Below are 72,089 nucleotides of genomic sequence, written 5' to 3'. Positions count from 1 at the left end.
CCTCGCCCGGCTAGTTTTTTGTATTTTTAGTAGAGACGGGGTTTCACCGTGTTAGCCAGGATGGTCTCGATTTCCTGACCTCGTGATCCGCCTGTCTCGGCCTCCCAAAGTGCTGGGATTACAGGCTTGAGCCACCGCGCCCGGCATGCCACATTTTCTTAATCCAGTCTATCATTCATGGACATTTGGGTTGGTTCCAAGTCTTTGCTATTGTGAATAGTGCTGCAATAAACATACGTATGCATGTGTCTTTATAGTAGCATGATTTATATTCCTTTGGCTATATAACCAGTAATGGGATCACTGGGTCAAATGTTATTTATAGTTTTAGATCTTTGAGGAATCACCACACTGTCTTCCACAATGGTTGAACTAATTTACACTTCCATCAATAGTGTAAATGTGTTCCTATTTCTCCACATCCTCTCCAGAGCCCATTGTTTCCTGACTTTTTAATGATCTCCATTCTAACTGGTGTGAGATGGTATCTCATTGTGGTTTTGATTTGCATTTCTCTGATGACCAGTGATGATGAGCATTTTTTCATGTGTCTGTTGGCTACATAAATGTCTTCTTTTGAAAAGTGTCTGTTCATATCCTTTGCCCACGTTTTGATGGGGTTGTTTGATTTTTCTTGTAAATTTGTTTAACTCCTTGTAGATTCTGGATATTAGCCCTTTGTCAGATGGGTAGATTGCAAAATATTTTTCCATTCTGTAGGTTGCTTATTCACTCTGATGGTAGTTTCTTTTGCTATGCAGAAGCTCTTTAGTTTAATTAGATCCCATTTGTCTATTTTGGCTTGTGTTGCCATTGCTTCTGGTGTTTCAGACATGAAATCTTTGTCCATGCCTGTGTTCTGAATGGTATTGCCTAGGTTTTCTTCTAGGGTTTTTATGGTTTTAGGCCTAACATTTAAGTCTTTAGTCCATCTTGAATTAATTTTTGTATAAGGTATAAGGAAGGGATCCAGTTTCAGCTTTCTACATATGGCTAGCCAGTTTTCCCAGCACCATTTATTAAATAGGGAATCCTTTCCCCATTTCTTGTTTTTGTCAGGTTTATCAAAGATCAGATGCTTGTAGATGTGTGGTGTTATTTCCGAGGCCTCTGTTATGTTCCATTGGTCTATATCTCTGTGTTGGTACCAGTACTGTGCTTAATGTAAATGACGAGTTAATGGGTGTAGCAAGCCAACACGGCACATGTATATATATGTAACAAACCTGCATATTGTGCACATGTACCCTAGAACTTAAAGTATAATTTCATAGAGGCAATAAATAAATAAATAAATAAATAAATCTTATAAAATAAGACTTAAAAAGTGGGAGATGTCCTTTTTGCTCTATCTGTTCTAAGCTTTGCTATGTCCAGCTTTACTGCAGGGAATAGTACAACTCAAGTATCACAAAGCCTTTAAGTTTGAAGAAATAACTAGGAAGTGGCAGCAATTCCAAAGGATCTTGACCATGTTGATTATTTACTCATATATTCATTCAGTTACTTGTGCTTTTTTTATTCATTCATTCAATCAATAATTACAAAATGCTTTTGTGGTAAAGCCTGTCTAGATATTTACCAAAACTTGTTTTTCTTCTCTCCTTGGATACATAGCTAGAGTCTATTTTCCAAGTTTTCTTACAGTTAGTTATGGCCATGTGACTGTTATGGCCAATGGAATCTTGGCAGATGTAATGCCAATTCTGGCTTGTCAATAAAAAAAACTACCACATAGTCCCCACTATAGTCTTTTGCTGTCTGGAGGTGAGATGTCAACTCTAGGACACACAGTCAAGATATTTTGTTGGTCAGTCAGGTCCTAAATGACTATAAATAGTAGAGAACTCCCACCATCAATTGTATGTTGCATAAATGACTAATAAATCACTTTCTGAAAAGCCACTCAAATGTTGGAATTTATGCCAATAGCTGCTAACACTACTTTTAAAAGCAAGTACCTCTAATTTCTAAGCAATTTCTGTTCTTGGCCCAGTGGTAAACAAGACTGAGTCTTTGTGCAGAATACTTCTGATTTTACCGAGAAGCCAAAAATAAAATTCACAAGTAATATATTGCCATAAAATAGAGGTTAGATATATGCATAAGAATCTATGATAGCATAAAGAAGAAAGGCATGATCTTTTAATTGAGGCTGAGAAAAAAGGAGACATTTAGAAAAGGTTTCCAAAAAGAAACACTTATTGATGTTTATTTTGAAGAATTAGTTGAAGTAAGGAGGAATGAAAGTGCCCCAGAGAAAATGGCATTAAAAAGGTAAAGAACTACATACACACATTACACATATATATGTGTGTGATGTGTATATTCATATTGCTTTTATAGTTACATAAAGCTATTAATAATTACACATAGTTATTTATATTTTTTATATAGTGGTTTTTAGATATAATATAGTTTATATATATATATGTATATATATACTCACACTATACTACACAAATAGCCCAAAGCCAGCTGACTCACTGATGCCACTGCTACTTCTTTTCAAGATAAAGTAGGATCACCAATATCTGAGAAAGAAATTACTCATTAATACTCACAGTACACTGTGTAAATTATATACATCTTCAGTCCTCAATAAGATATTCTCTGGCTTTCAAGAGGAAAGTGAATACTTGTTCTAGTGTGAGGATGTCTGAGTTTAAGTTCTTTTGCTAACACTAGCTGGATGATTTTAAGGCAAATCTCAACTTCACAGTTCTCAATTGTATCATAAGAAAATGGGCTCCATATCTTCTTATCTCTGACTTCTATCATATTATAAAATTCTGGGAATATGAATTGCATTCCTTTTTGGAATTCTGGCATGGATCTTACTAATATTTTCTCTCTCAAGCAAGTCATCATTCTGGCTCTCTGAACAAGCTGAAGAATACTTCATGGGAGTACTACAGACCTTCTTCTTCCTTTCTTATTCCTAATCTTGTTTCATTGTAAGTTACTTTTACTGGCCACTCCAATACTTCACCTTAGAATCCTCCAGTACAGAAATAATAAAAATGACCAAACCATTTTCAAAAATAAAAGGTATCTGGTTGAGTGTTACCTGACAAATTTGATGAGAAAGGAAAGCTTTCTCTTACTTCCATTCCTCCAGGCACACGCTTACTAATTTGCAAGTATGTGCCTGCGTGTTGGGGTAGGAGTAGGGGTAGGGATTGAAATGCGGATATCTTCAGCATTTTTATAAACTCCATTATCTATGTGCAAATGCATTGATTTTCAACAATCCAGTCTTATAATATATAGAAACTTCACATTTGAAAAGCACTTTAAAGAACGTCAGTGTTCTTAAATGGCTTGTTTCTCATAACTGAACATTTTAAATTAAAAATATATGCCATATAACTCGTTAATAATATGATGCATTTGAAATGTGCTTATAGAGTTTCCTATTTGAGCCAAGATCCCTCCTGTGTGGAGAATCAATACAATTATGGTTATTTTCTTACCATTCATCTTTTATGCGATTTCATGTTCTAATAGCAATGTACTATTTTTCTTGATGACTCTCCTATAATGCATATTAAGTCAATGAATGATTACATGCATGTGTGATATAAATGATGTACTCTACCCAATTCAAAATCCAATTGTGAAAAGTGATTTTCATGTGAATATTTTAAAATATAGATTTAAATATAACATGGCATTGTGTTTTGTGTTCACCGAACCCTAAATGGTTTTCTGAAGCATTGTAAAGACAGCTATCTATGTTAAATCCTAGTGATATTTTTATTTTATTATTAAATCAAATTATTGAGTCAATGAAATTATTACTTGAGATAAGGACTAAACTGAGAAAATAAATTGGAGAATTGACACAATTATATGGATAATTCAGTTACAAAGCTTTATTTGGTATAAATACCTTGACTGCTTTTCTATAATTGTCACAATATAATTTTTCAACTTTATTTTCCCTACATATGTTAGCTATATTAATTCGTGTTTGTATATTTTGCAAATAAGTTATTGAATTTGGATAAATTTTGTTAAATTTGTTTCACATTACTCCCATTCATGATGATAATAATAGTTATTATAGTAATAAAATCAATAACGATAATGATATATCATGCTTACTCTATGCCAGATACTCTCTTAATATGTTCACATTGGTTTATTTAATCCACCTGAGAATGCTATAAGTTAGAACTATTATTTCCAGTACAATATGCTAAAATGGGGTATAAATAGAGCTAGGCCATCTTCCCAAGTTTACACAAGTGCAAAGCGTAAAAGAAGTGTTTCTTTGTTCAGAAGACAGCTGAAATAGGAGAGAAAGCAAAAGCCACTTGAATGGATTTATGGCTTCTGTTTGAAAAACCAAGTACATTGAAATACATATGCCATCTCTACAGTAAGTAAAAAGATTTTTAAAAACAGTATTGCAAGATGAGGTGGAGTGCCTTGTCAATGCAGAATTTCAGTGCCTTGACAATGAAATTTTCACCTTGGCAATTTCACAAGGTGAAAATCGGGGATTTTTCATAAAAAGAAATCCCTTTGGATGGGACAGGGCAAAGGGAGATTTCAGCGGGTTCTATATAAGAAGGGGATCAATCTCCAGCTCAGACAACTTATACCTGACACAATCTCAGTCTATGTTCAATACTTTCATGAATACAACTGTGCCAGTTATTGATGTAGTGTCTCTCAGCTACAAGTTCATTTTTCCTGCCTGTGCCCTCTTTTATGATGTTTTGTTAGGACAACAGCAAAAACTAAGCTTTATAAGTAGGTTCTGTGCTAGGTTCTGCAATAAGATTCCCTAGAAAGAGATTAAAAGGCTGAAGGAAGGAGAGGTTGTTTCATTCTGCTGGTTCTCTGCTGCAGGTTTCTGTCAGCATCTCTCAGAAATACTTATTTTTTCATTGTGAAAATGGCAATTAGTTCCGGTATCAGCTGTTGAATACGTTTTGCAATTTTTTTAACAATAGCCAAACCAGCATTGTCATGTCCCCAAGGAACACCAGGGTCAGAAAACTAGTAGTCAGTCTCAGAGTTTGAGTCTCATCTCTGCAGAGCCCTGTTTCAAACATACAGCCACTAACTTGAGCCTAGCAACACTCTCTTCTCCTAAAGCTATGTTTCTCCACTTAATCCCTCCTCCCTTCTTCTATATTTGTAACAATCCTTGCCCTTTTTGGGGATTCCTCAAGTTCTATGAGTGCGTGTAGCTTCATAGAATTTCTACCTCTGTGAAACTTTGGTGTTCACCAATTTATTGTCCAGTTCTTCAAGTCATAGTTAACATCTGTTTATAAACTATAAGAGACAATAAGTGTCTATTGTTGTGTTTAAACCACTTGTCTTGTATTTAAGTCCAAATATCGCTTCTCCATGGGCATGATATTTTTAATTGATTTGAGCTAAAAAGAGACAAACAAAAAAATTAACAGCAACAACAGCAACAACAAAATTTTTTTTTATCATCTGTCACCCAATAAAGAATTGAGCTCTCTAAACCACTGATACAATCTATCTTCAGAAATCATTAAACCACAGAACTTGTCAATGGGAAATAATTTATTGAATTTTTTTCAAAACAAAAACAAAATTAGCAGACTGAAAATTTAAAATGCAAAAAACAGTGAATCAGCACAATCCTATTGCTGCTTCAAATTCCCCTCTAGAAACCAAGCAAGGATACACCTAGGTTTGTACCTAACAGAAGGTGTACTTCTCTGATGACAAAGTTTATCAGACTCTATTAGGTGAATCCATGGGGCATCTTAGTTGAAAACCTCCAAAATTCTTAAAAGATAATTATCAGAAAAGGGTAAAATCATGAAAGTGAACAAGTTAAAAATTTTATTTAATTAATGTGATGTGAGTGAGCCAGACAGATGGTATAAGCTATTCAAAGAAGAATTGAAATCACAAATTTATGTGAATTAAAGAAACAATTTAAATGACTTGCAAATTTATTTACTTTTTTGTATCCCTTGTACATCTAATTCTTTTATAACTGTTTTTTTCCTCTAATTGAGCTCTTGTTAAAGGATATTATTTACACATGGCCACAGACTATCCTTTTGATAAGCTATTTTATTGGTTCAACATCTGTGATTAAACCTATATTATTATGCCCTAGGGCCCAAAATGATGCATCAATTTGTTTCAGCTCAGAGTGCATTCCAGAAAGGAGTAAGATTGCCCCTTTCTACTAATCTCCTTTTCTTAAAGAAAGCACACAGGAACCAAATGAAGCATTACATTCCTGGTACATCACAGATGCTTTCTGGTGAGTATTACATATGGTAGCTTTTAATTTGTACAGCAATTCCTGCCTCAATGGATTTACAGAAGCTTCAGCGCAAATTAGAAAGCATGTTTCTTTATCAGAGGACCTATGTATCTGTATGGGAACCATGGTGAAGAAGGAATAAGTAGAAGACTAACCAAAAATACAAATAGCCTGTATTGATTTGTCATCAAATGTAAAAGCAAGAACTTTGTTTGGAAATGGCAAAGCAAGGAGTATCAATATCTATCAAGAAGGGTAAAGTAAGATTACCTGAGAAAAGTTCTCCAAACATATGGTTTAGCAGTTCTTGCCTCCAAGAGTCCCCAAACTGTTAATTTTGACACATTTCCCAATTATTCCCTACTGAATGGTTCCGTCTTTGTTCCTGAAACATCTGCATCTTCTTTCTATGATTCCTTTTCCAAAATGTTGGCTTTCTACAATACTGACATGTTGATTTTCCCTGTTTTTTCTTCATAGGTTGGCCAGATTAGAAGTTATTTTGTTCAGTAATAACTTTCGTCCTTGTCAACCTTTCACTTATTCACTAACTTGAGCCAGGAGGGTAGGCAAAAGACCTGAAAAGAAAGTAATTAAACCAGTATTAACAGGCTTACTCAATAATAAGTTTTGAGTTTGGAAAGGCTATCCATGTGGTTAGTATTTCCAAAAGAGACGAGAGTTACCAAGACAATTTTTATAATTTGGGGTCTCTAGTTTACTACTGAGTGACCACAAAAGTCTTCAGCTGCTCCACTCTATGTAGAAAGTGCCAAGAAGGGTTTTTAAAATTGTATTATTGTGGAGACAGGGTCTCACTCTGTCACCCTGACTATAGTGCAGTGGCATGATCATGGCTCACTGCAGCCTCAACTTCCTGGGCTCAAGCAATCATCCTGCCTCAGCTACCTGGGTAGCTGGGACTACAAGCTTGTGCCACTGTGCCTGGCTAATTTTTGTAGCAATATATATATATTTTTTCTTGTTTCCCCTACTGGTCTTGAACTCCTGGACTCAAGTGATCCTCCTGTCTTGGCCTCTCAAAGTGCTGAGATTACAGGTGTGAGCCACTGAGCCCAGTCCTGCCAGAAGATTTTGATTTGCTGGTAGATCCATTCCTGTAAAGTTTGAGAAAGGTTCAACAAGCCACTGTTGGAAATTAGTGGGCAACCCATTTGATTTCTCAGTACAACGACATACTCTTCCCAGTTCACATGTTGCAGAAAAGCTTGACCATGGTTGTTGGCAATCTTTCTTGGTGGGCTTTTTGCACTCAACCCTACCTTCCTTGTCACGGATGATGGATAATTAAACTTTCATGGTCATGGGGCCTCCCAATGGGGTAGATTTCTTTCATTGGCTTGCAAGGTGTTTGCACCAATAAATGGGCAAAGAGATGAGCAGGATTTCATGCAGTAGGCAGTGTGTATACCCAGGTGTAGGCCGGTACACTGAAAGCACTCTGGAGTACTTCTGCAAACTCATGCAGTGCTGCTTGAAACATGGAAAAGAGCCTTAAATTGATGACATCAGATGAGGAACAAGGCATATTCCCTCTTAAGATTTCAGGTACCCTAGGTGGACCCTGCTAACTTCTTAATTGCATCAGATTCACTGGTAATCCAAATTGAAAAAAAAGCTTACTTCCTTGCATTTTGGTAGGAAAAGTATAGAATTATATGACACTGTGTGTGTGTGTGTGTGTTTCCCCTGTTTTACATATCCAACTATCTCCTTTTTTGGTTACCACTTTTTAAAAATATAATGCAGTGACTTACCATTCTGACATATTTATAAGTGAATACTGTCTTTGAATAGGTTTTTAATTATCCCTTGCTCCAGCAATTTTGTTATCTCTGCTTTCCTAGCTATGTGATTTGTGAAAGGAATCTTGTAGGTGGAATCTAATCTAGGACATGGAACACGTAACCTAATGTCCTCAAACTGAGTTAGTAATTCATCATTTGTTAAAGAAGTTAAACTCTCATTCTTCCCTGCAGAAAAATTTTCCAAGGAAATAATTTTCCCATTAAAAGACCTTTGCTTTCCAGTCCCCAGGGTTCAGCCTCAGGCAGACAAAGAAAAAGAGACATAGAGACAAAACAGGGTGGAGAGAGAGAAATAAGCAGGGCTCTAGCTTTCAGAGAAGGAAAGTACTTTCAATTCTCCCACTTATTCACATTTTTCAACATTTCCTTTGGACTCTACAGCTCCTTTTAAACTTTCTCCCTATAATGATATTCATCCCGTACACACACCTGTCTCTCTTTTGCTTATAATGGAAATGTTCTAAGTGCCCCTAACAATAAACTGATTTATGCAAATGAAGTGAACTTTCTTTGGGGCACAGTGAAGTGAATTTTCACTTACCTGTTTCAACTGTGACAGCAGAGAGATACCAGTCATTTAACAAAACACCTTTTCCCCATTTGTTCACTACTAAAAGTAATCTAAAAGTAATTGTGATCCTGATAAACCAAGATAAACATGCTTACTCAAATAATAAACTTCAAGTTTGGAAAGGGCTATGCACCTGGCTAGTATTTCCAAAAGGGCACAGTATTAGAAGGAAAGTTTTTATAATTTAGGGTCTCTGTTGGACTACTGAGTGACCACAAAAACCTTTAGCTGGCCCACTGTATTCAGAAAGTGCTATACTACTATTCGCATCAAAATGTTGGTGGGAGATATTAAACAATCCTCCCAAAAATATGCTCCATTCCAATATGGAAGATGGAGAAAATACAATTTAGTATTGAGTAAGCATTCCATATTATACTCATAAAAGATAACGTGAATGCGACTACAAATTTAGGACAAAAGTTTAAGTATAGATTAACCTCCTGGGCTCAAGTGTTTTTCCCATCTCAGCCTCTTGAGTAGCTGGGGATATAGGAGTGGGTCACCACGTCCAGGTAATTTTTGTATTTTTGTAGAGACAAGTTTTGTCATGTTGCCCAAGCTGGTCTTGAACTCCTGGACTTGGCCTCCCAAAGTGATGGGACTACAGCAACTTTACTTCTAACAACCAAACACTGAAAATAACTCAGATGTACTTCAAGAGGAGAAGGATTAAACAGTAACTGATACATGCTATGGACTTCTACTCCCACAGTCACATGTGTGAATTGCCAGATAATCACGGTGAGTGAGACAAAGGCAATCCCTAACATTTACACATTATGTAATTTTATTTATGTAGCATTCTTTAATGATAAAATTATAGAGATAGAGAACAGATTAGTGGTTGCCTGGAGATAAGGTCTGTTGTAAAGTGAATGTAGTTATAAAAAGTCAATAGTCTATGATGAGATATAAATGTTCTTTTTCTTGACTTAATGTTAGTATTCTGGCTGTGATACCATGCTGTGGACCCAGAAAAATCTGACAGGTCTCAGTTAATTTAGAAAGTTTATTTTGCCAAGGTTGAGGATGTGTGCCCATGGCACAGACTCAGGAAGTCCTGATGACATGTGCCCAAGGTGGTCAGGGCACAGCTTGGTTTTATACATTTTAGGGAAACAGAAGACATTCATCAATATATATATAAGAAGTATGCTGGTTTGGTACGCAGGAAGACTCAAAGCAGGGAGGGGGCTTCCAAGTTGCAGACAGGTGACAGACAAAGGGTTGCACTCTTTTGAGTTTCTGATTTGCCTTTCCAAAGGAGGCAATCAGATTCTCATTTATCTCCATGAGCAGAGGAATAACTTTGAATAGAACAGAAGACAGGTTTGCCCTAAGCAGTTCTCAGCTTGAATTTTCCCTTTAGCTTAGTGATTTTGGGATCCCAAGATATTTTCCTTTCACAGCACTATAGTTTTCAAAATATTACCCTTAGAGAAACCTGTATCGACTCTACAAAGTATTTATCTATATTATTTGTTAGAGCTTCAGGTAAATCTATGTGAAATTAGTAATAGGTTTATAAAAGAAAAGGTCATGTGATAAAAATTTTAATTATGTAGTATTTGTGTGAAAACTTTTAAGTGTGAATCAATTAATAATTTGTATGAATTGTATGATATTGAGCTGGCCTGCCTGTTTAAAAAAATACTGATAATATTCCTCCAGTTTTGCTTTTTCTTTTTTAAATTGGAGTTCTTACATAGACTCTGTCTTGGTGCATTTTTTGTTGCTATAACTGAATATTTGAGAATGGTAATTTATAAAGAAAATACATTTATTTCTAATAGTTCTGGAGGTTGAGAAGTCCAAGAGAATGGCACCAGCATCTGGTGAGGTCCTTCTTGCTGTATTATAACATCGCAGAGTGCATCAAAATGTAGAAAGCAAGAGAGTACATGTCAACTCAGGTCTCTCTTCCTCTTCTTATTAAGCCACTAGTCCCATCATAGGGGTTCGCTTTGATTGTCTTATCTAATCCTAATTGACTCGCAGAGGTTCCACTTCCAATCAACATGTAAATTTGAGGATGTTTCCAACACATGAAGTTTGGGAGATACATTCAAACCAAAGCATACCCTAAACTAAATGAAAGATTGTAAATATACAAAATTTTCAAAAGAACAACCCTCACATAAATCATTCCACACTGAACAGACACATAGTGCCTAATACTAAGGACTTTAAGATGCTACTTTTTGTTCAAATTATACCTATTCAATAAGGTTAACTAAAGCAGCAAATCATTTATGTATTTATCTCTTAATCAGGTCACTCTGGCTTTTCTTTCCCAAAATTATGAATAAGTTTTTTTTGTTTGTTTTTAATCTTTGTTTGTTTAAATTTAAGCTTCAAATTCCTGAACTATCAGAAGGTTCTTATTTAAAAATCATGTATGCTTTGTGCGGTAATGTAGGGATTTTCTTATTACTACAAACTCAAACAAAACACTTAAGACGGTTATTTAAAAGAGTACTTGCCTGACCAAAGATAACTTAATGCTTTTTAAAAGCTTGTCCTGGCATGAGAAACAGCAAGACAAGAAAGAAAGAAATTAAAAGTCTTTAAATCTTGTATTTCAAGTCTGTGACAGTTGTGTGATCTTTGAAAACATCAATTAATCTGTGTTCCTATTGCTCCTGTTGGTAAACTTCATAGAATTTAGATCAATTATCCCAATGCTCTCTAAAAATTTATATTTTGTTAATATACACCAGCTGAATACCCTGCAGAAATATAGGGCTCATTCTATGTCATTTTAAGCAGTTGAATTAACCCATTAAAGATAGCATTATCTAAAATATATTGCAGGTTTAGTATCCCTTATCCAAAATGCTTAGTAGCAAAAGTGTTTCAGATTTTTTATCTTTTTCAGATTTTCAAATATTTTCATTGAAGTAGTTGGCCATTCCAAATTCAAAAATCTTAAATCAGATATGCTCCAATGAGTATTTCTTTTGAGCCTCATGTTGATGCTCAAAAGTTTTGGATTTGGGGGCATTTTAGATTTCAAATTTTGAGATTTGGAATGCTCAAGTGCTTAATGATTACCTTATGTACTAATCAGAGTTTTCCAGAGAAACACTGTCAATAGAATGTGTGTGTGTGTGTGTGTGTGTGTGTGTGTGTGTGTGTGTGACAGAGAGAGAGAGAGAAACTTATTTTAAGGAATTGGCTCATGTGATTGTGAGAACTGGCATGTCTATAGTTTTCAAGGAAGAATAAGATAGCAAGCTGAAAATTCTGGCAAAGGTTTATGATGTAGTCTTAAGTCAGAAGACAGTTGAATGGAATAAATCTTTCCTTTTTAGTAACCTGTTTTTTGCTCTTAAAAACTGTAACTGATGGGATGAGGCCCACCCACATTATGAAGAGTAATTCACTTTACTCAAAGCCTACTGACTTGAGTGCTAGTCACATGTAAACAATGCTTTCATAGCAACATCTAGACTGGTGCTTGACTAAACAACTGAGCACCATGACCTCGCAAAGTTGACAAAGTTAATATTCACAGTTCATCCCATGTGAACATGGCACTACATATTTTCTTAAGCGGTATCTAATCTCTAAATAAAGACATTAACAAAAGAATACTTTTTACCAAAATGGTAAAACTATCTTACTTACAACTGAAAGAACACTAACCATTTATGGTTTGGATCTGTATCCCCACCCAAATCTCATGCTGAATTGTAATCCCCAATGTTGGAGGTGAGGCCTGGTGGGAGGTGATCTGATCATGGGCGCAGAGTTCTCACGAATGGTAGAACACGATCCCTATTGGTGCTGCTCTCACAATAGTGAGTGAGTTCTGGTTGTTTAAAAGTATGTGGCACCTCCCTGCTCTCTCTTCCTTCTGCACTGGCCTTGTGGAGTGCCTCGCTCTTCCTTTGCCTCCCACCATGATCATAAGCTTCCTGAGACCTCCTAGAAGCAGATGCTGCCATGCTTCCTGTACAGTCTGTGGAACCATGAGCCAATTAAACTTTTATTTATAAATTACCCAGCCTCAGGTATTTCATTATGGCTGTGCGAGAATGGACTAATACACCATTTTCCCAGAAGTTAATGCTAAGTCTCTGGGTGATATTTACTCTTCTCCTTTATGTCCTGTAACTTAAATACTATGATATAACGTTAATACATCTTATGGTATATAATAAAGAGATAAGAGAAGGAAGACAATAAAGATAACTGCTGTATATGTACACTCACAACACGTATTCATAATAATTACAGCCCTCTCTGTAACTGATTATGTGGTTGTAGCTGTTATTTATAGCTACTTTCTTCTACTACCCATTCTCATTGTCCTTAGTAAGGACCTCAGCTGGTTGTGTTTCTCCATTCCTGAAGGGTTTGGGCCATTAGTAGTCAAATATAAACTGATTTGTTGTAGTTTTCCATTGATGTTACTCACAGGGCATGGTTGTACTAATAGATGCTGTTATGGGCTGAATGTTTGTGTCTCTCAAAAGTCATATGCTGAAGCCCTAAACCCTAATGTGATGGCATTTAGAGGTGGGCATTTAAGAGGTAATTAGGTTTAGATGAGTTCACAGGGCTGACCTCCCTGGTATTAGAGTCCTTATAAATAGAAGAAAGACCAGTGTGGTGGCTCATGCCTATAATCCCAGCATTTTGGGAGGCCAAGGCGGGTGGATTATTTGAGCCCAGGAGTTCAACACCAGCCTCAGCAATATGGTGAACCTCATCTCTATAAAAAACACAAAAATTAGCTGGGTGTGATGGAACATGCCCTTAGTCCCAGCCACTGGGGAGGCTGAGGTGAGAGAATCAATTGAGTGTGGGAGGCAGAGGTTGCAGTGAGTCAGAATCACGCCACTGCATTCCAGCTGTGTGACAGAGCAAGACCCTCTCTCAAAAAAAAAAAAAAAAAGAAGAAGAAAAAAGTAGGAGAAGCAGAATGAGAGGAAGGAAGAAGAAAGAAGAAAGAAAGAAAGATGAGAGACCAGAGTTAGCATGCGCTCTCTCTCTCTCTCTCTCCACCGTGCGAAGACACAGTGAAAAGGCAGCGGTCTGCAAGCCAGGAAGAAGGCCTTCACCAGGAACTGAATCTGCTATCACCATGAATTTGGACTTGCTGGCTTCTAAAACTGTGAGAAATGAATGTCTGCTGTTTAAGTCACTCAGTCTATGATATTTTGTTAGTGCAGTCGAAGCTGAGGCAGATACCCTAAGGGATGTTCTGCATTTTAGACATACTATTCCGTACCTCTGTTATGAAGTACGAATCCATTTATCACTGTAGAGTTTAGATCAATCACCCCAGTAAGGTGACACCTTGACTTATCTCTTGATTCAGAGGCATAAGGAGCCCAAAGTGGCTAGGGGGCAGTCTTAAGTTTATTTCAATGGATTCACTATTGTATCTCTCCTTGGAAGCTTTCTTTTGAAATTAAGACTTCTATACTAGCATAGCTAGGATCACAAGGAAAGAAAGAAAAAAATTCACTAGTGGGTAACATTAACTATGGATAATATTGAGTACCACTCCCATTCTACCTGTCGATTCCTGGGCCCATGAGTCTTGGCTATGGGAGAAATTTCCCTTTAGGTATTCATATTGGTAGGCAGCAGGTATTGTTCATCCTCAATTATCATTTTTTAAATAGAGATATATTCAGAAACATGTAGGTTTTGTGATGAACATATGGAAAAGGTACAAAGGAAAAAAATACATGAAAAGGATCAAAGGTACAAACGTGCGGTATTAAGTGAATAATTTCTGGAGATACTATGTGCAGAATGATAACTATATTTAATGATAACATATTGTATATTCAAAATCCACTAAAATATTTTACAGTTTAAATACATTTGCCACACAAAGGAAGAGACCAAAATGGTAACTATGTGAAGCAATGCATATGTTAATTAACTTGGCTGTGAAAATCAATTTTATAATATATATGTATATCAAAATATCATATCACAACCTTAAATATATACAATTTTTATTTGTCAATTGTATTTCAATAAAGCTGAAAAATGTAAAGAAATATATGTAAAAACAATTTATTTGTATTTCTGCAAAGTTTGTGTTTCTAGAAACAATGATCTGTGTATAATATCAGATGTATCCCTCTAAAATATTAGATGAGGTTAAAATCAAATTAATACTGTATGTCTTATTTCCAGTCAGCTATTATTCCATATCCTTCAGTCTTGTTGCTTGTTTTATTTTCTAGCCAAAAACTCTCTTTTATGAGTATTTGGGGGGCATTTTTATAGTTTTAAAATTTTTTTTGCATTTCCCCCAAATTCAACTTTCCCCCAAAACAGATACTATCCTCTATAATTTAAATAAAAATAAAATATCACAACTCTAGAAAAAAACTGGAAATAACATGGAAAAAATGTATGCAGTTCTCGATTTTCTGGTAAGTCTGACATATAAAAGAGAATCTAGCAAATTATACTTGTCTGTTTCTTCTCTAATGAAATTGATGTCATTTCCATAAGAGGTTTATTACTTAGTAAAACTTATAATGTTTTACTGAGTCCTAAAATTCTATATGTTAATACCATATTGGGCTTGAGCAAGACCAAATAAATATTTACTATATTTCTTACTCAAATTAAGGAGTAGTTAAGAGACAAACAGAAGATAAGAATAATAGATATAAAATGTGAATGCTACTGTTGATGAAGTATAGGTTGAAAGACAATGCTGGATATGCAAGCTTCCCATATACTGAATACAGAGACTTTTAACAGAATCACAGATATTATAAAGCAACTGGAAGCTTCCCGTCACAGGGACAGAATCACCTCTTATGAAGCAAGCAGCATAACAGATTTATGTAGAATTACAGTAGGAAAGAGGAAATGTGGGTGAGCTGCATGGAGAGGGACCAAGGGTATTAAGTTTAGTGGAGTTTCTCTTCCTGAAAATAGAAGTAGGGAGTAACTGTTCTCTCAACACCCTAACATCATCTGTCTACTGCTTTTTTGTTTACGGTGGCTTCATAGAATTCCAAATTGCAGCTCTTACAAAAGAAATGCCAATATCTAAGTAAAGTATTCAGGGAATAGGTTACTAAGCTATTCTCCCACAAAACTGACCCTCCCACAAAAGTGAAAGAGAAATAAAATGTACTCCTAACTAACTAACTAACTAAGAACTAGAATGAAAATTGCTATTCTCAAAAGGTAGAAATAGAAAGTTAATCAAATCATCTGTTCTAAGAAGTTATAACCACAATTTCGTTCTCCTGTGGGTGTGTAGCATAAATAAACACTACTACTGTGATTTCACATTCTCAATATCAGAATTTATTTTATTGGGACTCCATAAGTTGTCCATTAGGCAGCTAATAAAAACACATGCAAACCCTATGTGAGAAATACCTCCATTCTAAGACCTGAAGTCCATTAGGCACAATTTCAAGATAAATAAGAATTTTCCCATCAAAAATAAGACATACAAATTGTAAATAATAAAGAACAAAATTGAGACAGTAAAGAATCAAACATTGTAATGACCAATCCCAGAATATAAATTAAACATTTAATATACTGAAAATGATAAAAAAGACTTGAAAATGTGAGTAAATAGCAAGGAACATTATAAAAACAAGATGCTTAGCAATAAAAGTAAAATAAATAACATTAAAGTCTCATATGATGGATTCAACAACATATTTGGACTCAGCTAAAGAGATAATTAATAATCTAGAAGAAGGGGCTAAGAATATTATCAAGAAGAAAGTACAGATATACAAAGGGGTTAAAATGTGTGAAAGAGAGATAAAGATAAATGGGCATCTAAATGTGAAGGTTGGTAGTGAAACATATAGTAAAATGAAATAATTACTATACAACTAGATATATTTGAAGTAAAATTTAACACAATATTGAGTTAAAGCAGCAACATTGGAAGACAAATAGAATTCTGTTTTTGTAAACTAAATGCCATAAAAACGAATTAGCTATTACTTAGTGATTATATATATATATATATACACACACACACAGAGCTATAAAATTCTGCTACATCTGTTTGTGACCTTGAAGCCAAAAATGAAGCTAAAAGATATGTCTAGTGAAAAAACAATTGAGAGACTGAAATTCCTGGTGGGTGACATCCTCAAGCTTTCATACCAGTTCAGAACTGCCCATCCTGTCTATTTCTTTTCTTTTTTTGTTTTGTTTTGAGATAGAGTCTTGCTCTGTAGCCCAGGCTGGAGTGCAATGGTGTGATCTTGGCTTACTGCAACCTCTGCCTCCTGGGTTCAAGCAATTCTCCTGCCTCGGCCTCCCAAGTAGCTAGGATTACAGGTGCCTGCCACCATGCCCGGCTAATTTTTGTATTTTTAGTAGAGACAAGGTTTTACCATATTGGCCAGGCTGGTCTTGAACTCCTGACCTCAGGTGATCTACCGCCTCAGCTGCCAAAGTGCTGGGATTACAGGCATGAGCCACCACTCCTGGCCAAGTCTGTTTCATGATACACAACAATACTTTCCTGTTAGACTCTGTGAGTTGTTTTCTATGAGCATCAGCTGAAAGAATCTGCAGATAAACCTTCCCACCAGCTTCATACAGTCACTCCATTCATAATTTATTTACTTCTGAGTATCATCATTCAAAAAAATCCAGCTATTTGGTAAGTGAAAATTCTCATTTTAATTTTACTTGGATATTTTAGATTACTCTTGGTATTGCAAATGTCTTATCATAAGGTATTGCAAATACACTTATTAGTTATTACACGGTTTTCTTTCGGAATTTTTGTTGTGTAATCTTTATCTGTTTATGTCTTAGAATATTCATATTATCATTAATTGCAACATGTTTTTGATATGATAAAATATTAATTTTAATCAAACATCAAATATCAATATTAATAAATTAATATTTTAATTAAATAAACAATAATTTAAATAATGAATAATAAATGAATACATATTAATGTTAATATTTGATGTTTACTTATTTTAAATATTACCTGTTGATTAAATTTATTTTACTAGACACATTAAATAACAGATACTAAGGTGCTTAAAAGCTATATTGATGATTTATTTTTTACTCATCCAAATTATGGGATTTTGGTTTCTCTTACAGCCCTCCTATATTCAGCTGGCTTCGCAGAGGCAGAAACGTGTGACACCTTTTCTTACCTAAGTGTCCTAAGTGTCGCAGTCAACAGTCCTATAACAAAAAACAGGTTAATGAGAAAAGCATAACAAATTAATTTAATCAAAGTTTTAGGTAACATGAGAGTCTTTAGAAATGAAGACCGAAAGACATGGGGAAAAGGATTTTTATGCTTAGGTTCAATGAAGAATGAATAGTCATGTGGAAATTTAATTGGAGAAAGGGTATCATCTTTTTTTATTATTATTTTTTATTATACTTTAAGTTCTAGGGTACATGTGCATAACGTGCAGCTTTGTTACATATGTATACTTGTGCCATGTTGCTGTGCTGCACCCATCAACTCGTCAGCACCCATCAACTCGTCATTTACATCAGGTATAACTCCCAATGCAATCCCTCCCCCCTCCCCGCTCCCCATGATAGGCCCCGGTGTGTGATGTTCCCCTTCCCGAGTCTAAGTGATCTCATTGTTCACCTATGAGTGAGAACATGTCCCACCTATGAGTGAGAACATGCGGTGTTTGGTTTTCTGTTCTTGCGATAGTTTGCTGAGAATGATGGTTTCCAGCTGCTGGTAATAAACTGAGCAGAGAAACTCGTCAAGTCCTAATTGTTCAGACTCTTTTGGCCTCTCTATGTAGCGTTCCTTCCTCCCAGGCAAGCCGCAGGACTCCTCTGGAATGAGGCTTCAAGGGAGAAAAGAAAGGGAGAAAACGACCTTTCTAGTTATATGGCTTGCTTTGGGGGAGAGGAGTTCTAGTTTCCATAACCCACGTTGGAGAAGAGAAAAGCTGATTTTTATGACTTGCACTTTCTTCTGCAGAAGAAAAGGGGACAGTAAACAGGAGGATGAAAGATTAGAGAGACCTTGCATCTGAGGCTGATCTCTTTAAGTTCAAAGTACTAAGTACGTTAAGATGCCATATTTGGAGTATTGTTTTCTGAGCCCCAACAGCTTTCTTTACACACAAATGCACCCACAAAATTTATTGCTTTTCTTAGCTAGTATTATGCTATTTAATGGGTAAAATTTGCTCTCTATTTCCAGTAGAGGAGGTGCTACTTTAATTTTATTGAAGTGGTCATTAAAATATTAATGTGATTTGGTAAGAATAAAACAAGACATATTGACATAATTTGCTGCAAAATAAGAGATAACTAAATTTAGGGAAAATAAAATCTTTAGTGAATATTTTATCAAAGCATATCTACTAGAAAATATGCTTCTGTGTAAATCTGTCTTCTAAAACTTTTTATGTCCTGGAATGCCCTTCATACTATTGCTCCAGATAAAATGTCTTCTTCCACATCTCTGACAATTCTTTTCCATCCTTTCCAATAGAAATTAATTTAAAATATGCTTTCCTATGAAGGTTCTCCAACCAACTTGTTCATCTCATCTTTTCTTATCTACTCATAGGTGATTTTTAATCTTTATAATTCTAGCTTAGTTATAATGACTGCAATATGTGTGCCATTATTTTGTCTATACCCCTACAATATTTAACCCAGTTTGCGGCATTTAGTGAATTCTCATGAAGTACTTGTGGAATAGTACTTTATAAAAAAAAAAAAAAAGAAAGAAAAGAAAAACAATTCTGCCAAAAAAGCTTGGCAGTCTCTGATTACTCCAACCTTACCTCCAATAGATCACCCAAAACAATCTGCTCAATTCTGCTCAGAACTCAATGTAGAACAAACATTTGAGGTGGTATTATATTTTTCACAGTAGAAGATGTGTTCTATTATCAATTACCTGACATGTCTAGTGAAACAAATTTAACCAGCAGCTAATATTTGAAATAAACAAGCGGAAAGTAGTTTAATATTCTTATTATATAGCACACATTTTAGAATTAATAATTATACAAATACTCTAAAGATTCTTCCACTCTTTTGGCACACATTTAGTGAAAGCCCAAGCCTTACAATGAGAAGGATAATGAAATATGACTCCATTTTCTCTAATGTTGCAGGGCAGGACAGTTAAATTTTTCTCAATATAAATATTTACTCAGCTACTGCTCATGAATATAACCATGGTTTAGGGTTTTTTCAGATGTAAGAATTCAGCAGAGCTAATTCTCTTTGCCTGTAGGTAACAGATTAGTGCTAGTTGCAGTTGGGCTCTCTGCAACTAGCAGGATGCTCAGGTAGAATGCCCAGCATGGGAGCTGTTTTAAAATGGAAGAGCTTATTTTATTTATTTAGAACATATTTACTGAGTGTCAGTACTAACAATTGCAGTGAATGAAAATGCCATTTAGTTTATTTGGTGGAGGCTGTTGATATAGAACAGTTTAGAGTCTCTTCTAACCTTGACTTTGAGCAACGAAGATGCAAAAAATAAAAGATGTTTATTGTAAAGTGCACAGAGAGGTGTGAAAAGGGAAGAAAATGAATATGTGCTTGTGCAAATTCAAAGATAATGTTAGCAATGAAGTGACTACCACTCAAGGATCATCTATCTTAGTCAAGTATTACGGAAAAATGAAGAAGGATGAGACAAATAATTCATGTAAATTGATGGAATAAACATCACTCAAATCCTTTGTAGAATCCTAGGCTTAGTGGCTCCTTAACTCCATTCTCTGTGTTTCCAGCAACAGGAATAATACAGCAGTGGCAGTCATATGTACATTACTAAATCCTCTATTTTATTAGAATATAAGTAAAACAGAATTGCAAGCTTACATACACTGATTGTTTCCTTTGCTGAGCAGCAGCTTTTTAGCTTGATGTAATCTCATTTGACTATTTTTGCTTTTGTTGTCTGTGCTTTTGAGGTTTTACTCCAAAAATCTTTGCCCAAACCAATATCCTCAAGCATTTCCCCAATGTTTTCTTCTAGTGGTTTCACAGTTTCCAGTCCTATATTTAAAACTTTAACCTATTTTGAATTGACTTTTATAAATGGTGAGATATAGGGATCTAGTTTTATTTTTCTGCATATGGATATCCACTTTTTCCGGTACCATTTATTGAAAAGACTGTCCTTTCCCCAGTGTATGATCATAATTTCCTAGTTCTTGTGGAGAAGAAAATAATGTACAATTTCCTCTAAGCACTGGGTCATTACATATTTGACCAAGATACTTGAAGATTTTAAAGATCTGAGCCAGGAAGTGTGTCAAAAAAGTCAAATTGTGAATGTCAATTAAAGTATATAATTTGCAATCATAAAAAATGGAATTACCTCTACTATGATTTGCATGTTTATGCCCTCCAACACTCATATGGAAAGATGATCCCCAATGTTGGAGATGAAGCCTAATGGGAGGTGTATGGATCATGGGATTGGATCCCTTATGAACAGATTAATGACTTTTCTCAGTGATGAGTTCTTACTCTACTAGTTCCCATGAAAGAAGATTGTTAAAAAGAGCCTGGCACCTCCCCATTCTCTCTTACTTCCTCTCTCCCCTGTGAGCTTTGTATATACCAACTCCCATTTGCCTTCTACCATGAGATACAAAGTCCCGATCTTCAATGTTTCAGCCACCAGAATCATGAGTCAAATAAACCTTTTATGTTTATAAATGATCCAGTCTCGAATGTTCCTTCATAGCAACACAAAACAGACTAAGAAAACTTCCGACTTAGGAGAAAAGAGGCACAAAGTATGCCACATCAAATGGCTTTTTGTTATGAATGCAAACATCTATGCTGAGTCTGATCAATCACGCATATTCCCTCCCTACTACCTAGTTGCTGTCCTGGTTGCTGAATGAAGGAGTTTAAGATGGAGTAGTAGTTCTGGAAAAGCTGGACTGCAGGTCATTCTATGAGACCTTTCCAAGAGTGGGCAAAATCCCCTTCTGTTATAAAATTAATTGACTAGAAAGGCTGCTGTACAACTTTCATTTTTGACTTTAATTGTGTGGTGAGTTGGCTTTGCTGAAATTATTTTTTTGATTTTAAAATGAAGACTGATATCTTTGAAATAGTTTTGGAATGGATCTTATAGCTGATTATTGTAAAGCTATGACCTTCCTTAATACCTGTCTTTGATAAACATTAATGCATATATTTTTATTTCTGCTAATAAACTAATAATTCATAATATTTACTTTTACTGAATACTTAGGTATGTCATTAGAATTCCTTTAAATACATTATTTTTAATACATTAGAATACTTTTTTTAATTTTTTTTTTTTTTTTTTGAGACAGAGTCTCACTCTGTCACCAGGTTGGAGTACAGTGGCATGATCTTGGCCCACTGCAACCTCCGACTTCCTGGTTCAAGCGATTCTCCTGCCTCAGCCTCCCTAGTAGCTGGGACTACAGGTGTGCACCACCACGCCTGGCTAATTTTTGTATTTTTAGTGGAGACAGGTTTTCACCATGTTGGCCAGGATGCTCTCAATTCCCTGACCTTGTGATCCGCCCGCCTTGGCCTCCCAAAGTGCTGAGATTACAGGCATGAGTTACTGTGCCCAGTCCCGTATTAGAACACTTTTTACTGAAATATTTGTTTGTTTACATGTACTGAGGCTAACTATATAAGAATTTGTTGAAATTTATTCTGCTTTGCTGCCTGCTTTGTATGAAATTTTTCTCATATTTACCTTGTCTGCATGTGCTATATAGGAATTCATTCAAATTTATTGTACATTATGTCTTGCTTTCTATTTACCATCATTACTCAAATAAATTACAGTATTTGCTTATACAGAGTTTTGTAGCCAGTATTTACCAGCGTACAAATACATGCATTATTTCTGACTCTGTAGCCTTAAATTATTTTTTCAGTGGTAGTATAATATTAATGATTATACAAAACTTATGCTTTACTACAGGATTTTATCATAACCTATACTATATTTACATCAACACAGTATGATTTTACAACAAAGTAACTTTAAAATTACTTTCAAAATCTGTTAGAAAAGAAGTTCAGACATTTAATTCCTTGCCCAAAATATATCAGTACATTTTTTGGTAACTCATTTTGCCTACATACTTCGAATGGTGGAAAATACAAGGTGGTTTCTGAGAACATGAAGAAAAAAATAAAACACTTTTCTTAGGGAATGAAAAAAAAGCAAGCATTCTTTTAAGGTACATCACCATATAACTATCCCCAAAACAATGGTCTCTAGGGAAACTAGAGCTATTGTGCAAATGTAGGGATCTCTAGCAGAGAGTTTATAGCTCCTTCCATTCCACCCTTCCAAGATAGCTGCTTCCAAAGTACAGTGAATAAGGTCAGACATACTACAATATAACTCAGCATAGGAGCTCAACTAGAATCAATAAGATTCTCGTGAATGTAGCAGTTACAGTATTAAGACAGCAACTGAGCAATATTTTATTATTAAATTTTTGTCCCTAAAATCACAGCTAGCTTATTTTTACATTACATACCAAAAATACTATGGATATTGAACACAGATTCGTACTTGTGATTACTAGTCATCAGCTATATCATCATTAATCCACAGCTAATTTACTAAATATAAACTCTGAGTCAACTGCCATACTCCCTTGTCCTTCATCTCCATATTACATTAGCCACCAAAATCTGTTGTTTTATAATTTGCTCTGCTCCCACTTTTATTTTTCCACGTCTGTCAAGTCCAACCCCCTTCTTATTCTTAATACTCTTATTTGCAATGTTGTTTCTATCCAGACTCACATGCACCTACATGCTCATCAAAGCTAAACAAAATAAAACAAGACCTTTAATGTTTCAAAGGAAAACATTTATCTCCTGGCTTGGAGAGTTTATTGTAATATTGCTCCTGCTCATGTGCCCAAGCTTTTCTTCCACTGTGACTTTCTGTCTGCTATATACCACAGATAAATTGAACTACTTATTTCCTTAAAACTATACTTTTCATTATGTGGTCTCCTCTACCTATCTCGGTTGTTTTTCCTTTCTCATCACTGTCTTTTGAGGTTTACTCATTTCAAACACAAATTGAAAGTTCAATTTTTTTACACACAACGATTTAGAATTTTGAAAATTATAAGTTATTATCTCCTCTAAACTCTTGATGTCCATTCCTTGCCCTGTTATGACACATCACCCCTTCCTTATGTGATAAACTTTATGTTTGCCTTATCTTCCCTTCTATATTACAAGCCTAAGAAGTTCAGATGCTTATGCCATTTTATATTCCTCATTGTAACTTGCTGGGAACCTGTGTGTAACGGGTATTTCATAAATGTTTACTGAATGAATGAAAGGTTGTCACTAAAATGTAAAGGATTTTGAGAGTGCAGATAGATCAACATAAACTATTAGTTGGTTTTCCAGTTTATTGTCTTTTGATCCAACTGGCTAACTAATGTCCGAAAATATCTGATGTAAGCTCACTTATTTTCTGACAATAAATAATAATATATTATTGTTAACCTTAAGTGTAGCCAGTTAGTGTGCAGACACTAAGGCTTGCAAGTCTCCTGAAGCTTCAAATAAATAAATAACATCCAGTATTTTTAAAAGTTTAGAAGTAATTGTCCTTGGTAATAGTATGCCACTACTATAAAGATGAATTAAAATATCGATTTATTTTTTAAGTTACTCCAGATAAAAACAAGAGTACTTTTAAAAATCTTTTATTTCACTAAAGTAGGAAAAACATATATTAAGTGGGGTGCAGCATACTGTTTCATCTCTCTTTCTGTTCCCAGATGTCCTCACAAATATTACAGCAGAAATTCTAACTTGAAAAAGATGTTTATTGAAGTGAATAGAATCGAGATATAGCTCTTTTTGCCAATATTATGTTAATACTCAGTGCAGCATGCTAGATTTCTGTTTTCCAAATAAAAGGATATGTGAGAGCGTCAAGTTTTAGCTATTATTTTGTGATTCTCTTCTTTTCTGTCATCGGAAGGGATAATAGGCTCTGTCTTCCTTCCCTCAGAAGACATTTGTGCAAACGATTTAAACAAAACCTCTTGGATATCACTTACTGAGAGGAAGTGTCCACTGGGTTTGTTTCATGTGACGAAAAAGTCAGTCCTATAAAGAGGAATTTCAAGCCTCATTAATAAATCACAGGTTCCAAGGATGATAGGTTCCAAGGATGATATGGAAGACAGGGAATCAGAGGGTTGAAGTCACTCTGTACACAAAAGTAATGGTTATTTTGGCAATAAGGCAATGGGGACTGATGAAATAATTAAAGATTCCATCTAATGCCTTAGCAATATGTAAACTTCAGGTCTTTGCAGTGCTTTGGGTAACAAATGACAAAAAATTTCCCAAAACCATCAGAAGAAGTTTCAACAACTAACTTACAAAATTTCAGGGCAGTTGAAAGTTTTTGTACACGTAAGGTAAAGGTCAAGATTCAATTACCATGAAGTTATTACTGAGTCTAATTTTTCATTTGCTCCGTGGACCTCAAAGCACTATTCAGCACCCAGTAAACATTTTCCCTGTGGCTAAATAATAATACATTAGTTATTGTGGAAAATGATGCAAATTATATCCAATAAGACAATGTGAAAGTGAGTAAAAACGCATTTAGGTTATTTAGAGCATTTCACGCACTGTTAAAGAGTTTCCAAAATGTAACAGTAATTTAAAGATTGAATTTCAGAAAAATCATACTATATAAACTTTGCCAACATGATATGATAGCTTGGTTTCTGCTAAGATATTAATTTTAAAAACCTTTGGTAGTTTGAAAAATAAGTGCTTTTATAACCTGATCCATATTTGCATAATGCTTTCTAGTACTCGTGAGCAACAATAATCTAAATTTTTTCACCAATCTGGCTAAAGTACCTCAAGCAATTTGATTTTTATGACATGCTTTTTTGCAGATGAATATTATTAACATAATACAAATAAACCAAATACACGCTTTTCCAAAGCACACATAGCCTTATAATAATTCTTTTAATCATTCCATTGTAAATACTCACATAATAATGACAGGTCTTTAATTCTGATTATAACATATGATTGTATCTTTTTTTTTTTTTTTTTTTTTTTGAGATAGGGTCTCGCTTTTTCACCCAGGCTAGAGTGCAGTGGTGCACTCTCAGCTCACTGCTACCTCCACCTTCGTGTTCAAGTGATTCTCCTGCCTCAGCCTCCCGAGTAACTGGGATTGCAGGTGTGTACCACCACACCTGGCTAATTTTTGTATTTGTAGTAGAGACAGAGTTTCACCATGTTGGCCAGATTGGTCACACACTCCTGACCTCAAGTGATCCACCTGCCTGGGCCTCCCTAAGTGCTGGGATTACAGTTGTAAGCCACCGCACCTGGTCTGTATCTTAAGCAAACATTTTTAAATGTTTGTTTGCTTCTTCTGTTATTAGTGATAATCATTTACATCATGCATTACATTTTAAAAGGTATAATGCTTTACATTATTTACTTTCATTTAAATTTTTAAAATATTATACAATTTTTATAAATTTCCACTTTGAAAATACATAGTTTTGCTCAGTAACTAATGGTTTGATTTTTTGTGTCAAACACAAGTCTTAATTTTCCATATCCCATAATATTTTCCTCGTGTTATGTCTCAACCACTTGTTACTGAATAAGATCTTGTACCACCTATCTGCATAAAGCTGCATATATATATATGCATATATATACACACCATATGGATATAGTATATATATACTATATTGTATATGTATATATACATATACATATATAACCTATATATCTATATATGTACATATCACATATATATGTATATGTCACAGGATCTCTTGGGTGTCACTTAGCCAGCTGGAAACCTCTGTGGCTGGCAACACCTCTGCTTGAGTTTTGCTTGCACTCACTGTGCTAATTTTGCCCACTCAGCTCATCAGGATGCGCTAGGCTCGTGCTACTGGCCCGGATCCCATTCCAGTGGAGGCTGAGCCAGGCGTGGAGCAGTGAGGGGTGTGTGAGTAAGTGAGTGCAAGGTCCAGCCACTGCGCACAGCCAGGTGCACCAGCTGCCTCCGGCGGAGCGGGCAGCTCCAGGCGCTGATACAGGTGCCAGCTCCGTGAAAGGCTATAGTTGGACTGAGCATATCGCAAGCTGCTTCCACTGTTGGCACTAGCATCTGGGAGAGGGGAACACTGTGACTCCTGAATACTTGGAGCCGTCAGCAACTGAGGAGTCCCAAGGAATGAGACTGAGGTGCCGTTCTACAGCTCTCATTCCTGCAACCGGCAGCTTGGTTAGCGGTGGGGGCGAGTTGGGGGTGGTGGTGTGCTACATTTCTTTCCTTCCTGCTGCCCACAGCTTTGCCAGGGAGGTGGGGGCGGGGGTGCCCGCTTTAGCTCGTTCAGTTCTGCTGCCTTAGGCAGACTCGTGGCTCCTGGGCTGGCGCAGCCCCGCCCCCACTTCCTATCACTTGGGGTGGCTGCCCATGACCGGCAGACGGTAGAGGAGTATGGTGTTACAGCTTTGACTCTGGGTATCCCAAGGTCTTGGATCCCAGAAGGGTCACTGCCCTTCACGTCACTGCCTGCAGCTTAGCGAGCTGGCCAGGAATATGTTACAACCGCTTTTACCCCCACCCACAGGGTGGCAAGCCAGCCAGGAAAGCGTTACAACCCTTTTTGTGACCACAGCTTGGCCGATCCTGAGTTCTTCTACCATATCCAGAAAGAACAAAGTTACATGGACAACTGGAGGATGAGCAAGGCAGAAAGAGTTTTATTAAATGACAGAACAGCTCTCAGCGGAGATGAGACCCAAAGTGGGTAGCTCCTACCCTGGGGCGATAGTCCTGAAGTGTGGCTGAGTCCATCAGGGTGTTTATGGGCTCAGAGTGGAGAAAGTGCATGCTGATTGGTCCCTGGGTGGGCCTGGAAATAGCTGCATTTGATTTACTGAAAGGCATCAGGAAGTTTTTATTCTGGATTGTGGATCCTACCTGGAACTGGAAGCCCTGTTTTCAGGCTTCAAGCTGTGTTAGGCTTGAAAGTCAGGTTCACTGGGGACCAGCCTCTATCTGCTTAGGAATGTCTGCCTCCTGCTACTATCATATATATACATAAATATTTACATTTATATGTACTTGTAAGTCTGATAGCACAATGGCATGTTACAAAATGAAGCCTTAACATTATCAAGCAATTATTTAAAATAATAGTAGTAATCATAATTCTAGACCTCCAGAGAAAGCCTTACACTGTTGCAAGAGGTAATAGTATATATTTTAATAGGCTCAATCCAGATTTAAATTTATTTTGTATCTGTATTGTAACTAAAATATTTTGATCCATATGTGAGTGTTAAACATGTTTGACTTAACAACTTAACTATTATTGTGGAATTTTTTTTTTTTTAGTAACAAAGGGAATTTACTATATTTATTATGATCATTGGATTAAACCAACACTCACCTTATCTGAGTCCAAGAAAATTTAGCAGCTTGTGATCATTCTATTCAAAATACAGGTGAGCAATGGTCGAGATGATAGGGTAGTGGAAGCAAATAAGTATCAGTCAACAAATTATTAAATTATAAATTATTAAATATGAGTCAACAAATTATTTATAACTCATTTTGCCTTTATTGATAGCAATAAACAAAGGACAATGTTACACAAAGTAAAAGAGCATGTAGGTAAAGCAATGTAATAACAAAGATAAAAGTAATGGAAACATCAAAGGTGGAGGATTATAAAGTATTTATTTTTTTAATTTTAGATTTAGATTTAATTTTTTAATTTTAGATTTGGAGGTACATGTGCAGATATGTTGCATGGATATATTATCTAATGCCTACGTTTGGGCTTCTAGTGAGCCCATCACTCAAATGATGAACATAGTACCTAACACGTAGATTTTCAACCCTTGTCCTCCCCTTTCCTCCCTGCTTTTGGAGTCCCCAGTATCTATTGTTTTCATCTTAATATCAGTGTGTACTCATTGTTCAGTGCCCACGCTATAAGTGAAAAAAAAAGTAGGGGTGATAAAAGCAATGAATTACAGAATATGAAAGCAGGATTAAGTGACAGAATGGAGAGTTACAGAAACAATTTTAAAAGACAAAAATGGGTTAGAAGGGAAAAAGAAAATAAAGACATTAAAGAAGGTTTTTTTGTTTTGTTTTGTTTTGTTTTGAAGGAAACAATAGACATGAAAGACAAAACATGATGAGCATATAAGAAAAAAATAGAGAAAGGAGGCAAAGAAGTACTATAACAATGAGTAAGTCACAGAAAAATAAAAAGAGAACCCAGACAAATAAATGCATGAAGCTAACAAGAAACTAGTAGGTCTGAAGAAAGAAAAGGTGCAATTGTGCCCAGGGGATGCTTGTACAGGTATTAGTTTCAGTTAGCCCATGAGAGCAGGTTTAACAGGAAAAGAGAACAAGTCATATAACAAATATTTCTACTTTATGTCTTTCATAATAGACCCCAGCCTTCTCAGAATGCCCTGAGAGGAAATTAAATTAGATGATTTCATTGGAAAGTGATGCAGAGGCAAAAAGCATAGTTTAGAACCCTTAAGAGCCAGGACCTACTACAAATTAGGAGAAATATGTGGTCATAGGAAAAGAATGTTTCAACAATAGAGGGTTTCTGACTTTTATAAAAATTTTTCCTTTCACTTTCTTTCCTTTGTGACAAAATACACGTAAGTCTAGTCAACCGGCTCAGATCTGCCTTAGGAGCCTGGCAATAACCTTAAGGCACTCACCTGTATTCAGTTTCTGAAGTCAGATACTGCTATAGAATGCTGTCTGAAAAAGATTGTATCTCCTTCTACCTGCACTCTTTTCTTCTTGAATATGCTTGTGCTCAATTTTGTTTTATTTGCTCACACCAACTTCAATTATTAAACGGCAAATCTAAAGTAGAAATTAATTAAGTTTGTGTAGTCTTGGATTTTTGCTCTAGAAGAATTTGTTTCTTTGTTTTCTTTTTAATAGTAGGAGAGATCATATATTTGACAGAAGCTCAGTTTTTGTGGGGGAGGGTTGGTATGGCATCTACCCTATTGATAATGCATAGATCTTTTATTAAACCAAAATATGTTACTGTAAGAGTCAGATTTCTGTTTCAGAAAATGGTTACATTGGTCTTTTCTAGAAAATCATTTACTAACATTAATGAGTGGGAAATTGTATTCTTTTAGTTATTTTTTAATGTATGATTAAACTAAAACACTTCTAGCGTTCATTCCTCAGCTCTCCAGCTTCCTGGAAGCTTTTCTCTACCCTCACAGGCAGAATCGGTTGCTTTGTGGTGCTCTGGTAGCATTTGGACATTATTTGTCACATCATACACTAGCTATTTTTCTCAGTTCATGTGCTGCATTTGCCTCATCTGTCAGGGTACATGCCACATTGTATCTTCTTAGAGAGTGGAAACAGTACATTACTAAGCTCTGTGTAATTGTGCCATCAGAGGCCAAACTTGCCTTTAGGCAATTAATATAATTTTGTGGAATTGATGACAGAAAAGCAAGAAAGAAGAGAGAAAGAAAAACTGAATGTCTATTTCCATGCCTAGCAGTGTGTATAAAGTTAAAAAGCCTTATTGAAATCAGGCCTTTAAACACATACTATATCTACTGTTTTCTTTCTACTGTTAGAATTAAAATATTCTCAGCCCTACATATATATATATATATATATATATGTGTGTGTGTGTGTGTGTGTGTGTCTGGATATATACATATATCCAGATATGTACATATATATCCAGACACACACACACACACACACACACACATGCAAACATATGCAAACCTACCCAGCCACATATATAGAAACAGTGTAGATTTTTCAATTTAAAATTTCAACTTATTTCACTTTTAAAAGAAAACATCTAAATATTCTGGGGATAGTGCAGGAGACCCAGACAAGTTTAGAGATAATTAATTTTTGCATATTAAAAACAAGGTAGAAAATTTTATTTTTATTAAATAAAACATGGAATAAAATTATATATTATCTCAGATGAAGACATAAATTCATATAGTTATTATATATGCACATATATTTATATACACATAAACATGCATACAAATGTGCTTGTGTGTACTGATGTATAGAAAAATTATAAGCATAATTTTAATTGTCCTGTTACTGGTTCTGATCATCAAATAGAGCTCCTATATAGTTAGTAAATGTTTAAATATTAAAATATATTCAGCTAATATTTCAAAAATAAAAATAATGAAATATTGATTATTTGCACTAATAAGGATATTATATATAAAGCTAATTAAAATATAACTGATTCTGAAAACATTTAATATACCCTCAATTTTATTGAGATAGTGAAATAATTTATATTAACTATGTCAGGGATTGATTAGTGGCTCATATCAATAATAATGATTTACTAAACTTTGTTTCTGGCATGGTATTAAATGTATAGCACACAATACCCCACATAACCTTTCCAACTACCTTATAATAAAGGAAAATACCCCTTTTGGAAAATTTATAAAAGCAAGGATCACAAAAGCTTTGAAGCAGGCTAATAATCTAGGTTAGGAAAGGCAGACCCAATATTGCAATCCACCAGGGTTTCTCAACCTGAGCACTATTGATATGTTAGACATGATAACTTTTTGTTTTCGGAGACTGTTATGTGAAATGTGGGATGCTTAGCAGCATCCTTTACCTCTACCTACTAGATGCAAGTACACTCTCTGACAGTGGAGCAACACAAAAAAATACCTTGGGACATTGTCTAATGCCTCCAATGTACACAACTGCCCTTTTTGAGAAGAACTGGACTACTCCTATTTGAATCCAAGAAACATGATCTTAATGAATGCACTGACTGTCTCTTGACCTAAATTTGCTGATAATCAGAGACAACCAGCCCTGACAGTGACTGTGAGAGAGTACACTGACATACAATATCTGTGAGACAGAAATAACTGGCATGTATTTACCAAGCATATCCTATGTGTGGAGCAGAAAGAATGTAGTTTTTTATTATGCAGTCTTCGTTCTATAGTTTCCACTTCCATTATGTTCAACAGTGTAATTTCTGCTGAGACTAAATAACCAGAAAGCAAGGGTGAAAAATATCACCTTTTCAATAAGATTGATTCCTGGTACTGTCTCTTACAAATTATAATTTTAGGAAAATTGGTTTGAATCTCCGTTTCCTCATCTGTACTGTGAGGATAATAATATCAAGTTTACAAAGCTGATGTGAGAAATATAAGAAAAATATATTTAAGGTTTCTGGGAAATAAAAAGTGTTCAAAAATTAATGATCTTTATTGTCATGATTGGAGAATGATCAAAAATATTCTGGAGTTTTAACACACAGGAAGAAACTTATTCAGGGCATACTGCTTCATCGTTCTAGAATCATTTTAAATATTTTCATATCCAAATCATGCATAATAAAATAAATTCTGTGTTGATTGAGGTGACAATCTCTACCATCCTTTTCTCAAAAATTGTTTTTTTTCTTAAACTCTGTGAAATTAAGTACAGCACTGTGGACAAATGTACCTGTGCCAGAAAACATAAGAAATGATTGAGAAATATAATGGAGAAATCTACAATGAAATAAAATAATGTCTTAGAAAATTCTATAAGAGAAGACAATTTTTTTAAAATAAACTCAATTAGCTCTAAAATTTATATCAGCAAAATTGTATGCCTTTTATCCAGAATATTTATTTTTTTGTATTGGTTTTAGTAGCTATGCTCTATAGAAACCTAAGTTGTCAACAAGTTCATAGAACTACAACTGCCAGTAACAATTTTAACAGCAACCACTTCTACAACTTATTACCATGTTATAAACTGAATTATTGCAAAAATGAACAGGCAGTATAAGAGTACTATCTAACATAAGGTAATACAAGTAATAGTATCTTACCAATCAGATATGGGAAATCAGATATCGAGGTATATACACATATATAGATATATGCATGTTTAGTATCTATCTACCTACCTATCTATTATCCTTTAATTAGGACTGACCATTAATCTGTAACTTCTCAATAGATTTTGCAGATTTTGATTACCAATCGATTTTGTAGCCTTTTCATTTCTGAGCCATTAAAATAAATGCTCAAAGTAGACATGACCATGAGATATTGAAATGACTTTTTCTGAGCATACATCAACCTCAAATACGTCCTTTGCTCAAATAAGTCTATTAATGTTAAACTGCTTAAATAAAACCAACTTGAGGAGGAGGCCTGTAACAGCTAGGATAAGCTATCTGGTTTTAAAATGGGGACCAATTTTCCCGGCTTCAAACACTAGTAATCCCTTATTTTAAAATGTCTTGTCAGTGTAAATAAGTCTGAAATTGAAAGTGCTCAATTTGGTCCATCATATTAGACTGACTGACCTGCATAATATATTCTCTACTCTGTAAAGCAGAGAGATTCTCAAAGCTTTAGGCGCCCTCAGCAGCCAAGATGTGGGTGTCTCTGCAGTCTTATAATGGACTCCTCCTGTATTCCAGTAATTATCCTTCCTTAGGTTGAACAATTGCTCTTTCTGCCCCACCTTTGTAGAACCCACATCACATATTGTCACACAGGGGAAGGGTTACATTTCAAACACTTATTTATCCTCAGTAATGATCAATACTGTTGCTGTCTTCTTATGTAAATGAGAGCAATGACATGTGTAACTTACGACAGCATCCCAGGGTGCAGGTGGTTTTAGAAATATATCATAGAGCCGGGAGCGGTGGCTCAAGCCTGTAATCCCAGCACTTTGGGAGGCCGAGACGGGCGGATCACGAGGTCAGGAGATCGAGACCATCCTGGCTAACACGGTGAAACCCCGTCTCTACTAAAAATACAAAAAACTAGCCAGGCGAGGTGGTGGGCGCCTGTAGTCCCAGCTACTCGGGAGGCTGAGGCAGGAGAATGCTGTAAACCCGGGAGGCGGAGCTTGCAGTGAGCTGAGATCCGGCCACTGCACTCCAGCCTGGGCGGCAGAGCGAGACTCAGTCTCAAAAAAAAGAGAAAAAAAAAAGAAATATATCATAGAAGTGCAGACAGGATAAGTGACACAATTTACCACGTCCTATCAGAAATCTAAAAATACTCAAATAAGCTGGATAATTTAAGTTCATATTATTTGAGTATAAGGTACATTAAGGACTGTCCCTTAGTAACTCAAGTCTGTCAACTAAAAAAAAAAAAAAAAATTACAGTGAGATTACAATTATAAGTTAATGTAATGTTCAAGGACAGAGTCTATGCAGAAATATGAAATTAGTCAGAAGGGTTTTATCTAATGAAACCCTGTATAGGAGCAAGAATGCCTTACCAGACTAATGCTATCATCTGATTTTTCTGCCAAGTATAACCCTGTGGTGGAGATATGTACCTTAGGACCTAAGGCATCGGTTTTCAGAGCCTGACAATATACCTTTGACTTGCATTACTAACATTTTTTTTTTTCACATTTTATCTTCATCAAAAAATCTCAAGAAGCTTTTACTTCTTATGCAGCTTATCAAGGGTACTAGAGTGAACTGGTCAGGTTGGCAATCCTATTGGGTCTGTTTGAAATGTTCTCTCTATTGGTGGAAATATTAACTTTTTTGTTTTATTCATTAATTCACTTGCATTTTATTGTTAACTGAATCCATAATTCTGATTCTGAATAACTCTTTGCTATTTAGTTGGGACCTACCATTGTGGTTATCTTTGTGTAATATTTTTCTTCCAACTTCCACATCAGATATGTGCACTTTTAGAGCAAGAAATTTTGTAACTATTCCTCCAAGTCAGTTTATTAATTTAGAGAATGTCAAAAGTACAGGAGATTGCTGAAAACTTCTAGTCCAACCATTGTGCTGATTCAGCACAGGGACTTCCTTGAATGTTCTCAAGAAACTAAAGAAGTGAATTGCAGCATGTGAAGAACTACCTGAGTCCTAAAGAAATCATTGGACCTGCCAACCTTTTCACTGTTGCATAGGTAGAATAGAAAACCTTAAAAACAACAAAGAGCTTGTGTAAGTTTATACTTCATATATAAGAAATATAACTGAGCACGACAGATTAAAAAGAAAGACATGATCAAACTATATGCTGTCTATAAGAGGCTCCCTTCAGATCCAGAGACATACTTAGGTTGAAAAAGAAAGAATAGAAAATGTATTGGATATGACTCTGAAGATACAGACAACAAAAGAACAATAAAGACTAATTGGACCTTATAAAAATTAAAAATGTTTGTACATCAAAATATACTCTCAACAAGTAAAAAAAAAATCCCCTGTAATGAAAAGAAAACCCTGCAAATCATATGTCTAATGAGGAATTAATTTCCAGAATATATAGAGAATTCCCAAAGCTCAACAACAAAAACCAAATGACCCCATTCAAAAATTGGGCAAGAACTTGAATAGACATATCTTCACAGAAGATGTACAAATAGACAATAAGCACGAGAAAAGATACTCAGCATCTCTAATTATTAAGAAAATGTAAATCAAAACCACCATAATATACAACCTCACACCCATTAGGATGGCCACTTCAAGAAAACAGAAAGTAAGTGATAGCAGGCATGTAAAGAAATCAAAACACCTGTGCACTGTCGGTGGTAATGTAAAATGGTGCAGCCACTGTGGAAAACAGTATAGCAATTCCTCAATAAATCAAAAATACCATTAGCATATGGTCCAGTAATTCCACTTCTAGGTATATACACAAGGTTCCAAAGAGATATTTTTATACCCATATTGATGCAACATTATTCACAATAGACAAAAGGTGAAAGCAATCCAAAGTGTCCATCAGCAGATGAATAAATAAACAAAATAAGCTGTATATACACAATAGAATACTATCCAGCTTTAAAAAGAAATCATAGTCTATCACATGCCACAAGCATGGATGAACCTTGAGGGCATTATGCTGAGGACATTATGCTAAGTGAATCAAGACAATAACAAATACACAAATACTGTCTGATTTTATTTATATAAGGTACGTAGAGTGGTCAAGTTCATAAAGACAGAAAACAGAATTCTGGTTGCCAAGTGCTACAGGGAGGGAGAAATGGAGATTTATTGCTTGATGGATGTAGAGTTTTACTTTTGTAAGATAAAAAGAGTTCTGGAGATATCTGATATTGATGATTGCTCAACAATATGAATGCCCTGAATACCATTTAATTGTACACTTGAAAACAATGAATATGGCAAAATGCTACATCTCTTTCATCTATCCTTGCACAAATAATCTATCTTTTTTGTGGAACAGAAATTCGTGGAAACTAAAAGCTTCCACTAATTTAAAAAGAAATCTTCTGGAAGGAGAAATTAATTATTTGTAATTTTATTACAGGTAAACTTAAAAAATTGAGTGTAAATCTGTTTTAATATAAACATTATTTCTAAATATATTGTAGTGATATTTTTGCTCAGTACCACTAAATAATACAGTATGATATAATAGAAAAGAAACTGAACTGTAATTCAGAGAATTTGACTATGTTCTTACCTTGATATCTAATTGGGTAACAGCAAAAAATAGGGACAAAAATGCCTAGCATTAAGGCAAAAGTCACTTGTCTTGTGCTATTTCCTAACTTTTTAACCACAGGTAAATTTTTCAAATTACTAGGGACTAGATTCCCTGATATATAAATTAGTAGAAAAATAGCACTTATATCATGGGATCTTTGACAGGATTAATAAAAGCATACTGGAGATGCTTAAAAAGAACAAAAATGAATAAACTTTCAATAGAGTAAGAGCTCAAGGAGTTTAGCTATTATTATGATGAAACCTAGATCCTTGTGGTACTTACAACTTTAATTACTTGTTTATATTAACTCTTTCAATCCTAACCAAAAATATATGTTGTACATACTTTTTTCTTTTTCTTTTTCTTTCTTTCTTTGCTCTCTCAATCTCTCTCTCTCTCTTTTTTTTTTTTTTTTTTTTTTTGAGATGGAGTCTTGCTCTGTTGCCCAGGCTGGGGTGCAATGACATATCGGCTCACTGCAACTTCTGCCTCTAGGGTTCAAACGATTCTCCTGTCTCAGCCTTCTGAATAGCTGGGATTACAGGCATGCACCGCCATGCCTGGCTAATTTTTGTATTTTAGTAGAGATGGGATTTTGTCATGTTGGCCAGGCTGGCCTGGAATTCCTGACCTTAAGAGATACACCTGCCTGGGCCTCCCAAAGTGCTGGGATTATAGGCGTGAGGCACCGTGCCCAGTCCATAGTTATGTTTTGTAATCCCATAACAGATTATGTACGTAATTTTACCCATCCCTGTTTTACAGCTGTGCAAAATGAGGCAGAGATATTAAGTAATGTCATGTTTGAAATTCTAACAGCAGAACTTTCTGTGTATAACATTTAGGAAAATAATGAGAAATTTTACATAACAGAAAAATAATACACATGAACTAGCATGACAGATTATAAGCCTATTACGGCAAACTGGTGAAATAACTTGACTGACATAATAAGAAATTTAGTATTTTTAGGGTAATATTGAGTTAGTATTGAGTCTTTAAACAACCAAGGTCAAAAGAGAGTTATAATTTTCTATTTGAAAAAAATGTAGACATTACAGAATGTTAGAAAATAGAAACAAAAATTCATTCCACCAATCTAAAACTAATATTTTATTTTGTGTGCATCCACTTCATATTTTTATGCATATACATTCATTGCAAAATTATTACAATGCACATTTATATTCTATTATAATGCCTTTTTTCATTTAACATACCCTTTTTATTTTTCTCAAAAATGCCATATAATTTTGACTTTTTACTATCCCTAATAGGCATATAGTTTGTCATTAGGAATAGGTACCATAATTTATAATTTAATTAACCCTTCCTCTGCATGGACATTTCAATTGCTCCCAACAGTAACGTTCTATAAATAATATTCATGTATCATTGTGAATATAACGCCCTCAGCATTTTTTTAATATTTTGAAGTAGTAATACAAAGTCAACACATACAAACTTTCTTATGGCATGTGATATATACTGCTGCGATTTTTTTCCCTAACACTTTTACCAGTTTTCGCAGCGATCAATTTTCCCATAACTTTGTCAACAAGTGCAAGTTTGTTTTTCTTTGAAGATAACTTACAGGAGTATGGAGGAAGGACTTCTGTGAAGAGGCAAGGGAATGGAATAATATTCAGAGGTAAAGTTTAAAGTCCAATAAAAATTAAAGCGTTGATGTGAATAACAATAATATTAGCTTCATATTTATAAAGTACTTTCTAAATATCGTGTTCTGAATTCTGAGTGCTTTACAGGCATTATTTAATGTACTCCATAGAGTAACCTTAGGAAGTATGTAGCTTTATAAAACCTCTTGCAGATGGAGAACTGGAATCCAAAGATATTAACTAACTAGATAAAGTACAACTTTTTGAGTAGCAGATTTTGGACATAAAGAGTTATTAAATGAGGGTCTAAATAAAAAGCAGAGTCAAGCTTTCTGATTTCTTTCCATTTTTTAAAAGTATACTATAATGTACCATTTTTCAGTTCTGGCCAAGAATGTTATTGCAACCTATATATCAATGATCTTTATATTGAAACACAATAGGGATATTTTTATTTAATGATTTTTAATAAAATTATTTTGTAAACCAATATATCATAAGAGCCCACTTTGATCTAGTTTTTCTATTGGTTTAAATAATTATTACAGATATGGTTCTGGCCACCATTTTATATATCCAACTTGTTTTTTCATTTCCTCCTGCCCCAGTGTTCAGAGAAACTGGTCTTCACATATTTCGGCAGCATATCATACTGACTTCTCCTTCTTTGAGTATTTTAGTTAAAATGTTTAAAATTTCATTTATGTTGTAAATTGATTAACTCTTAAAATATGGCTAAAATATTTTGTGTTTTTCGCTCCCTTCTTACTTAACTGCACTTCCATCTTCCTTCTCTTATTTATAACTTTTTTATTTCTAAAGTCAATGGCATTCATTAATTAAGGGCTTGTATTGGTACTTCCTCAATTACTTGAATACAAAACGATTTCTTTCTACTTCAATATTTTTTGTTCTACATTATAGCATACAATTATGTAATGCTTATTTTTGATAAATTATTAGAACTTCTTAGATTTTGATCTGGTTCAAATAGTTTGAAATTTATATGAATATAAATCAAGTTTTATTTTATCATCTCTTGAAGTAATGAATACAGAAATTTAAAAAGAAATCAACCAAAATGCCCTCGGTGAACTCTTATTAATTGGTTGCCTGGCCATATACTATGCTTTAGTTTTTTATTCAGATAGATTTACTTTCACTTTAAGATAATAAAGGTAAAATATAACCAGAGCTTGGTAAAAATGTCATATTACTTTATGTCAATGAAAAGAAAAGCAAGCTTTTGCTAAAGCATTAAGATAATGTGTGTGTATATATATGTATATGAAAAATGTATATATAGAGCTATATATAATACGTGTGTGTATATATGTATTATATGCGTACATATATACATATATATATAGAGAGAGAGAGTTCTTTTGAAACATCTCGAGACGTTTGTCCTTATTACATTTCCATTTGCAGACAATTTGTAATTTTCTTCCTGGCCTATATGTAATGCCAAATTAAATTTGATAAAAAATACATATACTGAATATATGATATTTTTTCTACTAGGGTTTTTAGCAACATTTACATGATTAAAATACCATATAATTTTTGGAAGTTCCTCTAAAGAATGAATAGCTCCAGTCTCATGACATAACCTACCCTAGAGAATAATCTTTGATAACAGTTGTAATTCTATTCTCTGTCTCTGCTTTAAGACATCGTGGAGTGGTGTTTTTAAAACAACAAATTCTTTTGTTTCAGAAACTTTAATCTTCCATGAAGATGCTAAGAATTATTAGGTGCATTCTCGAGTATAAATCTATACAAGTTTGTGAAACCTACTATGTCATACTTTCAATTTTTACTAGGAGCACGGAAGTTATTTCAATAGCTGCTATAATGGAAGAAAAATGTTAATTTTACTGAATTGTTTAAATTTTTTGATTGTTGAATATCTGTTATTAGTATTTGAACTTTCATTGTTAGGTTCAGTATATTTTTCCTTTTCGCACTGATTACTTAGCTTGAAACAGACATACCGTTTCGTGTGTAATAGTACTAGATATTATAATGGACACTATCATATAATCACATTTTAGGAGATACAGAGTAACCTAAAAATTTTATGTCTTTTTTTTCCTACTGTAGATAAATGACTTTGATTGATTAAAATGTCTGTGGCTTTGAATAACCACCTTTACTAAGTCTCAGAGGTAGGCTACTTTGCTCAATTAATTTACATAATTTAACATGTTGCCTATGGTAGTGGCATTTGTATGTGGCAGAATTGGAAATTGTTCCTGAATATATTATATTTGTTAAGATTAGATGACACAGTACTATATATAGTATTTTGTGGTTTGAAATAAATATAGTGTGATGTGGATAATATATGAAGAATGTTTGCTCTTCAATAGTTTAAGGAAATATACTCATTTGTGAACTATATATACATGTATATTTGTGTTTACATTTATAATGTCGGAAGTAGTTTGCTTCCTTCTGATTGTATTCATTTCCCTGAAGATTTGAATTGAAGTTCTCCAAGAACAGATTCCTCCTCCAAAACTGAACCTATACTTCTTAACTGCGTTGTGTGCTCAACATGGTATGTGTGATTTAATTATAATTGTAACTTGCAAACAACAGCGTAATTGGGTTACTGCTCCCGTATAGAGGAACATGTTGCTAAATATACAATCAGAAAAGAAATATTATAATGAGAACTATTTTATAGTATTGAAAATATAATATATGCATTACTATATAATATCTTTAGATTTATAAGTGAGAATGGGCATCTTACATATTTTAACACATATATACTCATATTCACAGATGCGTAAGTATATGTCTATGGTTATATGCAATGCATATTATATGTTAACACATTATTTGTTTGTTAATTTTCTTTTATATTTGTATGCATAAGTTGTCCCGAGAGTAAAGAAGGTTACTATTTCTGAATAACATTTTTGGATAAATTACTGGTTGGATGAAAACAAAACAAAATATTTTAATCATAATTATCTAATTCTGAGCATGTGTTCTCAGGAGAAAAACACAAAATTCTAATGAAACTGTGAAGTACTTATATTTCTAACAGTAATATAACATCCAATATCCATGTTAGCATTAACCATTGATTTAAAGGCACATACACTGTCTTTTGATTCAATGCCAGATTGCCTGGGATGGGCCTTGGCAATTAAATCACTGCAAATAGAACACTGACAATAAAGATTATATAGGAGCTTCAATTTCAATTGTGAGGAAGTGCTCAATCCCACGGAATTTCAAATCCATGTTCATTACTGAATCTCCTACTGAGTTTCTACTCTGAGGTACGCAATACGTTTTCAACATATTTCCACAGTAGATATAATGGTCAGATAATACATACCAATATTTATTACATCTCGAATTTATTTCTGTGGGTCTTATCCTCTGTAATTTTTTTCTGGGTTTCAGTTTAATCATTGAGAAATATTTACTCTGGGTGAGACATTATGTTTCTGCTCAGGTGAGCTTGGGGGAGAACAGGCTCATCTGCCAGGTTGTTATAGTAGGTAGCTAGTAAGCCATGAACAGGGCAGGAGAGCTCTCCCCACAACACACACCAGGAGTGTCAGGCGACCATCAGGTGATGGTCAGGCAGTCGTTAACTGTTTCTCTAAAGTAATAACTGGACACAGCTGGCGCCAGGGAAAGGTGGTCTCCTAATAGATAGAAAATAACTGAAATTGATCAGCAGCTTCCCAGTAGATCACAGAAGTGGGAGAAGTAATGCAAGATCCAGGAAGTAGGCCAACGTAAAAACCCCAAGTAAAGAGGTAAAGCTGCGCACTTGGTGTCTCAAGTTCAATTTGCCTGCTTGGCCCTCTTCCAAGTGTACCTTCCTTTTCTTACTGCTCTAAAGCTTCTTAATAAACTTTCACTTCTGCTCTAAAACTTGCCTCGGTCTCTCTTTCTGCCTTATGCCCCTCAGTTGAATTCTTTCTTCTGAGAAGGCAAGAACTTGAGGTTGCTGTAGACCCATACCGGTAACTACCACCACTAACAAAGTGTTGTCAGTTAAAGCAATAAGCCCAAAATGAGAGAGTTAAGCCTTTAGTCAATTGTTGAGTTGATATAATCAAGAGTCTAACATTAGAGTAAAGGGTGACTCTCCCTGTTGTCTTTACCCCATGCAGTGACACACAGGTGGGGGCCAGGTAGATCAGCGAAGACCTGGATCATCTTGCTGTTCAGGAAGCCCAGATAAAAGACTCTGGCAGCTTTATGGCCCCTGAGGTTTCGGGAGGTAGCAGCAAGGGAGGGCTATGGGTGGAAAAGTACTAACTACAGAGTCAGGTTGAGAGAAGGATCAAGGTTTCCCTCTCCTTCTCCCACAAAAAGGCATCTGTAGAGATGTCTGAAGTCATCCTGGGTGCAAGGCCTCATATAAGAGGCCTAGGACTAAAGGAATAAAGGTGTTGGGGCTAGCAGCAAATAATATAAATATGCATGACAGCATATATGCATGACCGGCATGACCAGCTGGAGTCCTCGGACATAACTTCCCTTAAAGACTATAGTGGACTGGCTATGCACCAAGTCTGGTACGTGTTTGGAGGGCAGTTCACCCCTCTGAGGCCTGTCAGGTAAAGGCTTTGTCATTGCCTGAGGTCTGACCTGAAAAGTTACACATAGGTTTTTAACCAGGTGCTGGACTTCTCATTATGTTAATAGTTGCATTCATTACTTATTTCAATATTCCCAATAGCCCAATGTGATTATCTACGCTTCACTGATGAAGGAACTAGGGGTTACACATTGTTAAAAAATTTGCTTAAGTTTACAAAAACATTTTATAAAAGGGTCAGAGCTCACCTGACTCTAAAACTCACATTTATATCATTATATTGTATATTGTTTCCTAATTAAGTAAATTTCAAGTAACACCATCATTGAAAGAGGTCATTCTCTGACTCTTCTATACAGTTTTCTTTCCCTTGGTTGAATTTAATCAAACGCACTCTGCTAATTTGCCCAGTTTTGTAAATCTCATTTCTTAATGTCCTGTTTTGAACTATTTTAAGTAGACGGAAATCCTGTTTCCTTAGACTTCATTTTATATCTCTTTGTTATCAACCTGTCCAATTGGAGTACTTTTTTGAAAATTCTTTCCCTCATTTTTTTTTTTCCTCTTAGCTCAACGCTCTCCAATCTTTGAGTTCCTTCTAGGTTGTTCTTTCACCTGATGGACAATGAAGGCATTATTATGTATTAGTTCCATCTAATCCTAGTGAACTTTCCACCTTATGCATTTTTCCATCTGCTATTTGTTCTGATACATTATATTTAACTTTCTGTGAGTCCTTATATATTTTTTAATTAAAAGTGTAATATCTTGGTAGGATTGAGGTGTCAATGTATATGCTGTTTCAGTGTCAGTGTAACTTAATTTCACACAGATTTGGGGGAAATGCAGTTCTCTGTGGGAAAAAAACAACAAAAGAAAAAACTCATATGAAACAATTTAATCTTTATAATCATCCTCTATGGAGAGTAGAGGTGGAACAATAAATGTAGAAGGATGCTGAAAATAGCAGAAGTCTTGGCAATTCTGTGTATGAGGTCATGGTATATTGAGATATGAGGAATGAGAGATTTAAGGATAGTCTACAAGACCTTGATACTTCAAGTCCGTTAGAAAACATAGCAGGGCCATGAGATGTGCTTTTTCTGGCTATATTAATGTTATTTTCTTTCTCTTTCTTTTTTAACTTCCCCCCACCAGCTCAGAAATTTGCTAGAAATATATACGGCAATAAACAATGCTACAGATTTCTAAGCCTATATCTTTCATTCTCCTAAATTGTTACTATTCTTACTCTGATAAGCCAAGTGACTTTTTTTTATTTCTAGTTAATATTCTTTCTTCCTTTCTAAAACCTCTCTTAACCCGATTTCCAAATCTGAGGCACACCAAATGAGTCTACTTTCTTGGGGGCTCCCTGTGTCCTGGGCAATCTTCTTCAAGGTTGTTTTCAATTGTATTATAAATATAAATTTACATGTTTCTTTTGGCACCATTTAGGATGCCAAATTTTCTTGAGGAAAAGAGTGCTAAATAAATAATTGTTGAAATAATGATCCAATAAAACAAACCTTCCTGTGTAAATATACACACAGAGAGAGTAAAGAAACTGAATTGGGAAATAGTAGATTCCCTTATGTCATTCAGATGTTTCAAGAAACCTCACTTTTCTATATGTTTATAGAAATGAATTTGTAATTCTTTCCTTAACTTATGAATTTTATTTCAACAACTCTATGTATTGAGTCACAATGTGACAACAAATCTATTTTCTTAGAATACTGATGATAGATGTCAAAGGTTCATTTAAGTTATGACCTCAATATAAAGAAGTATGATGCCATAGATAAGTATGTAGAAAGTCGAATTAAGTTAAAGTTGGTATGATGGTGAAACCAGTTGGACAAATAAAGGAAGATTATGGCCAGTTATTGGCTACTTATAAATCTTTTACAGAATAAGTTTTAAAATCTATAGCCTAGGCATACCTTGTACCTTAGCATAAGTATTCCCTCACCTTGGAAACTTCATATAACAAGCTTATAATATTAGAACACCAAGTCTTCCACAGTGCAGAAAATGTAGTCACATTGTAGCCACAGCAATTTGTACATTTAGTGGGCATATTTTTCTAACTTTTGGTTGTCATGTGTTGATAAAAACTTGCCATAAAAATAGTAGGTGATATCTGCTATCAACTCTTATAGTTTTAACTATTTAAATTTGAATGTATTTGCAATATTCACTCTAGCTACAGGTAACCTAAAGAAAATTTGAGCTGAAAATTGTGATACTTTACTTACCCCTGAGCTGAAAGTTCTTAAGAAATAAATCTGAATAAATCTATTTATTTCATTCATGTATTCCCATGATAAAGATGTACTGGACATGCACAGTATGAGCATTTTGAGACATGTAATACTTAAGGAAATAAAGCATATACATAGTAAGTTGTTACATGTGGATTGGGTACAAATAAAGTAAATACAAAACAAATGAGGAAAATGTATTTTATATAAGAGAATATGATAGAAAACTTCAGGAGGAAGTTGATATTTTAGCTGAGGCTTAAATAGTACACAAAAATAGCTAAATTTTATTAAGAAAAAAATTAAACACTCTAAAGTGAGTGGAACGTATTTAAAAAAAAAAAAAGTCATCTTTTGGCTTGGCGTAGTGGCTCATACCTGTAATCCCAGCATTTTGGGAGGCCGAAGAGGGTGGATCACTTGAGGTCAGGAGTTTGAGACCAGCCTGGCCAACATGGTGAAACCTTGTCTCTCCTAAAAATACAAAAATTAGCCAGGTGTGGTAGTGCATACCTGTAATCCCAGCTACTCGGGAGGCTGAGATAGGAGAATTGCTTGAACCTGGGAGGCGGATGTTGTAGTGAGCCGAGATCATGCTACTGCACTCCAGTCTGGGTGACAGCAAGACTCTGAATCAAAAAAAAAAACAAACAAACAAACAAAAAAAAAAAAACTCAGCCAGAAAATGATAGATACTGCATAATCTGATTATTAGAAATTTAAAAACAAGTACAGTTAATGAATAGTTCCTTAAATCACATTAAGAGTTAACTTCACGAAGTGAGAAGTAGAGTGACTGAGAGGAAATATGAAAAGTTACTGAGTCCCAGGAATATCTTATTTCTTTAATCTCAAAAAAAATAATATTTTAAGAGAAGCAGATAATGGGGCTACATAAAGAACTTTTTATTTCAGCCTACAAAATTTGGACTTTATATGAGAGTCAACTGGGCGTTAGGGAACTATTCTTAAGCTTTGAACAGATAAGAGCCAAAATATACGTTGTTCTCTTCGGAGGATAATAAGACAGTTACAGGTAGAGGTGACTACAGATGAACTGAATGAAGATGTGAAGAAACTACCTCCATTCGAAAGGTAATCATAACCTAAACTTTATTAGATAGAATGAGAATACAATGAAATAATTAAGAAAAAAAGAAGAAAAAGTAGAATGTGTTAAACATGGCAACTGATATGGCTAACCAGCGTGAAAGAGCATAAAGAAAAATATTTACTGTAACTCAAATAAATAAAGGCAAAAAAAGATGTCTGTGTTATTGATGGAAAAGGGGAAAATCAGGAAAAGAGTGTAATATGTATTAGAACAATAATCAGAGATTCTAAGGTTACGTTATATGTCAGAAATCTTAAATGTTTATAAATGTGCTAAATCTTTTAGTCTTCACAGCAAACTATGGGATATGAACTAATATTATTTTCGTTTTAACAAAAAAGAAACTGAGGCAAAAGTCAGTTAAAATATTTTGTGCATTGTCCCAAAGCTACTGCCAGAAACAGAAATTAACCCAGACTGCCAGACTAATTCCTGAATTCTTAATCACAACACTCTTTTACCATTTTGCCTGAAATAATTGAGTGCTTTTTCCATAGAAACACCATTTCAAGTGCTTTATATACACAGTAAGTCATTTAGTCTTTAAATAATCTTATGAGGAGAATATGTTTATGATCTTGATTTTAGTAAATGTCAGCATAAGAACTTAGAAACAGCTTCCTGTCTCCTGACTCTGCATACTTCACCACTATTAAATTTGCCCCTGAGATAATTGGTTTTAGACTTCCTGAGTTTGAAGTATAAGTGCAGCATTTAAGTGCAAATATCCCATTGGAAATTAGGTATAGAATCACAGGAGGAATTTCACCTAGGAACACTTATGACACACTTCCACTTAGAGAGATTTTTAGCTAGAATCATAGGAAGGAATAGGATAATTAACAGAGAAGAGAAAATACCATCATAGACAATTAAAATTATTGTCTCACAGAAGACACAAGAAACAACAGTATTTCCTGTATATGTTCAAGAAAATTAGGGTGAATTTGTTTATAAAAAGGTTACCAGTGCTTAAATAAACAATAAAGTTTTAGATTTAATAGACACTAACACGAATCATTAAATCATGTGTTAAATAGAACTAATCCACAATAGTTCACAAATGTAATAACAAATTAAATCTTTCTCAAATACTTTCATTGTATCATGGTCATATGGTTATTCAGGGGGGAAATCAGGTATTTAGGTTCTAGCATTCATGAGACTTAACATGCCATCCCTTTGTTCATATTTGTGCTTCGCTGTTTTGGGTAACTAAAAAAAGTGTTTATTTACACAACTTCTGCAATCCTAAATTCTAAGGCAGAAAAAGTCTAATAGTTTCTGAAGCCATTAAAGGACAACCCAATAACATATTCAGCAATATTGATCAGAGAAACATTTCTAAATTTATTCCAAGATCAGCTATTTTTATTATTTTAAAATATTTAATCATATATTCAAGATCTTAATTGCCTATAAATATCACAGAAGGCATAACTGTTAAACTGAAATCAAAGAAGGAACTTTGTACATGAGATATAATCACCTTACAAATAAGAATAGTGCATAACATGGAGTAGTTTCATTTGTCATGGATTTTCAATTAAATAAGAATTAAAATTTTAGCTAGCTATGGTCACGACATTTATTATGATAAACAGAGGTGTATCTTATTCATTGAGATAAATACATTGTTGCCATTAGAATGAGTTTTATTGCCGCATTTAGCACTTCAAAAATTTTATGAATTACACTAATTTTATTTTTTAATAGAGTCTATGTCTATAAAATTATTCCTTCTTCACACAGATAGATATTATATTAATAAAATAAATGTAATATCTCTGAAAACAAGAATTGTATCAAGATATCACTAGCAGTTGATATCTTGGTGATTAATTAGATTGTTACTTAATCAATTCTAATAGGTTGTAAGAATGCCCATTACCTACAAAATATTATTGGAACAGTAAAGGAAGAGACCAGTTTCAAAATATTTCTTCTATTCTCTCAAAACCTAAAGACTCCTCACCAGGGATGCCTCTCTGAGTCTTAAAAGTTTTTACGTTTAAAATTAATACTTTGGGCTGGGCACAGTGGCTCCTGCCTGTAATTGCAGCACTTTGGGAGGCTGAGGCAAGTGGATCATTGAGCTTAGGCTAACTGTATTTATTTAATGGAGATGGTGAAATCCCATCTCCACTAAAAATACAAAAATTAGCCAGGTGTGTCAGCATGCATCTGTGGTCCCATCTACTAGGGAGACTGAGGCATAAAAATTGCTTGAGTCCAAGAGGCTGAGGTTGCAGTAAGTCAAAATCATGCCACTGCACTCCAGCATGGGTGACAGAGTGAGACTGCATATCAAACAAAATGATAATAATAACAATATTTCACACTGTAGTCTGTTTTGTTAACCACTATGTACACAAAATACGTGTCTGGCACATTCACTGTTCAATAAATGTTTGTTAACTTAATGAATAAACATTATCAGGTTATACTTTTTTTTTAGTAACACAAATCCCTGATAATGGAATCCAGAAATGAAAATAGCAAGAATCAAGTCAAAGCACAATGGGCATGCTTCACAGAGTTGCGTAGGGTCACTGAATCCAAGCTAAACAAAATAGCTCATCAGCTTAATTCAACTGATGTAATTTTTTTAATTGCCCTAAATTAACTTTCTTTTTTTGTTGTTTAAACACTAGTAAAATCATCCTAATTTATGTATACTGAAATCCCTAATTCCATTAATAAATCTAAACATTAAAAAGTTCCCACAACCTGAAATCATAGCTTTATTGTTAACATTCTTTCAGAGATCTGGGCTGAATTTAAAAATGTTTTCTCAATATTCATATACCATTCATTTATCTGTTTAGGGATAAGGTGACAAACGTGACCTTTATTCTTAAGAGTTACAGGAATAATTTTTTTAAAATACTATAATAAATGTAATTACCACTTATGATAATTACTCCAAGCAAACAAATAGAATTGGCAGTGTTACAGGAATGAGTAGGAAACAGACCATTTAAGAACGCCACAACTAACTGTTACTCTATTATTTTATTATACACGCTAGCCAAAATAGAATAGCCTTAGTCTGACCTTGGAAAAGTATCTCCCATTTCTGTGTACCTGTGGGTGTGTAAGGATGTGTGTTTGTGTGTGTGCACATATGCACATATGCTGGTTCTTCTAGATGGAGTAGTCCTCTCCCCAGACATGTTTATCTATTAATGAGATGGAAGAGTACCCTTGACCCCCTTGTGAAACTTGCCACAGGAGTGTGGCTCATTTACTCCCACTCAGCATGTTCAAACCCTTTGTGGGAGCAGAGCACGCAGGTGAGTGGGTGCTGGCGCCAGAGCAAGTGTTTTTGGGCCCCAGTCCCATGGTGGCATCTAGGGGTGTGTTACAATTAATGCTCTTTTAGTTTGGCCATCTGCAGATGGCTTAAGTGTTAAACAGTTCAGTGAAGAGTCAGTGTGAAAGCCTTATTGGTTTCCCGCACCCAGTTCATCCTGAATTCTTGTCCAGTGTGCAGGAAGAATCAGGTCCCATGAACAGTTTGAAAGGTGAAGAATGTGGAGGATTTTATTAAGCAGTGGAAGTGGCTCTCAGTGGAAGGGGAACTGGAAAGGGATGGAGTGGGGAGAGTCATCTTTTCCTGAAGCCGGGCCGTCTCCAGCCATGCTCCTCTTCAAAATCAATCATGCTGTCTGAAGCTAAGTCGCATGTATCAATAGTCTCTAACGCTCAGTTGTTGCTTCTCACAACACTCAGCCAGTTGTCTCTCCTCCACCGGAGGTCTGGAGTTTATATGGGCGCAGGGCAGGAGACTGGGGTGGACCAAAAAATGACATTAGGTTGGGAAAACAGAGAAGTGAAGTTCTCACGTAGGGCCACAGGCTCACGCTTGAGGGTGAAGCCCTTGCTAGGGATCCCCACCATCTTCTACCCAGTATTTCCCTGCCTCCTGTCCAAATCATTAACTATTGTTGATTCCTTTGAAATTTAAATCTGCTGAACACAAATGTCACCCATTCGATGAAAGAAAACAAATCCCATTTTAATACAACTCTGATTACATTAAAGAATTCTAATCTTTTACTCAGTTTTCCATATGAATATGGTATTGTGCAAGTTGTTGCAAGTCATTCTTTTGTATTGTAGAAACTGACTAATTTTCTTTTATTTCCAACAGAACATAAAGTGTTTAAAGGCAAGACAATGTTTACTCAGTTTGGCACTCTAAATTTCTAGCATAGGGTGGGCTCAGAAAACAAATATTTGTCTAATCAATTAAAGGATAATATATAAATACAAGAGGCTATGATAAGTTATTACTTAGCTGAATAACCACAATGTTTTAGAGTATAAAAGGGAAGAAAAAAAAGCAAGAATATTGGATTTCAATTTAGTTCAACACAAACATGAGGGCTATTTAGCTGCAACATCTGTCACCCCATTGATCGCAAGAGTTGATTTGGTTGATGTGGCTGGCTAGGCAGGTGTCCCCTTCCCCTCTCTTCATTCCATGTGCATCCCTCCCAAAGTTGTGTGCTCAGTCAAAGAGGATGATCACCACTGATAGAGGAGGACTGGTCTTCAGTCAAGGGTGTACGAGGACCTGCACTCCCCTGCTAGAAACTCCAAACAAGCTCTCAATTTAGTTCAACAAATATTTATTGGATGTTTCGTGTATGTCAGGCATTGTTTTAGATAGCTCATTTGAAATAGTGGTCTTCAAATGTGTTCATCTTGTACTCTTAGCAATAACATACAAATAAACATTTTAAGTGATCATGATAGATATCAGAGACAGGTATATTATTTCTATAAATTGCATGTTAATATGTTAGCCTGAACAGAAAATTATTGGGGAATATATGAAAGTATATATATATATAATTTATAATGTTTTCTTATCAAAACTCAATAGATTGTTCTTCTCAACGCCCCAGTGTCTCTGCTGTTAAATAAATATACAAACTTAATGTTACTGCTTTTAAAATGAAGACATTTTCACATTTCAAGTAGGTATTAGATTGGTGCAAAAGTAATTGCAGTATTTGCATTAATAAAACTATAGGGCAAAGAAATGAGAAAAAAGACTGGGCTCATCACACATGACAAAAGGCAAAATAGGCCTTACACAGATATTTAAAATAGCAAATTTCCCCACTTAGGCGTGCAGTCTCAGTCTACGTTCAAAACAGTTATATATGGGACTTGAGAAATGCTGAAAGATTAGTTTACTCTATAGTATGTGTAACATATATATGCAATCTCCAGATTTCAATCACCATAGAAAATGTTTGACAGCTGCTCACTGAAAACAAATAACAACAATAAACTAACCACAGGTAAATATATATTTTTTAATAATTTTAAAACTGTTAATTTTTGTTTCTCCTGGTAAAATTGAGTCAATTTTTGAGTAAAATCTGGCCAGGCATGGTGGCTCATGCCTGTAATCCCAGCACTTTGGTAGGCCAAGGTGGGTGCATCACTTGAGGCCAGAAGTTTGAATCCAGCTTGGCCAACATGGTAAACCTCGCCTCTACTAAAAATACAAAAATTAACCGACTGTGGTGCTGCACCCTTGTAGTCCTAGCTACTTGGGAGGCTGAGGTGGGAGGATCACTTGGACTCAGATGATAGAGGTTGCAGTGGGCCAAGATCGTTCCATTATACTTCAGCCTGGGCAACAGAGTGAGACTCTCTCCTGCACCTCCCCTCCCCCCAAAAAGGGAGTAAATTGAGAAAAATCTCATTATGGCCACTGTCCAGATGAATCAGAAAGATGCCAAATGAAAGGAATAGGCAATGGGAGTAGACATTTTTCATAATATTCAAGAGATAATTTCCCTGTAATTCAACATTTTCTGAATTCTTGTGCTAACAATGTGTAATAGTGGTAAATACTGCTATAGATATGTGTATGTGAACATATTCATAAAACATGAATGCAAAGCAATTCAAAAAGAGTTAAAGAAATTAATATCCACTTATCTTTCATTCAACAAGAGTGTAATTTAAATTTCATTGACAACCTGTAATTTAGAATTCTTCATTTCATATTATAGCTGAAGTAATTAACTTATTCAACTAGCAAATATTTAATGAGTTTCTACTACATGCCATGTGCTATTTTAGGTCTTGAGGATATAGCAAGGAACAATTACAGCCCCTTTCTTGTTACAGCTTATATTTTTGTGGACATAGACAAGGATATAAGCAAATATATATATTGTCCATAAATTGATGAGAAGTTTTGTAGTGAAGAACTTATGATTAAGAGAGCTAGAAAGTATCAGAGATTACTTTGGGAAGTGCTCTTTTATGTAAAGCAATCAGAGAGTCTAGAAAGAGTGCCATGTTAGAATTTGAGATGCAAGCCAAACATTTATCTGAAGAGCACCATGAATTGAAGGAAGAATTGGTGCAAAGCAGGATCAAAGAAAAGCAAGAAAGCCTGATTAAACACCTCGAGAAGAATAAGTAAGGGAGTCAGAGACAGGAGATGAGACCAGTGATAAGAGGCAATATAAAAATTTTATCTTCCATTTTGAGTGTGATTCGATACCATTACAGAGCTACGAACAAAGAAGTGACATAATTTAGATGGGTAGAGCTGGCTCTTTTTCTGAAAAATAGAGTGTGGGGGAACATATAATATAACACATAGCGTTAGGAAGCCCAGTGAGAGTTAGGGATGCTGTTGAAATAATTGAAGTGAAAGATTATCCAGGTATTAGCATATGTGGTGAAGATGAGAATCTGGATTCATATTATATCTTGAAGGTAGTCAAAAAATAGTTTGCAATTGGATTAGATGTAGAGCATGAAAACTAGAGAAGATTTAAGAAATACTTAAGCAAGTTAGTTACTTCCTACATATAATGGAGTGAAGGCATTGGGTAAATACAACTGTTCAAATGGGATAAATGGCTGAAACAAAGGTTCTACAGGCTTTATGCAAATCCAAAATCCAGTGGGCAGTCAAATCCTAAAGCTCCAAAATTATCTCCTTTGACTCTATGTCTCACATCTAGGTCATGCTAATACAAGTGGTGGGTTCCCATGGTCTTGGGCAGCTTTGCCCCTGTGGCTTTGTAGGATGCAGCCTCCCTCATGGCTGCTTTCATAGGCTGGTGTTGAGTATCTACAGCTTTTCCAGGCACACAGTGCAAGCTATTAGTGGATCCATCATTCTGGGGTCTGGAGGACATTGGCCCTCTTCTCACAGCTCCACTAGGCAGTACCCCAGTAAGGACTCTGTGTGGGGACTCTGACCAACATTTTCCTTCTGCACTACCCTAGCAGAAGCTCTCCATGAGGCTCCCTCCCCTGTAGCAAACTTTTGCCTGGGCATCCAGTCATTTCCATACATCCTCTGAAATCAGGCAGAGGTTCTCAAACCCCAATTTTGACTTCTGTGCACTGGTGGGTTCAACACCACATGGAAGCTGCCAAAGCTTGGGACTTACACCCTCTGAAGCCATGGCCTAAGCTCGACATTGGTGACTTTCAGCCATGCCTGGAGCTGCTGGGATGCAGAGCACCAAGTCCCTAGGCTACACACAGCACAGCGACCCTGGGCCTGGGCCATAAAACCATTATTTTCTTCTAGGCCTCTGGGCCTGCGATGGGAGGGGCTGTTGTGAAGAGCTCTGACATGCCCTGGAGACATTTTCCTCATTGTCTTGGGAATTAACATTCAGGTCTTCATTAATTATGCAAATTTCTGCAGCCAGCTTGGATTTCCCTTCAGAAAATAGGATTTTCTTTTCTATCACATTGTCAGGCTGCAAATTTTCTGAATTTTTATGCTTGGTTTCCTTTATAAAATTGAGTACCTTTAAGAGCACCCAAGTCACCACTTGAATGCTTTGCTGGTGGAAATTTTTTCCACCAGATCCCCTAAATCATCTCTCTCAGTTTCTAAGTTCTGCAAATCTGTAGAACAAGGGCAAAATGCTGCCAGTCTCTCTGCTAAAAAATAAGAATCACCTTTGCCCCAGTTCCCAAAAAGTTCCTCATTTCCATCTGAGACCACCTCAGCCTGGACTTTATTGTCCATATCACTACCAGTATTTTGGGCAAAGCCATTCAGCAAATCTCTAGGAAGTTCCACAGTTTTGCACATTTTCCTGTCTTCCTCTGAGCCCTCCAAACTGTTCCAACCTCTGCCTGTTACCCAGTTCCAAAGTTGTTCCAGGTTCTCTGTTATCTTTATAGCAGTGCCCCACTCAACTGGTACTAATTTACTATATTAGTCCATTTTTATGCTACTGATAAAGATATACCCAAGACTGGGAAATTTCTAAAAGAAAGTGGTTAAATGGACTTACGGTTCCATGTGGCTGGGGAGGTCTCATTATCATGGAGGGAGGCAAGGAAGAGCAAATCATGTCTTACATGGATTGCAACAGGCAAAGAGAGAGAGAATTTGTTCAGGACAACTTCTCTTTACAAAACCATCAGATCTTGTGAGACTTACTCACTCTCACAAGAATAGCACAGGAAAGACCTGTCTCCATGATTCAACTACCTCCCAGTTGGTATGACCAACAACATGTGGTATTTCAAGATGAGATTTGGGTGGGGACACAGTCAAACCTTATCACTAATCTTCTTCATAAAGACTTTCCATTTGGGTCAATAGAGTGATACAGACTCTTTTCTTTCATTTAGCAATATGCATTTAAGATTCATCTCTTTCTTTTTTTGTGGCTTAATAGTTCATTTTAAAAAGTTGCTGAATAATATTTCATTGTACATATGTACCACCATTTATTTATCCTTTGACTCACCTAAGGACACCTTGTTTCCCTCCAATTTTGTGGCAATTATGAATAAAACTTCTATAAGCAATAATGTGCAGGTAAAACCGACCAAAGAGAAATTCTTGGACCTTCGACTATGAGAATATTAGCAAAAAAGCTGTCAAATACTGTTAAGGCACATACAATGAGTGAAATAAAGGAAGGCAAGAAGAACATGTTACCAAGGGAAAAATAATGTTTCATGAAGGAATAGCTGGGCAAATGTATCAAACTAATTTGGCAAATGAGAAATTAAATATAAGAAGAAAATAAGAATAGAAATTGAACTGAGCAATGGGGTGTTAATTAACCTGATAAACACAATTCAGTGGAGGAGAGGGAACTGGAGTGCTTTTACAGTATTTATTTTTGGTCATTTCTGATGCTGTAACAAAATACTTGAGACTGGATAATTTATAACAACAGAAATTATTCTGGAGGGTGCAAAGTTCAAGATCAAGGCACTGGCAGATTTATTATCTGATCTAAGTGACCTCACATGGTATAAAGGATGAAGGAAGGGCGAAAGGACCTGGTTGGTTCCTTCCAGTCCTTTTATAAAGATGCTAATCCCTCTTATGAGAGTAGTCTTCTGAAAGCCCTACCTCTTTAATACTATCCAATTGGTGATTAAGTTTCAACTACATTCAAATCATAGCAATATTTGATGAAAAGTAGATAAATAAATAAAGGCAGAAGAGCAAAGAGAAAAACTTATGGACAACTCTCCAGAATTGTTGCTATGAACAATGAGGTCCATAGGTTTTAGGAGGTATGAGGTTTTAGAAGAAATGTGGGTGTAAGATTTTCTTTATGGGGGATTGTCCAACATTAATATAGGGGACTTTACATTATAATTTTATGTTAATAGTAATAATTCATCATTCAGCAATTTTGTGACAGGAGAAAGTGGAAATAATTTTAGAAGCAAAGTTCTTTAAGAATTTCACAGTGCTTTAATTTTAGCTATCATTGTGTGCCAATGCTAAGTATAAATTTTTTTTGCTATAAGCACAAAAAGTTTACCTCATCTACATATAGGATTGGATTTTTCTACACTGACAGTAATTTAAAACAACACAATAAGTATTTCAAGTTAAAGTATTTAATAAATGATTTCCAACTATATGTAGATACATATATAAGTAATTATTCTTCCATACGATTATATACTCTGGGTGACATATAAGAGAACTCCTTATCTATATATAAATTTATGTCATACTTTAAAATATACTTTTACTTAAAATTTTAAAATATATTGTATACTCAGTTATAAATGTTACATACTCTTGTTTTACTAAGTTTTTTTTTTTTACCAATTTGTATGGCTACCTTAAAGTTATCTTTATAAACATTTAATTTACACAAATTTGCAAAAATAAAAGGGAAAGATAATATCATCTGAAAATTGTGTGTCATTTTGTAAACTATTTCATTCAAAAAGTTATGCTCTGACAAATCAAGTGGTTTATGAGTCCAGAATTATCCTCATAACAAAATCAGACACAAAAGCACAAAAAAAATAAAACTATGTACAAATATATCTCATAGAGAGATAAAAATTCTTAACAAAATATTAGCAAATACGTTTAGCCATGCATAAAAAGAATTGCATACCTTTACCATTGGGATCTATTCAACAAATGCAAATCTGGTTCAATATTTGAAAATCTATTACTGTTCCCATATTAACAGACAAAAGAAGAAAAATCTCATGATACTTTGATTTAATGGAGAAAAAACATTTGACAAAATTTTAAACCCAGTTTTATTAAAACTTTTAAGAAATTAGGAATAGAGGGGAAATTATTCAAATTGATGAACCCATCTACAAAAACTTGCAATTAAAATCATATTTAATGATTTTTAAAATGGCTTTCACCATTGAAATAGTGATCAAGACAAAATAAAGAATAAGTTAAACATATCCAATGGCACCACTATTATTTAGCATAGTTCTAGAAATTCTAGCCAGATCACTATCAGAAAAATAAAATACGATAAAAACCATACATATTGTAAAGGAGTAAATAAAAATGTCCGTATTCACAGATAACATGTAGTCTATACAGAAAATACTAAGGACTCTACCAAAATATTTCATATACCTAATAAGTGAGTTCAGCAAATTCACATACTATAAGGTCAACAAGTAAAAATCAATTGAATTTCCATGTATTAACAACAGACACAGGAAACTGAAGTTAAAAGCAATACCATTTATGATCACTCAATAATTAAAATATTTAGCAATAAATACATACAACACATATAAAAATATACACTGAAAACTATAAAAGACTGATGAAATATACTTAAAATAATATGTAAATATGTGCGACATATACCAAGCCTATGAATTGGAAATCTCAACATAGTAAAGATATCAAGTGTCCTCAAACTGATATACAGTTCTATAAAAATCCTTACCAAATTGCAATAGTTTTGTAGATACACAAATTCATTCTAAAATTTAACATGAATGACAAAGAAAACAGTATAGCAAAACCAATTCTGTAAAAGAAGAATACAGTAGAAAGAACCATTTTCTTTGTCTTCAAGACTTATTATATAGCTACAATAGTCAAGCCTATGTGGTATTGGTAGAAAAATAGACATATAGATCAAGGAAATACACAAGTACACCAAGATGATTTTGAAAAGGTGCAAAAGCAATTGAATGCAAAATCCAGAAAAATTGGATATTTGTAGACAAAGTGAACTTCAACCTAAACCTCACATCTTACACAAAAATTTAAATAGAGCACAGAATTTACTATAAAACAAAACAAGTAAAACTTTAAAACACAGGATAGGAGAAAATCTTTGGAAATCAGAGGCTGATGAATTCTTAGGCATGACACTAGAAGAATAATCACAAAAAAATAAAGTGATAAATTATATTTTATCAAAATAAAACATTTTTGCTCTGCTAAGATTTTATCTGTTAGGATAAAAATACAAGCTACAGACAGCAAAACAGATTTTTAAGCCACAGAGCTGACAAACGACTAATATCTATAAATATAAAGAACTCATTTTAAAAATCCAATGAGAAAACTGGCAAAAGAAGGAACAATTCACCAATTCGCTGAAAGGATACATTGAAACATGCATGAAGAGATGTTGAACATCATTTGCCAATAGAGAAATGAAAACTAAGACCACAATGAGGTATCACTACACACTGATTAGAAAAGCCAAAAAAATATAATAACATCAAATGCTGTCCAGAAACAGAGAAACTATACATTTCATACATTACTGATGGGAAAATAAAATAGGTACAGCACTATGGAAAACAGTTTGGCAGTTTGAAAAGGTTACATTTATATTCGATCCAACAATTATACTCTTGACAAATTTATCCTAAAGCAAAGACACCTTATATTCTCACAAAATCCTATACACTTATCTTTACAGCAGCCTTGTTCATAACAGCTGAACACAGGAAACAACCCAAATGCCCTACACTAGGTGAATGATGATATAATCTGTGCTGCGTTCATTCCATGAACCCAAAATAGGAATGAACTATTATTACAAATAGCAACTTAGATGGATCTGAAGAGCATTATGCTGAGTGCAAAAAGCCAATCTAAAAAGCTCACACGTCATATGATTCCATTTATATGACACAATTATAGAGAAGGAGAATAAATTAATATGTTGGGGAAAATAAATAAAAGACATTGGGGATGTGTATAAAGTAGAAGGAAGAGAGAAATCTTTGTGGTGAAGGAGTAGTTACACATCTTGTTTGTGGTAGTGCTGACGACAATCTATGCACATAACTATATAGAATTCATCATGCATATTTTACGGATGTCAATTTCCTGATTTTTATATTCTATTTATATAAGACATAACTATTGGGGAAAACTGGGTGAAGGGTACATAGGACTCTTCCGTACTATCTTTGCAACTTTCAATGAATCTAATATTATCTCTAAATAAAAAGTAGATAACAACAACAACAAAGAAAACAAAAATATCTGCAGATGATACATTTTAGACTATTGCAAAAGAGAGCCATGGGTATACTAAGGACTAAACCCGGGATACTTGGTTAAGTGCATGGGATTAGTCTATGATCTGCTTTTCCAGAATTAAATAATGTAATACAATAAAGAATAAGCAGAGAAGCAGATAGCAATGAAATCTCATAAAATTCAATGTTTACAGTTTTTGGCCTGTCAGTAGATTTGACATTATATAGTGTTTTAAAATTTAACTAGAGTGAGAGAAGCAGAACAATTTTATTATTTTAAAACATGTGTTATGTAAAATCTTGTGAAATACTTTGAAACAAAAGAATATGGTAGGATTTTTGTTATTTTTTAAGGTAAATTTACTTTTTTTTTTTTTTTTTTTTTTTTTTTTTTTTTTTTTTTTTTTTTGAGACGGAGTCTCACTCTGTCACCCAGGCTGGAGTGCAGTGGCGCAATCTCGGCTCACTGCAAGCTCCGCCTCCCGGGTTCACGCCATTCTCCCGCCTCAGCCTCTGAGTAACTGGGACTACAGGCGCCCGCCACCGCGCCCGGCTAGTTTTTTGTATTTTTAGTAGAGACAGGGTTTCACCATGTTAGCCAGGATGGTCTCGATCTCCTGACCTCGTGATCCACCCGCCTCGGCCTCCCAAAGTGCTGGGATTACAGGCTTGAGCCACCGCGCCCGGCCAGGTTAATTTACTTTTAACAGGAAAAAATGAATTCAAATTGACAATGATACTAATATGATAAACTTCATTCCTCAGGTAGAAATAGGGAAAATGCAGGAAACTCATCAAAGCTGTCTTTATAAAAGGTCATATTCATCAAGCTACATACATCTCTTGTTTGTTTCTTTTGTAGACAATATATACAAGATAGAAGAATAGTCTGTCTTCAACCATATAACTGTGTGAAATGTGATATTATATGTAGTATGAAACTAATTTTCAGATTATTAAATATTGTATGGAAAAATTACCCAAGCTAGCCTCATTTCCTGAAACAAGTTTTTAAAAAATGAGTTATCCTTGAAGCATGAAATATGCAGGGATCTGGAAAGTATAAGTCTAATGTAGATCCTCCTTTATAGATAATATGGTTTCTTTACGATAATTTCTTTTCTGCACCATTTTCTGTATTATGCTAAGAGAAGCACCTTAATATATCACACCATCATCTAAAGAGATTATTTATGACTAGCTGAACAAGTTAAAACAACTTTATTTTTCAACTCACAGTGATAAAACCATCTTTTCTTTTGTGAATACAGTTGCAATTATTAATATCCTGCAACTATGCTATTCTAAGTCTCATAGCGCAGTTGTTCAAAATGCTGTACTGTTTGTATGAAAATGTAACTCTCAGCTTCTACGTCCAATGTGGAGACTCTCTGTTATTCTCTGTGATGATGACCAAATCCTAATTTATTCCCTTACTGTCCCTGCATCTACAAATGGAACTATCAAATCAGACTTAATTTTTGTCTCCTATTTTGGGCTTTAAAACAGGCTTCAACAATCAAACAAGAGAAATGGCGAGATTAGCTCTCTTTTACCCAGAGAGGAAGCCTTATAATCACATTTGGGGAAAGAAGTTTATACACCAGTTGGAAAATGACTGCCCTGGTTAGACTCAGCAAAGAAGACAGTTTTTAAAAAACAGTGAAAATGGCCATAAAGACACTAAAGAGACAATACAGTACTGTTTTTGTTGTTTTTTCTTTATATATTTTTAATACCTGACAATCACAGTCATTACAGACAGATCAGCTCTATTGTCCTGTAAGTGATGATTTTTTTTAAACATCCTCGTTTTGCAGGAGGGACGTTGGTAGCTGTTAATCATAATGTCCGTATTTTTCCAGAATTAGAGTGCTAGGTGGCAATCGTATGCTTTCTTCTTTCAGTGCCTTTTTTTTTTTTTTGAGACGGAGTCTTGCTCTGTAGCCCAGGCTGGAGTGCAGTGGCCAGATCTCAGCTCACTGCAAGCTCCGCCTCCCGGGTTCACGCCATTCTCCTGCCTCAGCCTCCGGAGTAGCTGGGACTACAGGCGCCCGCCACCTCGCCCGGCTAGTTTTTTGTATTTTTAGTAGAGACGGGGTTTCACCGTGTTAGCCAGGATGGTCTCGATCTCCTGACCTCGTGATCCGCCCGTCTCGGCCTCCCAAAGTGCTGGGATTACAGGCTTGAGCCACCGCGCCCGGCCTTTCAGTGCCTTAAGTATAACTTAAGTCCATTATAATACTGATTGGCAAATGCATATCCTGTCTTCTAGCATGTTACTGAGTATATAATTCTGTTTTCATTTTTGCTATCAGATAAGGTACACTTGTGATTATTAAACAATACTTCTGTCTTTAAAAGATGTTGCACCCAATAGTAATTACTTGGTCTAAGAGATTACATTAGAATATTTTCTTATTAAGCTTTATGCTAATTTTATTTATAAAGAATACAAATCTGCAAAAATGTAGTCACATAAATTAAAAAATAAAATAAATTTTTGATACTCTATGATATATTTAAAAATCCTTATATACATTCACCTATAACTTAGATCACAATTTAGTTTGGAAAGTATATTTTTTAAAGGTTATATTAATTATTACTGTTTTATTCAATAATGTGGAGGTTTTTACCTATGATGATTATAACTTTGTCTTTAAAAAATATTTCATCAAGATAGTAATCAGGCTACAGTGTCTGTATACCCAGTTGACAACTTTTCAAGATATATTTTAAAAAAAAATCCTGCATGCCACATTCTCCTGAAGCTGTGCTTTGAGGAAAAATCGTTCCTCAAAGAGATCTGTAATTTCACTCACAATACATAAGAGAATATGTTTTACTGAAAAAGTTTCCAAGCAAATATATTAATGTGCTCTTGGTGTCTCAACTTGCCTTGGGTGTAACCAACATAGTCAAGAGATATTTTCTGCAAATGGAAAAGATTGAATAATGATAGTTTAGTTACTACATAATAGTGACATCATGTAAATATCTACAATGTTTTGAAATCATATAATTAGCTGATATTTGTACTTTAATTTCACCCTGAGGACAATTTTTCTGCAGACTCTTAGATAAATAAAATTATTTGTAATTGAGAGTGAATAAATAAATAATATTTCAAATAATATTTCCTGGTCATAATATTTTGGAGAAGTAAATATAAGTTTCAGATTAAACACTTGTGAGAAATTTACCAATAGCAATAATTATTATATAACAGTTGAATTCGTTGAAATTTCAGATACTATACACCCTCTAGAATATAGAAAAAACTGGTAGCAAAAGCCACGAATTGCCCCCGGATACACACTTTTTGACTTCTGGTACAGTAGTTTAAAGGCAGTATAAGCAACATGAAACTTCTTATACCTTTCCTATATAACCTGTTTTCAATAATTGTGTGTGTGCACGTGTGTGAGTGTGTGTACTGAAGGAATTTCAGTTTACTTATGTGGTTAGAGGAATGGTTTATAACTGTTTTCTCTAAGGCCTGGGGGATTCCACAAAGTGATTTAAGGGAAGCTACAGGAAAAGGGGAGAATGGCTGTTTTGGTTTTATCTGTGTTCTATACTAGGCTTTAAAAAAAGTGTAAGTTTACTTGAAGAAGTATTTTAGCCTTTGTGCATGCGTGTGTGATACAGTTTCTTGCTCTGTCACCCAGGCTTAGAGTGCAGTGGCACAATCAGCTCACTGCAACTTCAAACTCCTGAATTTAAGGGATCCTCCCTCCTCAACCTCCTGAATAGCTGGGACTACAGGTGCATGCCACCACACCTGGCTAATTTTTCTGTTTTTAGTAGAGATAAGGTCTCATTATATTTCCCAGGCTGGTCTCAAACTTCTGGCCTCAAGGTATCCTCCCAAAGTGGATGGGAGGATACCTTGGACTCCCAAAGTGCTGGGACTACAGGCAAGAGTCACCTTGGCTGCCTGATTGTAACTGCTAAATAAATATTTGATAACCTCTTTCTACATGGAACACGTTAGGGTTTTTTTTTGTTTGTTTGTTTTGTTTTTTTTCCTTCTATCTGATAGGGACACATCTTATTTGAAAGGAAAGACAGTCAAAGTCAACCTTTTCTTCCAAGAAGTCAGCCGCTCTAAAGAGCACATTTTTTTTTCTTGTTCTTGATTTTAACAGATAAAGATGATCATTGTTTGCATGCTATCTATAATTACATGATATTTACATAAGAAAACAAGATGATTGTTAAAAGTATTTCAGATTCATGAGATTTTGGTAGAAGCTAGTACATTTCTAAAATCCCCATTAGTTCCCTCATTTCCCATTTATGAGACTTCATATTTCAAGCTAATCATAAAACAATAAGCAACAAGAAAGACTAGGAAGGTACTATTATAAGACTATAACATAAGATTTACAAATATTCTGTATTCCTAGACAGCACAGCTCAGTGCATCTTTAATGTAATGGTGCATAACAAGGGTGTATTTTTATTTAAAATGCAGATGCCCAAAGTTCATGCCCAGAAATAATAGTTTAGTAGGTACTCTGGGTCTGCATTTTTAACAACCATCACAGATGGTTCTACATTAGAAGTTTCATAGACACATTTAGAAACTGATTAAAGTCATCATCATTTCTTCATTATTGTACTTTTCTGTCAACTGTCTTTTTTTTCCCAACTCACACGTTCACTTTATTTTATAAACTACAAGTGAGAATACAACGCAAAGTACCGAATTTATAGTCTAACATGTGGCAGTCATATTCCCAGTGGGTGTTCCTACATTGTTTCCCTGCAGGTCATGACGGAAGGAGAAATAGTAATGGGGCTAGCATTCTAGATTAAGTATCTATAATTCCTGATTATTGTTAGCAACAGGTACAATAACATTTCAAAATAAAAACAAAATAGATTTAAAGAAAAAACACTACATAAATAATGGTTGGGAACTATTTCATAGGTTGCTAAAGAAAGGAAATATGATGAGTAATTTTCACTGGAACATTTACTTAGGAGATCTCAAAATATAAAAAGAGGCACAGCATGTTACCCTTCAAAAATTAATTTCAGAAACAATTTTTAAGTTATTATTTTTTGAGACAGGGTCTTTCTCTGTTAACCAGACTGGAGTGCAGTGGCTCCATTACGGCTCACTGTATCCTTGACCTCCAAGGCTCAATCAATGCTCCCACCTGAGCTTCCTAAATAGCTGACACTACAGGAGTGTATCATACTATACCCAACTATTTTTTTTTTTTTTTTTTTTTTGGTAGAGACTTGGTCTCAGTATGTTGCCAAGGGGTGAGTCGTTATGCTCCACCAAGAAGGATGTAATTTGAATTATTTCTGTGAAACTAAAATAATTATTTTTTGAAATGATTATATGTTACCACAAAATATGTTTTAAAAGTTATTTAGTCTATTACTTTTTTAATCCAGAAAGAAAACATGCACATTTCTGATCTTGGCTAATTCATCCCTCCCATCACAGCCTCATACAGGGTATTACACTAATATCTTCCCTCTCATTGTATAAAGCCTTCAGAATAATTAATAATATATTTATGTCCATAGTCAACTGATTTAGGAAGAAATCTATGAACATAATGTTTCTTTTTTTTTTTTTTTCTTCCTCTTTTTTTATTTTGAGACAGAATCTTGCTCTGTCACTCAGGCTGGAGTGCAGTGGTGCAATCCGGCTCACTGCAACTTCCTCCCAGGTTCAAGCTATTCCCTTGTCTCAGTCTCCTAAGTAGCTATGACTGTAGGCACCTGCCATCACGCCTGGCATTTCTTTTTTTTTTTTTTTTTTTTTTTTTTGTATTTTTAGTAGAGACGAGGTTTCACCATGATGGCCAGGCTGGTCTTAAACTCCTGATCTCAAGTGATCTGCCCACCTCGGCCTCCCAAAGTGCTGGGATTACAGGCCTGAGCCACCACACACAGCCGTAACATTTCTAGACAAATTAATACACTCATCGTTAGATACTATTGATAGAAAAGTTACTCTAATTTTCTCAACATCTTAGCTTATTTAAGAGTAACTAATCTTCAGCCGGGCGTGGTGGCTCACAACTGTAATCCCAGAACTTTGGGAGGGTGAAGCGGGTGGATCACCTGAGGTCAGGAGTTCAAGACCAGCCTGGCCAACATGGTCAAAACCCATCTCTACTAAAAATACAAAAGCTAGCCGGATGTGGTAATCCCAGCCACTTGGAAGGTTGAGGCAGGAGAACCTCTTGTAACACGGAAGCGGAGGTTGCAGTGAGCTGAGATTGCACCACTGCACTCCAGCCAGGAGACAGAGAGAGACTCTACATCAAAGAAAACAAAACAAACAAACAAACAAGTCACTAATCTTCAAAAGTATGTACTACCAAAAATTTTTTTTTTTTTTTTTTTTTTTTTTTTTGAGATGGAGTCTCGCTCTGTCGCCCAGGCTGGAGTGCAGTGGCCGGATCTCAGCTCACTGCAAGCTCCGCCTCGCAGGTTTACGCCATGATCCTGCCTCAGCCTCCCGAGTAGCTGGGACTACAGGCGCCCGCCACCTCGCCCGGCTAGTTTTTTGTATTTTTTTTAGTAGAGACGGGGTTTCACGGTGTTCGCCAGGATGGTCTCGATCTCCTGACCTCGTGATCCGCCCGTCTCGGCCTCCCAAAGTGCTGGGATTACAGGCTTGAGCCACCGCGCCCGGCCCCAAAACTTTTGTGTTTAGTTTTCAACGTACTTAATAATTACTAAATAAATAAAAAGAATTCTGTGACAATCATTTGTTATTTATTTAAAGCATTTATTATATTCAAAATATTTAACATGGAAGGGTATTATATATTAATTCAAGAAAAAATATGAAAACATATTCCATATATAATTATAATTATTTTATAAATACTGTAATTGGAGGTTGTATTTTACTGATAATTTCTCAAGAAGAAATACTAAGCCAAAGTGGTCCAGGTAGAAATTCATAAAAGAAATATGTCTTATATGATGAAAAGACTATGTTGCCAATGTTATTTATAAGTTATCATTGAGGTAGCATTATAATTTATCCTTTTGAGGTCATTGGACTGAAATGAGAATTGGAAGATTGGTTTCAAATATGCCTATTTAGGAGGACATAATTTTATTTATGTTAAAACTATTTTAACTATTTTCTAAATTCTCTATCTAATTTTGTATTACTGAAAATTTTGTACATGTTCTATGTTTGGAAGAAAATGGAAAGAAGAAAAATAATAACACCAAAGATCATATAAATCAAGCCAAAAAAAAAATCCATTGTATATTTTGGTGGTATGCACTTTAAAAATAATTTTTTGTTCTCATATATTTGAGTATGTATTTACATAATCAGTATTTTATTTTTCCCAAAAAAGTGAATCAGGAGGTCAATAATTTCATTTTAGATTTTGTATTTATTTAGTTTTAAAATATAAAGTGTAAAGAGCACTGTACATATTAACATAAAATAAACAAATTTTGTAATTTATCTGGAAAATATAATGAATTAACCAATTAAAAACCCAATGTTATTGTTGTATTTTTCTTTCTCAATGATGAACCACTATGGAATGTTTACATTTGTTTTATTTATGGCTTAAATCCATTCAATTCATGGTCGTAAACTTCACTAAAACAATGAAAAGCAAAACATATAAATATAGAGGTTGATAATAGATTTTAGTAGACCTGCCCAATTTGTGTTCATTTTTACATACAGGAGTCATGTACGTTACTCAGACATACAGCAGGCAGTTAAATATTGATTCAATTGAATTAAAAGAAACAAAATATACTTTTGGCTAATTATATCATTAAAAAACCAAAACAGATGTGCTCAATGAAAATCATTACACAATTACATGGGCCGCGCTCGGTGGCTCATGCCTGTAATCCCAGCACTTTGGGATGCCGAGGCGGATGGATCACCTGAGGTCAGGAGTTGGAGAACAGCCTGGCCAACATGGTGAAATCGCGTCTCTGCTAAAAATACTAAAAATTGGCCGAGCGCGGTCGCTCACGCCTGTAATCCCAGCACTTTGGGAGGCCGAGGTGGGCGGATCACGAGGTCAGGAGATCCAGACCATCCTGGCTAACAAAGTGAAACCCCGTCTCTACTAAAAATACAAAAAAAATTAGCTAGGCGTGGTGGCGGGCGCCCGTAGTCCCAGCTGCTCCGGAGGCCGAGGCAGGAGAATCGCTTGAACCTGGGAGGGGGATGTTGCAGTGAGCCGATGTCATGCCATTGCACTCCAGCATGGGCGACAGGGGCAAGACTCCCTCTCAAAAAAAAAAAAAAAAAAAAAAGAAAGAAAGAAAAAATCATTACACAAATCTGGAATGTCAAAACTCTTAGGCTTATTATAATCTCTTTTTTTTTCTTTCATAATCCATATCCCAATTCATTAGTGACAGCAAATTCTTTGTGCCAGTTTCCAAACATATCTAGAACTCTACCCTTTCCCAGAACCTTCAGTGCTATCACTCTGGTCTAGGACATCTTCATTTTGTATACATGTTATTCCAATAGCCACCTAACAGGCCTCCTTCCTACTGTGCATGGCTCCCTGTGGTCTTTTCTTCACCCAGTATCTAAGCAGATATTTCTAAATGCACAGCATGATTATCTTGTGAATAAAACACTCCAAATGTCTATGCCTTACTCTTAAAGAAATTTTTTAAATTTTTGATTTCATTCTTATTCTCTAAATGACTTTTTCCTTCCTCTTTGAACACTTTCACTATCATTTTGCTTTAGAACATGCAAAATACACTCCTCCCTAAGGACAATATTAATTATCTTTTGCAGTATTTTAACACAGATAGTATTTTAAAGCACACCCATCTAATACTTCACAGTCCATGTAGTTCAGGACCCCAAGCTTGATCTACAGGGTCCTCTTCTTCAGGGCCTCACAAGGCTGCAAAAAGGCATCAACTGGGATTACAGTTTTTTCTGAGGCTTGATTTTGAAAGGATTCCCTTCAAACTCAAGTTATTGTTGGCAGAAATGAGCTTCTTGCATACTGTTGACCAGTGGACAAGTTTCTTCCCAGCTACAACCCAGAGGCTGCCCTTGATTCCTAGCTGGTTGTTTCCTGGAGGCTGCTCTGTTTCTTGCGACGTTGGCCTTCCCAAAATGGCTACTTATTTCATCAAAGCCAGCCGGGAAGAGCATCTTCTAGCAGGACAGGTATTAGAACTTTTTGCAGCATAATTGCATAAGTACCATCCAATTATCTTTGCATTATTCTATTCATAAAGCAAGTTACTGTTTTGCCCACACACAAGATCACAGGAGGACATAAATTTCAGGAGCTGGGTATCTTGAGACCCTCTTTAGAATGTGTATGTAATGGAGTCTTCCCACCTGTTAGTTTTCTATTTGCACTGAAAGATTTTTCTTCAGATATCAACCAGGCTTTCTCCTCACATTTTGTTAAAGTTTGTATTCAAATGTCTATTTATTAGAAGAGGCATACTTATCCCTACATATGAAGAGCACCCCGCAGACAGTTTTTGGTAACTTACCTTGCTTTCTGCCTTTTATTTTGTGTGTGGTAGTTATTATTACTAGATAGAGATCGTATTTATTTTGTTTCACCTCTCTAGATTTAAACTCTCTTAATACATGTATTCTCTGTCTTATTCTCAGATATAACTCCACCTTCTAAAAATGTGCTAGGCCCAAAGAAGAAAGGTGTTCAAAAATTAGGAGGCTTTTTTTTAAACTAAAAGGTATGCTTATTCCCCAGTATATTCTGACACAGTGTCTTGTAGATCTGCACTGTGTAATAGTAGTCGCCAGCTTTATGTGACAATTGATTTTAAATTAGTTAATAGTAAATATACTTTAAATATCATTTTCTCAGTTATACTAGCCACATTCCAAGTGGTCAGTAGCCACACAGGCCTAGTGGCTACCAAAGTGCAAAGCACCAATATTGAATAACTTCATTATTGCAGAAAGTTCTATCAACCAGCCTTATTTTATATATTTATTCTTTTTGTTTTCTATTAGGTTTTGAACTTCCATAGAGAATAAAGTTTGTCCTAATCATCTTCATATGATAAATTTTTATTCTATTACAGAAAGCCTAGAAGATTTTACAGAAAATGTTGTTGAATGAATAGATTTTGGAGTGAATGAATGAAAACACACTTCCAGCCCAGAAAAATAATTGTCCCAAGTAATTCAATGAATTTTTAATCAACAGATAACTCTTGGTTTGTTTTCTTCCTTACACTAACTCACAAAGGGAGTTTTTTTAAAAAAATTTTGCAAACCATGATCAATTTTATTTCAGAGAAAAAAGTTCTCGTTAATGAAAATTCATGAAATATATTATCGTGATCATAAACAGAGAGAAACACGTAGTATTAGTTTCCCAAACACTACATATTTTTGTTCCCTTTTGAGACCACAGTGATATATAAAATCATGCCTGCTGACTGGTGGATCTCAGTAGCACTAAGCTTGTTTTATCTTGCTCTGTGTGCCTTGAAGCTCATCATAAAACCAGTAGGATTTCTCTGTTCAAAAGTTATATCAAGGAAGAAAGCATCTTCTTCATTTTTGAGAAGAATAAATTTTCTTCTGATAAATAACAATCTACTAATTTTTTAAAATATGAACTATTATATTGGGAGTGTACCTAACTTGAAATGAAAAGGTTGTAATAAGTCATATGAAAGATATGATTGGAAGACTGCTTAACAACTAATATACCTATCATATAAATATACATTAAGTGTGTGTATGTCTATTATACTACAATTATCTATCAATAAAATCATATTTATATTTTCATAATGACAAAATATGGTACTGATTCCTTTTGTATTTTTTATTAATCACCAGTTATATAACTAGGACTTAACTCTGAATTCTTAAAAATTAAAATTTATTTCTCTATTCATGTGGTGAGTAAATGGTGGCTGATGACATGTTTCTGATAGCCCATGACCCAAACTGTGAGAATCCTTATTGTGAAAAGTTTTATCATGGCCCGTTTACAAACAGAATAAGGCAATGAGCCTATGGAGTCACAAATCCATTTTAAAACTCTGAATTATAATAATACCAGGATAATTTATGGAAACAAATATAGTATATGACAATAATTATGAGTGAAAAGAAGCAGCAGCACCTGGTTTGTCATTTTTTGAATCTCTCCATCTATGATGATTGTATACCTCTCAGATAAGACATTGAAACATGATATTTATATATGTATGACTACTATTACATTTTTTTAAGGAAGGTCTCATCAGTGTTGCAAAGAACATCTAATGATAAAGACTAAAATTTAATTTCTTGTAATGTAGGGTATATGCTGATATTTTGATAGCATTTGGGGTAAAGTTGAGTTCTTGTATAATATTTAAGTAATCTGGCAGATAGTATTTCTTCAGTCAGATGCCTGTCACTATCAGTAAACTTACCTAAAAAGCACACAGAAAAAATAAACAATTTCCAAAATATATCTAACTATGTCGTTTTTCTGTACTGCAAAGTAATATAAAATTATCACAATTATATACCTTAAACCAGTTAAGTCAATAATTTATTTTCTTAGTAGATAAAATTTTTTTCTCAAAATACGAAATGTTGAGTCTTATGTTTTCCATGAAAATATTCACTAATACTTTGTTAGAATAAAAATAAGAATGCCTTAATTATTTATAAAAAAATTAAAAAGAAAATTTGCAAAAAATAACTTTAATTTCAACAAAGCCATGCAAAATGGGCTTTTTTTTTTTTTTTTTAACCTGAGAAAATGTTCTATTCATCTATGTTAGAAAAGCTGAAGCAAGCATATTGGATGTCAAGTATCTCTAAGTCAATTTCTCATTTGCTCTGCATCTTTGCAGAGCTGATTTGAGCATAACAATTCTTTGAAATCAATGGGAGGTTGGCAGTTGGATTAGCTAAGTACCATCATGGAACATGACAAGAAATTGGTCCTTTTTGTCATTTTCAATATGTTTTTTCTTATTGTAAACTAATAAAGACAGGAAAAACTTAGTAAGCAATTTTATTTAATCTTCTCATTGACGATATTCAAGTATTTTCATTTAAATTCATGTACAGATTTAATGTTTTCAGAAATTTCTTTGATCACTTGATCTTAATATCTAACCTACTCACAGTACTTGCTGTTCCCGTATATACTTTAGTTCTATTTATAACATTTATCATTACTTGTCTTTATATTACAGTTTTTTTATTATTTGTTCTGATTTATCTATGATGATAACCCCAGAACTTAGAAACTGTTTATCACTGAGTAGATGCTCAAAAATATACAATAAAATATTTCATTTATCTAAGTGTACCTAACATCTACAATCAATCAGATATTTGATGAAATTACTCAATATTCTGTTTGAAGTATTTACTGGTGATGAGAGAAACTGTTCTATAATAAAGCAGACATTCTCATTATTCTAGAAAGTGCCATCAAGCAACAAGGAATAAAAAAGCAACAGATACACTTTCCAGGTTTTAAGGCAACTATTGTCATTGATATAGGTATAGATGACAATTGATATAGATGTCAATCTTGACATCTAATTTTACCTCCTGGTACTTCTCAGAAAGAACATGAATCTCCCAAACAAAGAACCATTCATCTTCTTCCATTTGCTTCTTTTGTATTTCTAATGAATGCTTACCACACCCTTATTTATCATTTGTAGTTAGTGCAAAAATATGCCCTTGATTTCTGCTAGCAGATAGAGTGGGAAGCTAGGAATAGGAATAGATGAAGCCAAGTTTTTTCACTAACTCTGTTTATAACACGAAAGGAAAAGAATAAGCAGATTTCCTCATGGGCACCACAACGCATTTCCTTTCTACTTGATGCAGAAAAGATCATCCTAATAGAAAGATACCCAGCCTTTCCTCTTCAAAATAAAATATGAATATTTTCGACTCTACTTCCAATACAACACTTGTAGCTAGTCCTGTTACTTCTTCACATGAAAATATGTCATAGATGTTCCACTTCCTAAATAAATTACTGGTAGCTGCAGTCTATATAATCTCCCTCATCACTGTTCATGAAATTTACTTGAATATTAAACTTAGTGCCACATTTCTGAAATGTGTTTATATTCTGGTTTATATTGATTTATAGGATGAGTACGCTAAAAAATCTATACCATTCAAGTTTATGAATTTGATTGATTTTATTTGAGTTATTCATAAATATTTGAATGATGTAGGTCAGAAACAGATGTAGGACAAATACCTCATATTTCTAGGCTTAGGGTAAGTGAGATAATTAACCAGTGTATGACATTATCATTTGCTTCAGTTTGTTTTCAATTGATGAGATAGTAACTTGATAACTAAAATAACTGCATAGAGAATATATTAGGACATTTTCCCATATTTCAGAGATGAGGAAATTATTTTTTAACAGAGATAGCCAAGTTGTTGATATTAAAGATCTCAGCAACAAACCCTATAGAATGTCAAAGTTCTAGGAGGCTCATTAAC

This window comes from Macaca thibetana, chromosome 17 (assembly GCF_024542745.1).
Source record: "Macaca thibetana thibetana isolate TM-01 chromosome 17, ASM2454274v1, whole genome shotgun sequence".
Classification (NCBI taxonomy): domain Eukaryota; kingdom Metazoa; phylum Chordata; class Mammalia; order Primates; family Cercopithecidae; genus Macaca; species Macaca thibetana.
This window is presented reverse-complemented; position numbering follows the sequence as displayed.